The sequence below is a fragment of the Schistocerca gregaria genome, chromosome 2 (genome assembly GCF_023897955.1).
Source record: "Schistocerca gregaria isolate iqSchGreg1 chromosome 2, iqSchGreg1.2, whole genome shotgun sequence".
Classification (NCBI taxonomy): domain Eukaryota; kingdom Metazoa; phylum Arthropoda; class Insecta; order Orthoptera; family Acrididae; genus Schistocerca; species Schistocerca gregaria.
In genome coordinates, this window is record NC_064921.1 from 157287838 (window position 1) to 157359926 (window position 72089).

Genomic DNA, 72089 nt, shown 5'->3' on the forward strand with positions numbered 1-72089 from the left:
AGAAATAGGACTGGTAGAAAATTACCGAAGTACTCAAACGTCTAGCCCATCCTGTGCAAGCCTCTTCATCTCTGAATAACTTCTACAACCTATAAACTAATGAATCTCTCTACGATTTTTACCCTTCCTTCCACTCCCCCTTCCTCCCACACTTATCTCCAGTACTAAATTGGTGATCCCTTTATGTCACAGATTGTATCCTATCAACCGATCCCTTCTTCTAGTCAGTTTGAGCCACAAATTTATTTCCTCCCAATTTCTATTTTGTACATTAGTTACGTGGTTTATCTACCTAATCTTCAGCAATCTTCTGTAGCACCACATTTCAGAAGCCTCTATTCTCTTCTTGTCTAAACTGTTCGTTGTCCATTTTCCGCTTTTATATATGGCTACACTCTAGACAAATACCTTCAGAAAAGACTTGATAACACTTCAAATTGTTTTCTATGTTAACTAGTTTCTGTTTTTCAGACACACTTTTCTTGCCATTGTCATAACCAGCTATTTTGCTGCCCAAATACCAAAACTCATCTACTACATTTAGCTCTTCGTTTCGTAACCTAATTCCCTCAGTATCAGTTGTTTTAATTCAGCTACATTCCATTATCGCTGTCTTGCTTTTTTTAATGTCCGTTTTACGTCCTCTTTTCAACATGCTGGCCATTCCGTTGAACTGCTTTTCTAAGTCCTTTGTTGTCTCTAAAAGAATTGCAATGTCATCGACACTCTTCAAAGATTTTATTTCTTCTCACTGAATTTGTCTTTGGTTTTCTTTACTGCTTGATCAACGTACAGATTGAATAGCATCGACAACAGGCTACATTTATGTCACACTCTCATAGCAATCACTGCTATGCTGGTTGAAATTAAACGTCTACGAAAAGCCTGATTATTCTCGATGCTTACGTTCATGGTAGTTGCAATTACGTGACTGGTTATCACAGTTATGTTACAGACTTTTGATAATCAGTGAAAATGTTTTACCCAGTATAACGGTATCTGCCCACTAACAAACGATGTAACAGATTTTGTCAAATATGCTGTGTGACAGGTGATGTGTATATACCAAATTTTATTATATTTTATTGACATTATCTTTCTTATACGTACTTTAACAAAATATTTGAAGTCATTCACAAATGGCATTGCAGACATCACAGACTATCTGACATTCTGTAGCTTTTGAAATGCGAAACAGTCACTAACGTAAATGACTCTAATTGGTAATACCCAGAACCAAAACTCTTCAGATTATGCTGCTCGTCGGTCATTAGAGTATTAAGATTAAATTTCCTTCCCTGTTGTAACGAGAAACCAGCGATGACCATCAATCGACATACATGCAAAGTTTTGGAATAATGCTAAGGAAAGATGGATTTGTGTTTAGGTGATACGTTCACAACCTCGACGCATTTCACGCTTACGTACAAACTGAGACACCTAAATTCTTTTTCGTCAAAGTCATTTTGCTGAATTCGTCAAAAATACTGCATTCCCTGTGCCCTCTGAGTACCAAAGTTTCGTCTCGTGGATCGAGCTATGTAGTGGTCAATATTGTGTGCCGATTACTAGCGCCAAGAGACAATATCGTAGTCTTCATACATAGTGCTCTTTATCTCGTGTTCTCTTCCATTCACTGTAATGTAAACGCATGTTCGGAGACACAAGCGAATGCCGTAGTGAGTACTGGCGAATCAGTTTGTAAACGCTCGTTCGGGGGAAGATCAGTTTGGATTCCGTAGAAATAAGGGAAGACGTGTGGCAATACTGACCTTACGACTTATCTTAGAAGAAAGATTAAGGAAAGGCAAACCTACGTTTCTAGCATTTGTAGACTTAGAGAAAGCTTTTGACAATGTTGACTGGAATACTCTCTTTCAAATTCTAAAGGTGGCGGGGGTAAAATACAGCGAGCGAAAGGCTATTTACAATTTGTACAGAAACCAAATGGCAGTTATAAGGGTCGAGGGGCACGAAAGGGAAGCAGTAGTTGGGAAGGGAGTGAGACAGGATTGTAGCCTATCCCCGATGTTATTCACTCTGTATATTGAGCAAGCAGTAAAGGAAATAAAACAAACATTTGGATTAGGAATTCAAATACATGGAGAAGAAATAAAAACTTTGAGCTTCGCCGATGACATTGTAATTTTGTCAGAGACAGCAAAGGACTTGGAAGAGCAGATGGAATGGACAGTGTCTTGAAAGGAGGATATAAGGTGAACATCAACAAAAGCAAAACGAGGATAATGGAATGTAGTCGAATTAAGTAGGGTGATGTTGCGGGAATTACACTCCTGGAAATTGAAATAAGAACACCGTGAATTCATTGTCCCAGGAAGGGGAAACTTTATTGACACATTCCTGGGGTCAGATACATCACATGATCACACTGACAGAACCACAGGCACATAGACACAGGCAACAGAGGATGCACAATTTCGGCACTAGTACAGTGTATATCCACCTTTTGCAGCAATGCAGGCTGCTATTCTCCCATGGAGACGATCGTAGAGATGCTGGATGTAGTCCTGTGGAACGGCTTGCCATGCCATTTCCACCTGGCGCCTCAGTTGGACCAGCGTTCGTGCTGGACGTGCAGACCGCGTGAGACGACGCTTCATCCATTCCCAAACATGTTCAATGGGGGACAGATCCGGAGAGCTTGCTGGCCAGAGTAGTTGACTTACACCTTCTAGAGCACTTTGGGTGGCACGGGATACATGCGGACGTGCATTGTCCTGTTGGAACAGCAAGTTCCCTTGCCGGTCTAGGAATGGTAGAACGATGGGTTCGATGACGGTTTGGATGTACCGTGCACTATTCAGTGTCCCCTTGACGATCACCAGAGGTGTACGGCCAGTGTAGGAGATCGCTCCCCACACCATGATGCCGGGTGTTGGCCCTGTGTGCCTCGGTCGTATGCAGTCCTGATTGTGGCGCTCACCTGCACGGCGCCAAACACGCATACGACCATCATTGGCACCAAGGCAGAAGCGACTCTCATCGCTGAAGACGACACGTCTCCATTCGTCCCTCCATTCACGCCTGTCGCGACACTACTGGAGGCGGGCTGCACGATGTTGGGGCGTGAGCGGAAGACGGCCTAACGGTGTGCGGGAGCGTAGCCCAGCTTCATGGAGACGGTTGCGAATGGTCCTCGCCGATACCCCAGGAGCAACAGTGTCCCTAATTTGCTGGGAAATGGCGGTGCGTTACCCTACGGCACTGCGTAGGATCCTACGGTCTTGGCGTGCATCCGTGCGTCGCTGCGGTCCGGTCCCAGGTCGACGGGCACGTGCACCTTCCGCCGACCACTGGCGACAACATCGATGTACTGTGGAGACCTCACGCCCCACGTGTTGAGCAATTCGGCGGTACGTCCACCCGGCCTCCCGCATGCCCACTATACGCCCTCGCTCAAAGTCCGTCAACTGCACATACGGTTCACGTCCACGCTGTCGCGGCATGCTACCAGTGTTAAAGACTGCGATGGAGCTCCGTATGCCACGGCAAACTGGCTGACACTGACGGCGGCGGTGCACAAATGCTGCGCAGCTAGCGTCATTCGACGGCCAACCCCGCGGTTCCTGTTGTGTCCGCTGTGCCGTGCGTGTGATCATTGCTTGTACAGCCCTCTCGCAGTTTCCGGAGCAAGAATGGTGGGTCTGACACACCGGTGTCAATGTGTTCTTTTTTCCATTTCCAGGAGTGTAGATTAGGAAATGAGACACTTAAAGTAGTAAAGGAGTTTTGATATTTGGGGAGTAAAATAACGGGTGATGGTCGAAGTAGGAAGATGTAACATGTAGACTGGAAATGGCAAGGAAAGCGTTTCGGAAGAAGAGAAATTTGTTAACATCGAATATTGATTTAAGTGCCAGGAAGTCGTTTCTGAAAGTATTTATATGGAGTGTAGCCTTGTATGGAAGTGAAACATGGACGATAACTAGTTTGTACAAGAAGAGAATAGAAGCTTTCGAAATGTGGTGCTATAGAAGAATGCTGAAATTTAGATGGGTAGATCACATAACTAATGAAGAGGTATTGAATGGGATTGGGGAGCAGAGGAGTTTGTGGCACAACTTGACAAAAAGAAGGGACCGGTTAGTAGGACATGTTCTGAGGCATCAAGGGATCACAAATTTAGCATTGAAGGGCAGTGTGGAGGGTAAAAATCGTAGAGGGAGACCAAGAGTTAAATACACTAAGCACATTCGGAAGGATGTGGGTTGCAGTAAGTACTGGGAGATGAAGAAGCTTGCACAGGATAGGGTAGCATGGAGAGCTGCATCAAACCAGTCTCAGAACTGAAGACCACAACAACAACAACAACAACAACAACAACAACAACGTTCAGCTCCATTCGCACCAGTGTAAACCAGGCTAACAAGAATCGAATTTCGATCCTTCTACGATGGACTGTGGAGGCGTCTTTACCTGCGCAGTTTTCTTGGCACATACGTTCCAGCTAACCTGTACGGATCGGCTGTTATGATACACCTGACAAATAGAGTGGAACGTGTGTAGGAGGCGAGGGGGCTCCACGTCGCAGGTGAGGTGACGCCTGACCCCAGGCAGGCAAGGACGTTGTAATGAGTAGGAGCTGCTCTGAATTGCCAGCATACCTCGTCGGCACACCCCCTGACGTCCGCACAGACACAGCAGCAGGCTGCGCAGCTGCGAACGGTGTGGGAAATGGGGGATGTGGTAGGGGGAGAGGGGGGGGGGGAGGAGGGTGCAGCGAGAAGATGACGAGGCGGGGACTCTCCAGCTTCTCCAGCCAGCTGCTTCCTGGAAACAAAAGAGCAGCTGTGCCGCTCCAGCAGCAGCCGACTCTGGTCTCCAGAGGGGATCCACGCCCATGACGTCATGAGCCTGCACCTGCGCGAGAAGGGAGTGAAAGTAAGAAGGCTGGGTGCATGTTGCGTTCTGCGCAGTGAGAGGAAAGGAGCGGTATACGGTGTCAGCAATGTTGGTGCTGGTCAGTCACTGGCCCGAGAACTGAGAAGTTTTCATTTCACTATGCTCACTGTTTTTTAGAACTGACAACGTATATTCAAATGCCACATCTGAAACGAGACCTCCGCCTCACGTTGCAGATCGTTTCATGCCGGAAGAACTCGAGAACAGTGGACAGTAGTAGATTACTCTAGCAAAAGTTGTCGCTTGTCGGATTTTTATTCATTTCCGTTTGTTTCCAGCTGATTCTTACACTATGAGAATTAGGGAAACACATTTCACTTGCTCGCTTGTACAAAAATGAACGTTGAAAGCTAAGGTATGTTTAAAAATTCATGCAAGTGGAAAGTAAGTCAGACTCTGTTAGTATGTTAGACTCTGTACGTATATCAGCATCACGTATTGTTCTTTAATTTATCACTTTTTTTACTACTGATCCTATTCGCAATACATTTTGTAGGCATTATCCGTATATCCCATTTTTTGTCGTAGTCTTCAGTCCTGAGACTGGCTTGATGAAGCTGTCCATGCTACTCTATCCCGTGCAAAGCTTCTTTATCTTCGAGTAACTACCGCAACCTACATCCTTCTGAATCTGCTTATTGTATTGATATCTTCGTCTCCCTCTATAATTTTTACCCCACTTCCTCCCCCTCCACACCCCCCTCCCAAACTTTTCTCCAGTTCTAAACTGGTGATGGTGATCCCTTGATGTCTCAGAATGTGTCCTACCAACCGATGCCTTCTTCTAGTCAGGTTGTGACACAAATTTCTTTTCTCCCCAGTCCTATTCAATATCTCCTCATTAGTAACGTGATCTGCTAATCGAACCTTCAATATTCTTCTGTAGCACCGTATTTCAAAAGCTTTTATTCTCTTCTTGCCTAAACTGTTTATCGTCCGTGTTTCACTTCCATAAATCGCTACACGCCATACAAATACTTTCAGAAAAGACTTCCTGACACTTAAATCTATACGCGATGTTAACCAATTTCTCTTCTTCAGAAAGCCCACTGTATGCAGCTACAAAATTATATCGTAGTCCAACACATAGTTGAGGATATACGACGTCATAAACGTCGAGACGTTTGAAAAACTGTTTTATAAATGAGAGATTGATTCTTTAAAGAATTTGGGATGGAGATGGGCGCCTTTTAGAATACTAGAGCATTCATCCTCTCCGTTATGATAATAGGTTGCATTTATCAAATTTAAAAGTACCTGTTCTCAAACAATGGTTCCCTTTCATGTCCTTACACTGTAATTAGTGCAGTCTGTTCTTCGCTTCCTCCCTTTTTTCCTTACTATTTTATAATATCAAATATTGCATTGCAGTCAAAACTGTCAAAAGCTGTTCCTTAATCCACACAAGCATAGGTTCGCCTTTCTTTAACCTACTTCTAGGATGAGTTGTAGGGTAAGTACTGTCACTGGTATTCCTACATTCTTCCGCAACCCAAACTGATGTTCTTCGAGGTTGGGCTTTACCAATTTTTTTATTCCTCTGTCAGTAACACGTGTTAGTAATTTTGCAGTATTACTTAACAGACTAATAGTTCAGTAATATTGACACCTCTCAGCGCCAGCTTTCCATCGTGAAATCTCGTAACTCCTCGAATAAGAGAGAGAGCGGAAGCTGATAATATGATAAGGACAATGCAAGTTAAACTGTACGTTCAGAATGAAGCAGATTAGCAACATATTCCAATACAAACTTTGACGAAACACAGTACATACAGTTCCACACAATGAAAGGGATGACACCATTAATAAATATATACTTCGATCAGAAATCGGTAGAATACTCAAAATTTCTGGTGTATGCATTGATGAGGGGTTGAACTGGAAGAAACACACTGAAGATCTGCTGAAACGTTTGAATTCAGCTACTTATCCTATTAGGGCCATTGCAAATTTTGGCGATATACATCTCAGTAAATTAGCATACCACGCCTATTTTCATTTTCTGCTTTCGTATGGCATCATATTCTGGGGTAATTCATCATTGAGAAAAAGAGTGTTCATTGCACCAAAGCGTGTAATCAGAATAATTTGCTGGAGCTCATCCAAGCTCACCCTGCATATATATACAGGGTGTTACAAAAAGGTACGACCAAACTTTCAGGAAACATTCCTCACACACAAATAAAGAAAAGATGTTATGTGGACATGTGTTCGGAAACGCTTAATTTCGATGTTAGAGCTCATTTTAGTCCTTCCACCGACGCTCAATGGATCACGTTATCACGATTTCATACGGGATACTCTACCTGCGCTGCTAGAACATGTGCCTTTACAAGTACGACACAACATGTGGTTCATGCACGATGGAGCTCCTGCACATTTCAGTCGAGGTGTTCGTACGCTTCTCAGCGACAGATTCGGTGACCGATGGATTGGTATAGGCGGACCAATGCCATGGCCTCCACGCTCTCCTGACCTCAACCCTCTTGACTTTCATTTATGGGGGCATTTGAAAGCTCTTGTGTACGCAACACCGGTACCAAATGTAGAGACTCTTCGTGCTCGTATTGTGGACGGCTGTGATACGATACGCCATTCTCCAGGGCTGCATCAGTGCATCAGAGATTCCATGCGACGGATGCATGTACCCTCGCTAAAGGAGGACATTTTGAACATTTCCTGTAACAAAGTGTTTGAAGTCACGCTGGTACGTTCTGTTGCTGTGTGTTTTCATTCCATGATTAATGTGATTTGAAGAGTTGTAATAAAATGCGCTCTAACATGGAAAGTAAGCGCTTCCGGACACATATCCACATAACATATTTTCTTTCTTTGTGTGTGAGGAATGTTTCCTGAAAGTTTGGCCGTACCTTTTTGTAAAACCCTGTACATATTCACTTATGAAATTTGTTATTAACAATGCGAACGAATTCAAAAGTAATAGCAGTGTACATGGCTACAACACTAGGAGAAAGGATGATCTTCACTACTCAAGGTTAAATCTAACTTTGGCTCAGAAGGGGGTAAATTAGGCTGCCACAAAAGTATTTGGTCAGTTACCTAATATCATCAAAAGTGTGACAGATAGCCATATAGCATTTAAAAGTAAATTAAAAGAATTTCTTGATGGCAACTCCTGGTGAATTTTTGGATATAGTAAGTGGGTAATTTCACCACAAAAAAGTGTCATGTAACATTTTGTGTTACGTAATGTCTTGAATAGACACCTTTTATTAACCTGAGACGTACCTCATCATTACGAAGTGTCGTATTCATGATCTATGGAACAAGTACTAATCTAATCTAAACAGCAATTGTCGGAAGCCGTTCGGTCTGGCTATAAAGCACGTCAGCGTTGTCTCTGTGTGATGACATCCGCGTAGAAAGCAACGTTTTCGGTATGCCGAGACCGATGGGTATCGATACCGATATCGAGAGTTGACCGCGCGTGGCGTGAGAGGTCGCTAGGGCGGTACAAGTCGACCGCGAACTCACGCCGCGCAGTGGGCAGCTGCAGCACGCACCGCCGGGCGTGAAAGCGAACAGGGCCGAGGGGTCGCTGCCCCCACCCCCATCCCCACCCCTCCCTTCCCCTCACGCTTCCCCTAACCCTTTCGGAGCGGTTCTGGCCACAGAGCGCAGAAGTTAGTAGAGAGGCCTTTCCCGCGGCGAAGGACAGAAGGGCATGTGTCATGAGCCCTCACCCCCTAGGTGAGCACGCCTCGCGCAACACCAAACGAGCTGCTGTTTTCTCTGCTTTTCTTGTTTACTCACTACCTCATCTCGCCCTCCTATCGGGTTTAATTTAGATTTTTCAAGTTAATTACAACTTATTATGCTTATCCATTACGGATATTTTAGAACCGTGACTGTATATTGAATGTAAATAAGTTATAATAACTGCAACCAGTCACTTTTTTGAATAATAATGCTTTTTCCCATGAACCGGTTTTCGATCCTTTTCAGGTTCATCTTCAGATGGTTTCGGGAGGATCCAGGAAGTTATATAATTACTGGTAGTAGCATAATGCTGGTTTGCGACCAGCACCCAGCATTATGCTACTACCAGTAATGATGTAACTTCCTGGACCCTCCCGAAACCATCTGAAGATGAACCTGAAAAGGTTCGAAAACCAGTTCATGGAAAAAACCCATTATTATTCAAAAAAAAGTGACGGGTTGCAGTTCTTATAACTTATTTACATTCAATAATTGCAACTTGTTCATTTTACAGTCGACGGCGACAGAACGCGGAACTAAATTTTGTTTACGTATAGACGGAACCAAAGGCGTCCGACAGTACTCTGCAGTACAAGATTGACGCACTTGCCTCGCCATTGTACAGTCACGATATAGTCATAGTGCATTACTTCTTCTGTGTATGCTTCCCGTCTGCTGAAATGGAGAGTCATCACGCAAATATACATTACTGAAGAGTACGCTCGGATGGAAAAATGTCGATAAATAACATAGTTATCCTCTCGATAAGAAACACCGGAAGGTCTGCTACGTTAAAAAAAAATTAATGTCAGAATATTTCTAGTTGACATGGAGGACATTGTGGCCTGGCGTGAATACTTTCTGAGAACAGTGGGAAAAAATGAGAAAGGTGCAAAGATACCTAATATTGTGATCTGAGCCCCAACTCCAGTTATTAGATCCTAAAACAACAGTTTAATTTTAATTATGTACGCTTATTTCAAGAAGAATGTATTAATAGCAGTTGTATTATACATTCGCTTCAGTTATTAGAAAGTAACATCATTTTCATTTATTTATTTCCTGCGCTTCCCTGTAGAATGTATTAAAAGCGAACGTACCGTTGCCTGTTACACGCACAGCTGCATTGTTCGACCGTAAAAAACGTTTGATTTTCCTATCGCTTATTAGATTTGTTTTTACGTTATACATATTTTAACGGGTTGTATGTTCTATTTGGTGGATTTATACCAAGAACAGTTCAGGACCGTGCTATATTTTGACTAAATGCAGTTGTGTCCCTCGTGCGTCATTCGAAACAACTAATAGCAGAACATACGATCAGTTCGCAGCGCGCTTAGCTAAATCAGCAATTGTAATATGAACAGATTATACATAAGAGAGCGGATATCTTCAATAATATTTGAAGTTTAATGAAATGTAGAAGTTACCATGAAACCTAGACCTTTCGCTGCTTGCAGGCGTTGATAAATATCGACGGGGACAGTCGAAAAACGCATGCCCAGATCCGGACTTGAACCCGGGACCTCCTGCTTACATGGCAGACCCTCTATCTTTTTTTTCTTTTTTTTATCCGTCTGAGCCACCGAGGACAAAGACGAAAGAGCGACTGCAGGGACGTACCTCAGGCACGCTCCCGGTGAGACCCACACTTTCCAACTTTCTGTCCACACACTACATTTGTAGTGCTCCCCTGCCCACCATATTCATTAACCATGGCAGTCAGTCTGCCGATTCCCGTAAGATTCGGGCAATTTCAGTGCATCCGCACTGAAGACGATCATTGGCTGGTCAGCCTTATCTGTATGAAGCTGGCATCTGTACAGGTATCACTGGTGATCTTGCAGCTCTCGAAGAGTGAAGTTGTAACGAAATACAAACCTTTCGCTGCTCACAGACGTTGATAAATATCAACGGGGACAGTTGAAAAATGTGTAACCCGACCAGGACTCAAACGCCTGTAAGCAGCGAAAGGTCTAGATTTCATTACAACTTCCTTCTCTGAGAGCTGCAAGATCACCAATGATATCGGTACAGATACCAGCTTCATATCAATGATATTTGTTTCGCTGTGAACAATATAATATAGGTAACGTTGTGAATAAAGTAACAAAGGCAACATTGTTTCCTGAAATCAGGTGGCGTATACTGAAAAAACATACACTCAGCGTCATGAGCTGCTGATGACTCCCTGTGTCTTTTCATTTCATCAAGTTTTAATTTCATCTCCAGCTTCGTTCTGTATCAACAGCATAGGAAAAGGAGGAACACGAGGCATCTCTGGACACAGCTGCCAACGTTGTCGCGGAGAATCTCTAATACATCCCACGTATTGTCTCTAGTATGGAAATAGGTACCACTCCCCTTCCACTGTTAAAAACAGTTTCGATATATTAGCTACATTTCATACGCAGCAGCCTATGTCCTATAGCCTACCAAAAGTAAACTGGCCAGCGACAATATTTTTCAGTGCAAACTTCTCAAAATATGATAGGTGTCGTACTTTACTTCGGAGTATCACAATAACTATGGACCATAATGAAAAGGGCAAGTTTGGATGGCAGAAGACGAGATACTGGCAGAAGTAAGGCTGTGGGGACGGGGTGTGAGTCGTGCTTGGGTAGCTCAGTTGGTAGAGCACTTGCCCGCGAAAGGCAAAGGTCCCGAGTCGAGTCTCGGTCCGGCACACAGTTTTAATCTGCCAGGAAGTTTCTTATCAGAGCACACACCGCTGCAGAGTGAAAATTTCATTCTGGAAACATCCCTCAGGCTGTGGCTAAGCCATGTCTCCGCATATCCTTTCTTTCAGGAGTGCTAGTTCTGCAAGGTTTGCAGGAGAGCTTCTGTAAAGTTTGGAAGGCAGGAGACGAGATACTGGCAGAAGTAAAGCTGTGAAGACGGGGCGTGGGTCGTGCTTGGGTAGCTCAGTTGGTAGAGCACTCGCCCGCGAAAGGCAAAGGTCCCGAGTCGAGTCTCGGTCCGGCAGACAGTTTTAATCTGCCAGGATGTTTCATATTTTCTTACAGAATAGTTTCCTCAAAATCGAACGAGAAAGAATGCATAGTGGATAACACGCGCGAATCCTAAAACAGTGGTTTTCATTTTTTTTGCATGAAAATAACTACAGAAATGGGCTTAGCTTTGCTTCATCTACGTAAAACAACTTGTCAAAGGCAAATCGGATGACACGAAATTTTACTCCCCGTGTGCTGTGGCATACGTGTTTGCTTGGAGCGAAGAGCACCACAGAGGTTGTGGGTACGCAGTGAGTGGGGGAAGCTTGACACATCTCTCGAGGCTCTTAGGCCGCTCTGTTTACGTTTGTGCTATGTGGTTCTGGTCAGTATTCTCCCCTTGATCCTCTCCTCCCTCAATGGCGGGAACCGTAATATTACCGCAACAAAAACGCTCCTGTCTCGATGACATGATTGCTCCGCTTTGATCTTGAATAATGTAAAAATTCATTTGTCCACCGACCATCTCAACTAGCATGTACTCACTGGCATAACCAGGAACGATCTTGACGATTCTTAGCTAACAGAACTACAGCGAGCGAAATTTTATCTAGAGCTTGTACAGAAACGACATGGCCAGTTACACGAGGCGAAGGATGTGAAAGGGAAGGAAGTGAGACGGGGCTGTAGCGTACTGACGACTGTAGATACTAGAATGAGATTTTCACTCTCCAGCGGAGTCTGCGCTGATATGAAACTTCCTGGCTGATTAAAACTGTGTGCCGGACCGAGACTCGAACTCGGGAACTTTGCCTTTCGTGGCCAAGTGCTCTACCAACTGAGCTACCTAAGCACGACCTACGCGCCCTCCTCACAGCTTTACTTCTGCCAGTACCTCGTCTCCTACCTTCCACACTTTACAGAAGCTCTCCTGCGACTGTAGATACTGTCATCTCAGCCTTCAGATTCCCATCGAAGGAGGACATTCTACGAACATTAACAGGCGGGAGAAACATTCTGCTAGTCACACCAGTAACAAAATGGGGTTGTTTCATCTGGGATGATTTCAGGACGCTAGTTGTTCAGTGTTACTACTATTTTCTGTCATTTAATGTGAGATGAACAAGGTGACTAAGTCGTTCTTACCGTATTTTTCTCACGTTTCCTTTGTCCACTCTTAAAGCCATTTCAGGTGAGAAAATCCAAGTTTATTCTACATATATATCTACGTGATTACTCTGCTATTCACAATAAAGTGCCTGGCAGAGGGTTCAATGAACCACCGTCAAGCTGTCTTTCTACCGTTCCACTCTCGAACGGCGCGCGAGAAAAACGAGCACCTAAATTTTTCTGTGCGAGCTCTGATTTCTCTTATTTTATCGTGGTGGTTATTTCTCCCTATGTAGGTGGATGCCAACAGAATTGTTTCGCAATCGGAGGAGATAACTGGTGATTGAAATTTCATGAGAAGATCCCGTCGTAACGAAAATCGCCTTTGTTTTACTGATTGCCACGCCACTTCACGAATCATGTCTGTGACACTATCTCCCCTATTTCGCGATAATACAGAACGAGCTGCCCTTCTTAGTACTTTTTCGATGTTATCCGTCAGTCCCACCTGATGTGGGCCCCACACCACACAGCTGTACTCCAGAACAGGGCGGACAAGCGTAGTGTAAGCAGTCTCTTTGGTAGACGTGTTGCATCTTCTAATTGTTCTGCCAATGAACCGCAGTCTTTGGTTTGCTCTACCCACAATATTATCTATGTGATCGTTCCAATTTAGGTTATTTGTAATTGTAATCCCTAAGTATTTAGTACAATTTACAGCTCTCAGATTTGTGTGAATTATCCCGTAATCAAAATTTAGCTGACTTCTTTCAGTACTGACAGCATCATCTGCAAACAATCTAAGGCGGCTACTCAGATTGTCTCGTAAGTCGTTAATGTAGATCAGGAACAGTAGAGGGCCTATAACACTTCCTGGGGAACGCAGGATTTTACTTCTGTATTACTCGATGACTTTCCGTCTATTACTACGAACTGTGACCTTTCTGACAGGAACAACTGAGGTGATACTCCGTAGACACGCAGTTTGGTTAGAAGACGCTTGTGAGGAACGGTGTCGAAAGCCTTTCCACACCCCCTATAGTTTATGAGCAGCAGCCTTCTGAAACTATGAAGACTGGCGCATATCTTTCACTCTTCGTCTTCTCTAAGTTATCTTGATCCCATATGAAACCAAAAAGCTCAATTACGGACTAGCATTCTGGGGAAAAAAATGGAAGCTGAAACGAGAAATAAATTTTGATACTATATGTAGAACAATTATCATTTCCTTCATAGTCTGAATTATGTTACTTATTTACCGGAGGAACTGTCCATTAAGTTTCAGCTTGGGACCATTATCAGAACAATCAGCACAATATTTTCCTCTTCGCTTCTTTTTTTGCCCTATAGTTCGATTCCCGGCTGGGTCGGGGATTTTCTCCAGGCACGGAGTGGGTGTTGTGTTGTCTTCATCATCATTTCATAGCCATCCGGCGCGCAGGTCGCCCAATGTGGCGTCGAATGCAATAAGACCTGCACATAGGAAGCTGGACCTGCCCCGTAAGGGGCCTCCCGGCCAAAGACGCCAAAAAAAAGAAAAGAAAAAAAAAGAAAAAGAAAGGTTCAAATGGCTCTGAGCACTATGGGACTCAACTGCTGTGGTCATTAGTCCCCTAGAACTTAGAACTACTTAAACCTAACTAACCTAAGGACATCACACACATCCATGCCCGAGGCAGGATTCGAACCTGCGACCGTAGCAGTCGCACGGTTCCGGACTGCGCGCCTAGAACCGCGAGACCACCGCGGCCGGCAATGACGCCAAACGCTCATTTCCATTTACCTATAAAGGAGGCCGCATATTCGATGCTGGAGCGAATTAATCTTGAGTATTGCTCGTGTGTTTGTGATCCGTACCAGGTGCGACTGAAGTAAGAGATCGAAGCAATACGGAGGTTAGATTTGTTACAGGTAGTTTCGAACAACACGTAACTGTTCCGAAGATGCTTCGGGAACTCAAATGGGAATCTCTGGAGGGAAGGTGACGTTCCTTTCAAGAAACACTATTCAGAAAATTTAGAGAACCGGCATTTGAAGCTGACTGACGGATGATTCTATTGCCTCCAACATACATTGCACGTAATGACCACGAAGATAAAATACGAGAAATTAGGGCTTATACGGAGGCATACAGACAATCGTTTTTTCCCTCCTCTATTTGCGAGTGGAAAAGGAAAGAAAATGACTAGAAGTGGTACAGGGTATTCTCCGCCACGCACCGTACGGTAGCTTGTGGAGAATCTGTGTGGATATAGACATCGTGCATATGGCTCGTTGAATGTGAAACTTACTGATAACGAATTAACTAACAACACTACTGGCCATTCCCGCGCCCGGGTTCCCGGGTTCGTTTCCCGGCGGGGTCAGGGATTTTCTCTGCCTCGTGATGACTGGGTGTTGATTGATGTCCTTAGGTTAGTTAGGTTTAAGTAGTTCTAAGTTCTATGGGACTGATGAGCATAGATGTTAAGTCCCATAGTGCTCAGAGCCATTTGAACCACTGCTGGCCATTAAAGTTGCTACACCAAGAAGAAATGCAGATGATCAACGGGTATTCATTGGACAAATATATTATGCTAGAACTTACATGTGATTACATTTTCACGCAATTTGGGTGCAGAGATCCTGAGAAATCTGTACCCAGAACAACCACCTCTGGCCGTAATAACGGCCTTGATACTCCTGGGCATTGACTCAAACAGAGCTTGGATGGCGTGTAGAGGTACAGCTGCCCATGCTGCTTCAACGCGATACCACAGTTCATCAAGAGTAGTGACTGGGGTATTGTGACGAGCCAGTTGCTCGGCTACCATTGACCAGACGTTTTCAATTGGTGAGAGATCTGGAGAATGTTCTGGCCAGGGCAGCAGTCGAACATTCTCTCTATCCAGAAAGGCCCATACAGGACCTGCAACATGTGGTCTTGCATTATCCTGCTGAAATGTAGGGTTTCGCACGGATCGAATGAAGAGTTGAGCAACGGGTCGTAACACATCTGAAATGTAACGTCCACTGTTCAAAGTGCCGTCAATGCGAAAAAGAGGTGACCGAGACGTGAAACCAATGGCACCCCATACCATCACGCCGGCTGATACGCCAGTATAGCGATGACGAATACACGCTTCCAATGTGCGTTCATCGCGATGTCGCCAAACACGGATGCGGCCGTCATGATGCTGTAAACAGAACCTGGATTCATCCGAGAAAATTACGTTTTGCCATTCGTGCACCCAGGTTCGTCATTGAGTACACCATCGCAGGCGCTCCTGTCTGTGATGCTGCGTCAGGGGTAACCGCAGCCATGGCCCCCGAGCTGATAGTCCATGCTGTTGCAAACGTCGTCGAATTGTTCGTGCAGATGGTTGTTGTCTTGCTAACGTCCCCACCTGTTGACTCAGGGATCTAGATGTGGCTGCACGATCCGTTACAGCCATGCGGATAAGATGCCTGTCATCTCGACTGCTAGTGATACGAGGCCGTTGGGACCCAGCACGGCGTTGCGTATTACCCTCCTGCACACACGGATTCCATATTCTGCTAACAGTCATTGGATCTCGACCAACGCGAGCAGCAATGTCGCGATACGATAAACCGCAATCGCGATAGGCTACAATCCGATCTTATCAAAGTCGGAAACGTGATGGTACGCATTTCTTCTCCTTACACGAGGCACCACAACAGCGCTTCACCAGGCAACGCCGGTCAACTGCTGTTTGTTTACGACAAAGCGGTCGGAAACTTTCCTATTGTCAGCAAGTTGTAGGTGTCGCCACTGGCGCCAATATCGTGTGAATGCTCTGAAAATATAATCATTTGCATATCACAGCATCTTCTTCCTGTTAGTTAAATTTTGCGTCTTTAGCATGTCATCTTCGTGGTGTAGCAATTTCAATGGCCATTAGTGTAACTAACTAATTAGCAGAAGATTGCTAAAGATAAGATGGATGGTTCGAACAACTAATCAGGAGGTACCGAATCGAGTTGGGGAGAAAAGAATTTATTGGAGAACTTGAGTAACTCAAGGAACTGATTTACAATACACATACTGAAGCATCAAGAAATCAATGATCTGAAACGGAGAGAAGTATTGGGGTAAGAAATGTAGAAGGATACCGAGGTTTGCATATAGTAAGTAGGTTCAATTGGACGTATGTTGTAAGGTCACACAGACATGTAGACGATTGCACAGGATAGATTAGCCTGAGCAACTGCATGAAACCAGTCCTCGGACTGAAGACTCTAACAACAAGTAAACATGCCCATCATGTCGCCGCCACCCACTGTCCCAGTAAATAGAGCGATTCTATGAAGATGGAGATTCGCATTCGGCAAAGACAATCAGAGCGCATTCTATCACGTAACAACAGAACAAATCTTGGCACTATCTCAATTCACTGTAATGCGAAGATGCTCTATTTCATCACGATATCCAATCACATTACGACCATACCGACTTCGTTCGGGAAGTAGTAAAGCGTTCCCAGTTCTATCTAGGTAGTCTGATGCACAGAACAGCTTATTACGCTGAACTGCTGAATTCATATTAGTATATAACCAAACACCGCTGCCGTTCGATAAATATATTTTTGCGAGAAGCTAAGCCCTTTCGGCAGATTTTTCCCCGAGGCAGTTGATCGAATTTCTCAAGCGCGGCAACCAGGGCGTGTCTCGTCTGCATTATCTGCCTTCTCCTCTAAATGGGAGTGACCCGAAAAATTGGCGACAGCAGTTCGACAGGAAGAACTGAAAATTCAATTTAATACTCCGCAGAAAATTCCTCTCCTCTAAGTGCTTCTTAACGGACGGAGCCTACAGAAGTCGTCGCATGGCTTCTTTCCTGCGATACGTTCATTAAATTAAATTATAGCTGCCGCTGGATTTTCGGGCCGTAGCAGTTGCCGAAGTCCTCGTCTGTCATCAGTCTGTTGCTGTATTCGTGAATTCCCTTGTACCCCTGTGACATTGACAGAATTGACTGGCACGTATCTACAAACACGAAAATTTCTTCTTAACGCCTGAAAACCTGGCTGCCTGTTCGAGATATTTCATCACCATAAGTCGTTATCGTCTTTGTCATTATAGTCAGCTATGTGACAGCCACTTCTAGACAAAAGTTTCTTCCAGACTTCAACATGTATTAACGTCTTCAGCTGTATTCTGTTCCCGCAAGGATCCTGCAACCACATCATGTACCATGAGTAAATACCTTGAGCGAGATATGGGCTTACAAAGTTGTGATAATAGTAATGTTCTTTTGAACATAATTTAGTTTCGTTATTAAAAACAATCGAATCGTTTAGTTTTTATCCCTTAGAACATTTCATTTCATTCCTCCTTTGGGTGTTTACCCAAAGGTCGGAAACCACCGAAGTAGAGGATGATTTGACTTTTCTTTTTGTGCAGACGCGTTGCGCTCAGTGCCATGCAGCGACACATACAATCAGAAAATATGAAAATTTTTTCGTGAGGAGACGGTCATGAAATCTGAATTTGCTAAAAGATTGAAAGTAATTTATCCTTTAAAAAGCTGAGTTACGAAAACTGATAGTTATTCCTCAACAGTTGCAGTTATCCATACAAAAATATTTTTTTATAAACAAACATTTCTCTACCAAGTGATTAATATTGAAGACGGTAAAGGAGTGGTAAAACTAACTTCTGAGAGCAAGCCATATGAACTGATAACTTCACTTGATCACGTCTGAACAATGAATCTAACTCAGACCAATAAGCAAAAATCCCATTAAAACTTTCCGTTTCCCAAACACATCATAATCGCTGCATTGCGTGCTTGCACATACAGTATCAAATGTGCCTGGTAATCTTCACGTTTAATTTGACCTTCGCCAAACCGGATTTCAAAATTCTTCCTTCTCTGTGTTTTTATCTTCGTGCTCTGCAAGATATTTCAGACCGCTTAGCAGCATAGCCAACACCCGACTCACTAACTAGCTTCTATAATAATCCTGCCGTCACAGTGTTACTCAGAATCACTGTGGCCTAACATATCGACTATTGAAGACCTCTGTTTGAAAAATGACCAATATATACACACGAAACATGACATAACAAATGAAAATAGAGCTTACATCACTTTCCTTGTAATACCAAAAATAAACTAGAAACTTTACACATGAAGCAGCATGGAACTGACATACCCGTATTAGTTCGAATAGATGCTCTGCTGAATTACATCTGGCGTTGCTGTCAGAGGTGGCACCCCCGTGTACTAAATTTCACACCCAGGAGACTCTCAAATCACCCGCGAATTTAATCTTGTATTGTTTCCGGTATACTGTAGACACAGTTCCATTGTTTTGTATTCTTCCTAGCGTTGAATGTTACTGGCCAGCAGTGTAAAATTAATTATCAGTGGTGAAAATGAGCCAATCTCATACAGCTCCTAATTTGGATTTGGCGACATTGTGGAACGAATATTCAGCGGAGGAACTGCAGAAAGTTGTTGGACTTCCGGCACTGTCGTTTGTATGCGGGGCGGAAACTACTTTCGGGCCATAGAAGTGCTGTAAACGGCTACTGGATGACCATAAAGTGAGTCATAATGGAGCCCTGGACTGCATACATATACACGTTAGTACGTCCGCTGGATACCCTCTCCACACTTACCTTCTCCAACTTTCAACTGAACTTTCTCCTGTCTCGCATACATAGGTACAATTCACACTATGCGACAGTCAGTTTTCGCAACCCCAAGTGGGCCATCATCGACACGAACACAGGAACGAGGTCGTAAAACAGGTAATGGATTCTGAAACGACACATTTCTGTGCGGTTGTGCCACTGTGACGCCTATCTGCTGAACTGCTGCTGTTAACAGCAGAGGCTTTTCATTGTACTTTGATAATCAAGAAATAAATGGAGTTTGATGAATTTACTTTGGTGAAAGCATAGTGCAAACCACGAGATACTCACGGAAGTTCTCATGAAACCACATCCTAGATCACATTTTATGGAGACCTCGTGTTTAGGACAAACTAGGTAACATTCAGATGTAAAATGCACAGAGAAGCGTAGCTGTCATGAGCGTGAGCTGGTGCGGATCATAACGATTGATCATTGATTGTCCTGGTGGCACAATGACACCTTTTTTTCCAAGAATTGTGCTTAAGACAGCAGATTACACAGGGTGTTTACGAAAAAACAAGCTTCCCATATTCTTTCAGAGGATAATATTGATAAAAAATAAAAAAAGACATATACTATATCATCAAAAGTATCTGGACACCTATTAGTGGACATTACTTTCGGGTGTGTCGACCAACTCTCATTTATGACGACCTGAGCTCTGCTGGGGACAAATTCAGTGAGGACTCTGAATGTATGCGGAGGAATAGCAGCCCATCCTTCCTCAAGAGCCGAAACCAGAGAAGGTGGTGGTTTTGGACCCTGGCGCCTGGACTCATCCTAGAGGTGTTCCATTGGGTTCAGATCGCGACTCTGTGCAGGCTCGTCCATTTCAGGAACGTTATTGTCCATGAACAATTGCCTCACAAATGCTCAATTCAGACAGGAATCATTACGATGTTGATACAATCATCTTCTCTGAACTGTTCTGCATACACTACACAATGCTCTAATCTACTATAGTCCCATGTGACCTCAAAGTCACATCCCAGTTTTGTTGTTATTTGCTATATGTCTCTGAATAGAGACCTTTGTGGCTAAGTTACAATATGGGAGCATGTTCAAGTTGTTGGCGCCTTTTACGATTTCTTTGACTTTTTCCATTTCTTATGCAGTAATTAAATTGTTTGATCATAAGGAAAGAAAAATTGAAGACCTTCGAGGTGAAGCGCAATTAGGGGCTCACACCCTAGCCAAGAAAAGCCCTCCCATATCGTAACACCTCTTCCTCTGTAAATCACTGTTAGTACTACACATGACACATAGCTCTTCCATGTCATAGCATCACCTCCTCCATACATCAGTGTCAGTACTCCACATGATACAAGTAACGGTTTCCAGCTATTCGATAAACCGACACCCTTCGATCAGGGTGTAGTGTGATTCACCACTCCAAATCACAGGTTTCCAGTGTCCCACTGTCCATGAGGTCTGTATGCTCTTGTTCAGCTGTTGTTGTTCCTTTGCGTTCCAATCTCACAATCATTTCACCCACATTCATTCTGGGCAGCTTTGGTTGGGTTGAAATGTCCCCGATCGATTTTTTATTCAGGTGACATCCAATTACTAGCCTACGCTGGAAGTTACTGAAATCTCTTAGCTGACCCAGTCTACTGTTATCACTTCTTTACTGACAATGCGATAAATTCTTCCCTCTCCGTTTACACTGGCGGGTCGGCCTCGCGTGACTTGTAGAAGTCAAATACGCATTACATAGGGGTGTTCAGATACTGACAAGCAGATAATGTACGGTGGCGTATCAATAGAAATTTTCGATACTAACCGTCGGCTTTCAGCAGTGACGTAGTGCTAATGGCTGCTGCGACGTGGTTTGTTGTTCATATTTTAAATTTAATTGCTTTATATCTTTCTTGGTTGTCATGTTTCCTTTGATCTCGACAGAAATCATTTATTTTAATCTCTGCTGTGTGTGAGAATTTAAATACTGTCTCTTCTGTTTCAGCATGATTTTCAATACTTCGTCCAGTTACAGTTCTCTTTGTTACCGAAAAATATATACTTTTTAAAATTTGTACTTCGTATCGTGGTCGCGAATACAGCTATAGAGTTTTCCTCATTGTACTCGATTCCTTGTCTTTCCAATAAATAGCTGAAATTGTTTTACGATAACTGTTTCGATCTGATTTTAACAAATACAAGTAGTTAGTAGTAGCCATCGACAGTAAGAACAATGTTTGTTTTTTCTCCAAAATAACTTTCTGCTACCCGACTCGATTTTCTTTTTATTTATTTTTTGCAGGACGTCTTGAGGGAAATGATTCTTATTTTCAAATTTGTTTTTTATGTAAAGACGATGCAGTTAATGATCCTAATTATTAAGAGAAATACCGAAGACCAGCATTATACTCTGTGGACTATGCACAGCGTTATTTATCTCCGTTGACCACATGGAGGTATGTACTGTGCACGGCAAACTGTGAAAATGTGTATGATGTTTAATATGTTTCTGGATAGGTGGGCTGCCCTGAACTCGTAGGTACAAATTGCACTCAAATTTATAAATAACTCCAATCAAGATCGATAATTATTTACAAAATTGTGCTTTGTTATATAAATGGTGTCTCACCTAAGAGTCGTCAGCAGCATTTTCCCTGGTGTTTGAGCAGATACACTACTGGCTATTAAAATTGCCATACAAAGAAGAAATGCAGATGATAAACGGGTAATCATTGGACAAATATATTATACTAGAACTGACATGTGATTACGTTTTCACGCAATTTGGGTGCACAGATACTGAGAAAACAGTACCCAGAACAACCAACTCTGGCCGTAATAACGGCATGGTACGCCTCGGCATTGAGTAAAACAGAGCTTGGATGGCGTGTACAGGTACAGCTGCCCATGAATCTTCAACACGATACCACGCATTTTCGTCGATGAGTACACCATCGCCGGCGCTCCTGTCTGTGATGCAGCGTCAAGGGTAACCGCAGTCATGGTCTCCGAGCTGATTGTACATGCTGCTGTAAACTTCGTCTAACTGTTCGAGCAGATGGTTGTTGTCTTGAAAACGTCCCCATCTGTTGACTCAGGGATCGAGACGTGGCTGCACGATCCGTTACAGCCATGCGGATAAGATGCCTGTCATCTCGACTGCTAGTGATACGAGGCCGTTGGGATCCAGCATGGCGTTCCGTATTAACATCCTGAACCCACCGATTCCATATTCTGCTAACAGTCATCGGATCTCGACCAACACGAGCAGCAATCGCGATAGGCTACAATCCGACCTTTATCAAAGTCGGAAACGTGATGGTACCCATTTCTGCTCCTTACAGGAGGCATCACAACAACATTTCACCAGGCAACGCCGGTCAACTGCTGTTTGTGTATGAGAAATCGGTTGGAAACTTTCCTGATGTCAGCACGTTCTAGGTGTCGCCACCGGCGCCAACCTTGTGTGAATGCTTTGAGAACCTAATCATTTGCATATCACAGCATCTTCTTCCTGTCGGTTAAATTTCGCGTGTGTAGCACGTCATCTTCGTGGTGTAACTATTTGAATGGCCAGTAGTGTATTTGTATTTTCGCTATTGCAATGTGTAGCTGGAGTCAGTCGAAACAAATTGCCCATATCACGTCTTTCGTCTGACACGCGGTGTCAACTGATAGTTTCGGTTTGTTTCCCATTACAAACAGAGTGATTTCCAAGTAATTCTAATAATTATTTTTTTTGTAACGGGAAACAAGCCGACGTTTTCCATCGACACTGGGCATCGCATGAAAGACGTGGTGAGCATTATTTGTTGGGGTTGACTCAGCTACACAATGCAAAAACGAAAGTGCAAATATCTGCCGAAACACCAGAGGAAATGCGTCTGACGTCTTCTGGGGGAGACACCCGGTATATTACAGTAAAGGTAGCGGAACAATGCGGCCATTCACACTCAAAAATCTCCAGTAAATGGGATAATAAAGGAAGAACGCACTTGAAAATTGGAATTATTTCCCCAAACGCTCATCGAATTAAAAGAAAACGATGAATGCTTGCAGATGCGGAGAAACTGTTTCGACTTACAACTTATACATACTGATACATACATTCATAACTGCATAGCGCAATCGCCACTTGAGCTGTATAGCTAAGTGGGTTTTACGATAGTCCTCATCGATTTCCTTATCATAAATACACTCTAAGACAAAAATAAACGACACAATACGAAAGAGTTATCCGAATGGATCAGAAATCGTTGTATGTGATGTACACGTACAGACAAACAACTGATTACATTTTTAGAAAATTTGCATTATTAGTGTTCAAGAGAGAGAGAGCATCACAAATTAAGCAAACAAATAACACGTTAGTCCCACTCTGGCATTTATGCAGCAGTTGTTCGGCTTGGTATTGACTAATAGACTTGTTGGGTGTCCTCTTGAGTGATATCGTGCCAAATTCTGTCCAATTGGCGCGTTGGGTCGTCAAAATTCCGAAATAGTTGGAGGTCCCTGCCCAAAGTGCTCCAAACGCTCCCAACAGGGGAGGGATCGAGCGACCTTGCTGGCAGAGGTAGCGTTTGAAAAGCAGTAGAAACTCTCGCCGATTGCGTGCAGGCATTATCTAGCTGAAATACAAGCCCAGAGGGGCTTACCAAGAAGAGCAACAAAACGGATGTAGAATGTCGTCGAATTACCGCTGTGCTGTGAAGGTGCCACGAATCACAACCAAAGGCATCCTGCTACGAAATGAAATGGACCAAGACCATCAGTGCTGGTTGTCGGGCCTTACGGTCGGCGACATTCAGGTTGGTCAGACACATGTTCGCTGGTCATTGGGGCTTGGTTCGAAGTGGGATTCATCACTGAGGATAATTATACTCCAGTGAATGAGGTTCCAAGCCGGAGATATGTCTGGAGACTCCCCTGTTTGTCTTCGTACTTGCCAAACCGTACCTCGGCAGCAAGGTCGCTGGATCCCTCCCCAACTGAGAGCGTACAGAGCATTATGGGCAGGTGCCTCCACTCAGCTCGGGATGTGGCGGTCTGACTCGCCGATAGGACAGAATCTGGCACGATTTCCCTCAGGAGGGCATCCAACACTATCAGCGCCAATCCGAATAACTGCTTGCATAAGTGCCAAAAGTGGACCAACATATTATTGACTTGCTCAATGTGTGAAGCTTTTTCTCATGAATAACTTTTCGAATTTTTCTAAAACTGTAATGATTAGTACATTTTGATGCACGTGCCAGTATATGTACATCACATCTACCGATATCCGTAAGTTTTATCTGTTACAACACTAGTGCCACTTTTACAGCGCTCTACTCATTTTCTTTCCGATACTTATTAATCTCTGACTGAGTATCGCAGCTGTAGCTCGAAAGATTTGTTTTCCCTCCACACATTAATTTCTTTTAACCGAACATTACTGCATTATTTACGTTTCGCAATAGAGTCGAGGATATGGCGTTAAAATCTCCATATGGTTTAGACCGGTATTACACTAGCAAATTTCTTTGTCAAAGTTTTGATCAAAGATGTGATCAAATGTTCCGTCAAATATATTTGACAAAAATCTTTGACGGAGCGCTAGAAGGGGTATTACACTGTCATCATATTTTTCGTCAAAGTTCAAGATGGCTGACAACAACAACTTGTTATTAACCGCAGCAGTTGCATGTACCGCAAATGCACTGTGTGCACATGCGGAAGAGAAGCGAGAAAAAAGGAAACATACCTGGGTGAAGCCGTGGGTTTTACGACGACACGATAAAAGCATTCAAAAAAACTTGTTACGTGAACTTATAGTGGAGGACGTCAAATCGTACATCAATTACTTAAGAATGGATTAGCATACATTTCTGTATGTGTTCAATTAAGTGTATCCTCATATCACAAAGCACAATATTCGCTTAAGAACTGCTATATCTGCAGAAGACAGGCTCACTGTAACACTCCGATTCCTTGCTACAGGAGAGGGTTAGAGTTAGGTTAGGTTAGGTCAGGTTAGGTCTCCAATCTTCTTAATCTATTTTTGTATTCAGCGTGCCTCACGTTGTAAAGCGCATCATCAGCTTCATACATCTCTATTAATTTTGTAGTTATCAGCACACACCAATTGTATTTACCGGCAACGTTTATAAAAACACTACAGGCGACAGAATGCTGCAGCGATGCTAGCGCCCCATGTGGTAACATGTCACATTGCAGTGAACAGAAGACAAGCGACTTCTTTGCTCAAATCCACAGCGAGGCCCAAGATTTGATCAAATATTGACGACATTTGACAAAGTTCCCTATTAGACCATCAAAAATCTTTGACAAAGATATTGGACAAATATATTTGACAAAGAAATTTGATAGCGTAATACCGGCCTTACGTTGCCTGACACGAGTTAGTATGTGACCGGAAAGTAAGGCGTCACAAGCAGAAGGGTCAGTTAATTAATTCCGTACAGCGAAACCAGTGACAATTCGGGCAAGAACCACACTACAGCCAACTTGCGCACAGTCACACAGTCATTGTTCGTTACGTCTACCTGTGTTGCGCGTACATGGGTATTGACAGTCAAGTGCGGCGTACCAGTGTGTCAGTTACGTAGTCGCGCAGTCGAAGCGTGCAACAAGCGAAGCGGATGGCGCTGTGTCCGGTTGCCCGGCAACGGCAGGCTGTTTGCGGCGGCCGGGCTTAGCCAGCAGCGCGGCTGGAGTGTTTGCGCAGGCAACTGGGGCCCGGATTATGTGCTCACTGCGCCCGGCCGTGTCGCCTGATTGGGCTGTCGGCGGCGCCCGCAAGGCCGCACTTAGCTGCAACTGCCGCTGTGTACTGTCAAGGTATGTCGCTGTCACAGTCTCCGTTGCAGACGTCTGTCTAGCCTGTTGAGGGTCACACCTCAGGATACCGGCCGTCGTATCTTACTCTGCCGGACACGCCATTAGGACCGCTCCCTGTAAGACACTGACGTGTCAAGTAGACTAAAATATGTTAGGTTAGTACATACGTTCGCACAGTTTTTATTTTATTTTGCTAAGGGGTTTATTTATCGACTCTCCTTTTTTTTGTATTTGTAGCGCTCTGATGCTGTTTGAGTTTACATACTGTCATTTTGTCATTTGGAGACAGTAATTGGGGCTGTTGACGCTATAAAATGGAGTGCCAAGAGGAGAAGCATTTCCACCGAGAGAGGTGGCGCAGTGGTTACCACACTGGACTCGCATTCGGGAGGACAGTGGTTCAAAAGCGCGTTAGGCCATCTAGAGTTAGGTTTCCCATGATTTCCCTAATATGTTCCTGTCAAAGGCTGGGATGGTTTCTTTGAAAGGGCACGGCCTGTTTCCTTCCTCATCCTTGATACAATCCGAGCTTATGCTCCGCCTCTAATGACATCGATATCGATGGGACTTTAAACCTGATCTTCTTGCTTCCTAACGTTTCCGATAAATTTTTCTGTTTGAGTCCAATAGAGGGGTGATAGCAGCGGAGGCAGCCAGAAACATTTGCGCTTGCGCTGTGTATGAGGATAATGCCATTGCGCAGAGCACGCAAAAAAAAGAAAAAAAAATGGTTTTCTCGTCTTGCGGAGGATCGTTTTGACGTAATTGATACTCCAGGTTCAGGATGACCTTGGGGATTTGATGAAGATTCCCTAAACGCATTACCCACAATGATCTATGTCATTGTTCTCGATAAGTGGCAAATGTGATGAACTCTTATCACTCCGCCATTGCACGACATTTGCATACAATGGGGAAGATTTAAAAATGGGGTGTATGAGTACTGAACGCTCTGAGTCAAAGCCACAAAATTCAGTGTGTGGCCATAAAAATGGTTCAGATGGGTCTGAGCACTATGGGACTTAACATCTGAGGTCATCAGTCCCCTAGAACTTAGAACTACTTAAACCTAACTAGGACATCACACACATCCATGCCCGAGGCAGGATTCGAACCTGCGACTGTAGCAGTCGCGCGGTTCCGGTCTGAAGCGCCTAAAACCACACGGCCACTACGGCTCACGTGTGCCCATAAAAATGTTCAAATGTGCGTGAAATCTTATGGAACTTAACTGCTAAGGCCATCAGTCCCTAAGCTTACACACTACTAAATCTAAATTATCCTAAGGACAAACACACACACCCATGCCCGAGGCAGGATTCGAACCTGCGACCGTAGCATTCACGTGGTTCTGGACTGGAGCGCCTAGAACCGCTCGATCACTGCGGCCGGCGAAGAGGTACGAATGGCGATCGAAGAACAGCGATGAGGAAGGCTCTGTGAAAGGCTGCTACACCACGATAACGCCCGCCCGCATTCTGCTAGACTGACAAGAAACACTACACTGGAGTTGGGTTTGGAAATCCGCACCCACCTTATTCGCCTGACCACCTTTTCCACTCTCAGTCGAACAGCCTTCAAGGGACTTCATTTCTGAATTAAAATGCGTTCCGAACATGGCTCGATGAGTTCTTCTTCCCAAAACCACATGATTTCTACAGTCGTGGAAACTAAAAGTTATCCCAGCGCTGTCACACTGTTCTAAACAGTGGAGGAGAGTATATTATTGATGTACAGTTTAAGGCACGGCTTTCCGGGCGGGAAGGTGCGCCTGGTCCCCAGCCCGAAACCGCCCGACGGAATTGTCTCGAGGTCCGGTGAAGCGGCCAGTCTGTGGATGGTTTTTAGGTGGTTTTCCATCTGCCTCGGAGAATGCGGGCTAGTTCCCCTTATTCCGCCTCAGTTACACTATGTCGGCGATTGCTGCGCCAACAAGTTCTCCACGTACGCGTACACCAGCACTACTCTACCACGCAAACATAGGGGTTACACTCGTCTGGTGTGAGACGTTCCCTGGGGGGGGGGGAAGTGTCCACCGGGGGCCGAACCACACAATAACGCTGGGTTCGGTGTGGGGCGACGGAGTGGTGAAGTGGACTGCGGTAGTCGTCGTGGGGTTGTGGACCACTGCGGCTGCGGCGGGGACGGAGCCTCTCCGTCGTTTCTGGGTCTCCGATTAAAAACAATACAATACAATACAATATTATTGATGACTGAAGTCACTGTTATGTGTGATTGTAACTTAGGGATAAACCTAGTAAGTAAAACACAGAATGTAACTAGACGCTAAAATAAGTTCTTATTACGACACGCTGCAGTGATTGTACCCTATCATCGGGATCAGTTTTGATATTTAGCTCACGTGCATCGATGCAACGATGTCGAATTATCTAGGCTGTTTTAGATTCGTGCCCATGATTGCAGAATGCTTTTGGTGCATTAGGATGAAGAAATATTGTGGAATTGATGAGTAGAGACAAGATAAGTTCGCCTCAACGATAATATGACAAACAAAGAAAAATGCCTATTTTCTTACTTAATGATGCGAAATCTGCGGCTTTTACAAAATCCCGTGAAATTTGAAATTTTCTCCGTTCTTGCGTAAAAAAATTTTGAGAATTTGAAGACAGAAGCTAATTAATAATGCTAACTTATAGTTATTTAATGCTCAAATTGGATTTTGACTTTTGTCGAGCATAATTCTAAGGATTGCAAGAGCTGACAAATAAGAGAATTGTCATACACTCAGCTTAACGGCTCATGCAACCAAGTTGCTGACAAGAATAATATGCAGAAGAATGGAAAACAAAATAGAGGATTTGTTAGATGACGATCAGTTTGGCTATGCGAATGTTAAAGCCACCAGAGAGGCAACTCTGATGATGCGGTTGATAATGAAAGCAAGACTTAAGAAAAATCGAGATACGTTAATAGGATTTGTCGACTTGGAAAAAGCGTTTGAATCTGGCAAATGGATCAAGATGTTCTAAATTCTAAGAAAAACATAGATAAGCTGAAGGGAAAGACAGGTAATATACAGTAGATACAAAAGCCAAGAGGGAACAATACGGTCGCTAAACGAAAAACGAGGACGTAATCATTCGCCCCTATTATCCACCGAAGAAGCAATGACAGAAATGAAAAGAAAGTTTCAGAAGTGGGATTAAAATTAAAGGTGAGAGGTTATCAGTGATAAGATTCGCTGATGCCACTGCTATTCTCAGCGAATGGACAGTAGAATTTTTGGATCTGTTGAATGAAATGAACGATCTAATGAGTGCAGAATATGGATTGAGAGAAATTCGGAGAAAGACGAAAGTATTGAGAAGTAGCAGAAATGATAACAACGAGAAACATAACGTAAAAATTGATGGTCAGGCATAAAAAAAAAACCATGATGGTCGGAGCAAGGAAGATATAACAAACAGACTAGCTGTGACAAAAAGGACATTCCTAGGCAAGAGAAGACTTCTAGTATCAAACATAGACCCTCAATTGAGGAGAAAATTCCAGAGATTGTACATTTGGAGCACAGCACATAGAAAATTAGAACAGAAGCATCTGAGATGTACTAGAGAAGATTGTTGAAAATTAGATGGACTGACCACAGGGAAAAGGACTTCGTTCGGAGAATCGGCGTGGAAGGGAATGTATGAAAAAAAAGAGACTGAAAAGAAGAACGGTAGACATCTCTTAAAGACATCCATGGTACTAGAGGGAACTGCAGAAGGTAACAACTGTTGAGGAAATCAGAGATTGGAATACATGCACCAAATAATTGAGGTGGGCCGCATCAAACCAGTCATAAGGTCGATAACTCAAAAAAAAAGTAAATAAATAAACCACTTATATTCTGCTTAAAGAACTGATGCCTAGATGTGACGTCATTCGGTAACAGTTATCTTCCGTCGTCAGATTTCTAGATGCTTTTATATGACGAATCGTAGCAAGAACGAAACGTTTTATAGAGATCTATAACTCGATGTGTCAATTAAATTGCACCTATTCGTAGTACGCACGTCTAAATACGAAAATCGCCAAATCTAGCATTTAGCTTCGCAAACACGCAAATCAACATGGTGTCCGCCCAATTTGACGCTACGATAAGTTGTAGTTTCAACCTTAGAATGATGATGATTAACTGTGATAATGATGACATGATGGCATTTTACGTAAACGACGTGTGTGAGGGATGTAATGATACTGACAACACTGCGAGCTGCCTGGCTACGCTGTGTTGTTCTATATATGTATCCCGGTGTGTAAATTCCTTCCAGATACTCAGTCAGAGTTTCAGCTCCGTACAGCCATCACATGATTTTTGAGAACGCTATCAGTTAAGTTGTGTTTATGTTGTGTATTAAGAAAATGGAGCAGCGGAGTTTAGAGCAATGTCATGCAATCGAAGTTTCGTATTAAGCTTGGGGAATCCGTGATTGTGGTCTTTTAAAAGTTGAAACAGACCTATGGGGAACATTGTTTACCAACAACAACAGTTTTTCACTGGCACAAATCATTTTCGGAAGGACGAAAACACGTTGAAGATGAACCTCGCGCCGGCCGTTGCTGCCGAGCGGTTGTAGGCGCTTCAGTCTGGAATCGTGCGACCGCTACGGTCGCAGGTTCGAATCCTGCCTCGGGCATGGCTGTGTGTGATGTCCTTAGGTTAGTTAGGTTTAAGTAGTTCTAAGTTCTAGGGGACTGATGACTTCAGAAGTTAAGTCCCATAGTGCTCAGAACCATTTTTGATGAACCTCGCTCAGAGAGACCTTCAACTTCAGAAACTGATGAGAATGTCGAATGTGTGCGGGCTCTTGTGAGATTGTTCCTGCAGGACAAAGTGTAAACAAATTGTTTTATAAAAAAATTTCTTGAAAGGATAGAGAAAAAGTTGAATCGAGTGAGATCGAGAATTCCAAACAAATGGTTGCTGCATCACGACAACGACCCGAGACACACAACAACTTCCACAACGGAATTTTTGACCTCAAAAAGCATTCCTGTTGTTCCACAGACGTCCTCTTCACCTGATCTGAATCAGGTTCTTCTTATCCGGAAATTGAAATGAGTCTTAAAACGACGCCATTTTGAGACCGTCATGTTTCAGGCCCCACGAAATGAACCCTTTTAGCGCTGCTTTCAAGACTGTGAACAACGATTCCGCCAGTGCGTAGCTGCCGAAGGGAACTGCTTTGTAGGGAAGAATATTATTGTTTGAAAAAAAAATAAACACTTCGGTAGAATAAAATGTCAGTCTCATTACTTTTCTCACACACCTCATGGTACAACTGGAATGGCAGGTCTCTGTATTGGAAGTTCCTTCAGAAGCTAGTGAAATAGTAACTTTCCATGCCACCTGAAACAGATGGACTTCGTCAAATATCAGTACTTTGTTGATGATACGTTGGAGTCTGTGTTCAGATATAATATCCGAGAGTCATTTTGCATATTATAAGAAGTGCTCACTGTTTGCCGACACAATGTCTCGGAAGAAACATTGAAGTCATGACAATGATTTTTTTTTGAAAAACAGTCAACATTGCTTGCTTGCAGAGTTATTTGTTCTTTAATTGATTACATTTAATAGGCGTAACGTAAAGGATTATTCATTTTCAATAACGGAAGTCAATGATAGCGTAATATAGCAAATGCAATGTAAATGATGACTACATTTTTATTTTCAGTAGAACACTGAACAACAATGAAATATGACTGCGATAAACAACATTTACGAAAAGCAGGATGTTAGGAAATTATAGCGAAATTGGAAGAAGATAACATCGATTTGGGCAATAACCTCGTAATCACCCCCCAAAAAATGAAACAATTATTTTCTGTCTCTTCTGATGAGGGATACCTTCAGCCCTACACGTCTAAGTTGTGTATGTTATTCGAGAACTCTGTGTTGGGGCTTCATGGATTTAGTGTTAAAATAGACATATTGGTTCACGTTCACGGTGCCCGATTTCAAATTTCCACTGCATGCAGTTCACATACCATTCTTTTGTAGGAAACTGACTGAGAGGGACATGATATCACTGGTAACAGTAATTCCAGTCGGGATCGAATACTACTGTCATTGACGAGGTGTGACATTCGTCTTCAGCCCCTGTCGGCGAGGAAGATTTTACCACCCCTGTTCTTGTGCCGTGTTACATGACTGCGAGTGGTACAACATTTCCTGTAGACTCGTTGGACAGTTCCCGTCAATACACCAACAAAACGAGCAAGTTCATACACGGTGTTGTCATGGCAACGTCCAAATTGGGTGTGTTTTGCCAAACTACTCCTTCTCTTAGAGATATTCTGCGTAGTGTTTTCGCTCAGATATCTCTTTTAACATTCGTTCAATGTAATTAACCATCTCTGTATCATTTTATTTTATTTAAAAGCAACTGAAGTCTTAGCATGTGTTTTTTATAAAAATTTTAAAAAGACAAAACTTGCTTGTAATGAATGACAGATATCTAATCGCACAAATTTCTCTTTTCACTTTGAACTTAACAACGTCTTTCCAAATAAAAATGACTCATTTTCAAATATCGAAAGGTTAGTACATCTAAAATCTTGATTTTTCGTCGTATATTTTGCCAGTATCGATATAATTAACGCAATTTATTGAAAAGTCGATTTATCGATGCTACGTAGTGTGTAGCAGTGACAAGTACAAACACACACAGACACGCACACACACACACACACACACACACACACACACACACACACACACACACACACACACACACATCGTGTGCAGATTGACTCTTCGCTGTGATCTGTAGACGCAAAATACAATTACGTTATCCTTGTACGTGCTAAACAAAAATTTCCATTTCATACTGGTCATTGTTTTCGAGTTTTTTTAGTTGTTTAAGGGAGCTAGATTACATTTAACGTCCCGTCGACGACTCGGTCATTACAGTCTCGAGAAGGATGGGAAAGGAAATCACCCGTGTCCTTACCAAAGGAAGCATCCCAGCATTCGGCTCAAGCGATTTAGAAAATCACGGGGAACTTTTGTCTGGGAGGCTTATATGACTTTGCTTCGCTTTGTGCTTGGCAGACCTAGTTCGCAAATAGGTTTTTTTATCTAATTTATGGCGTTCAATTAATTACAACACCTTTAATTAAAAGACGTTCGTGGATGGATTCGTTGCCCTTCGCTGTACGGTAATCTGTCTCCAGTGTTCTATTCCCACGGCACCTAATATGATTTTAATTTTAGTATTAGATCTAAACCAGATAATCTGCAGACTTCCATAAATGCGAATATGGAAACTCAGGAGTTGATTAACATCTAAGACGCTCTGGAGAATGCCGCAGTGACATTTTACTATCCATAAAAAGCATTTTACGTCCTCCGTGAATTCTGCGGCACCTATAAAGACAAGATTTAGTGGCAGCCTTAAAACGAGCGCAGCTTTTTATGAGTCTCGACACGTCGTACGTAACTATAGGCAACAATCATCGCCCTTTTGGTACAGACATCTTCTAGAACTGTCTTCGTATGCCGCACTAAAACATGTCAATGGATCGACTCAATATCCTGCTAATCTTCCGTGATGGATGTTCTATAACATCAAATTCCGAAAGGGATTGCGTTCAGAAGCAGAACAGCATCTCATTTATCCACATGGGTGATAACCACTTACTTGAACACACTGAACAACATTCAAGATTACATAAAATTAAGGTACCGGTACATATGCCGATTGCGATCTCATTTTTGGTTCTGAAGTCACATTTCCGAATTTTGACAATGTCAATGAGCCCGTGATATCATTTCCTCCATATCTTCACAGTGAGTATCCCTTGGACACTCATGGCGTTACTGGTTTCACGAAAACTTACGCCCTCTATCACAAGTACTAACAGACCACACAACAATCGGATTTTTGTATTTTTTTACCTTTATGGTACGTGAAGTTCAGAAATCAAATATCAACCAACCCTATCCGTCCGATGCAACTCTCAAAAATTCTAGAGAAGATAGACTTTGAAGTTTTCTGGGTATTTAAATACGCTAAATTAAGGTCGTTTTCTCGAAAGACTGCGTGCCTCTGTTAAAGAATGCCTGCCTACCACGTGGGTGGCCCAGGTACGATTTCCGTGAGCATTTTGGTGAAGCATAAGTTACAAAACGATGAAAAAAATTTAATTTTCAATGTTTTTTCCTTTTAATTCAAACGACTTTTACTAACAATCTTTTATACAAGATCGGTAATTAAGAATTCATATTTAAAGCCAAAACTGATTTCCTGTGCGATGTGTAATTACACTACTGGCCATTAAAATTGCTACACGACGAAGATGACGTGCTACAATTTAACGGACAGAAGATGCTGTGATGTGCAAATGATTAGCTTTTCAGAGCATTCACACAAGGTTGGCTCCGGTGGCGACACCTACAATGTGCTCACATGAGGAAAGTTTCCAACCAATTTCTCATACACAAACAGCAGTTGGCCGGCGTTGCCTGGTGCAACGTTGTTGTGATGCCTCGTGTAAGGAGGAGAAATGCGTACCATCACGTTTCCGACTTTCATAAACGTCGGATCGTAGCCTATCGCGATAGCGGTTTATCGTATTGCGACATTGCTGCTCTCGTTGGTCGAGATCCAATGACTGTTAGCAGAATATGGAATCGATGGGTTCAGGAGAATAATACGGAAAGACGTGCTGGATCCCAACGGCCTCTTATCACTAGCAGTCGAGATGACAGGTATCTTATCCCCATGGCTGTAACGGATCGTGCACCTACGTCTCGATCTCTGAGTCAACAAATGAGGACGTTTGCAAGACTAACAACCATCTGCACGAACAGTTCGACGACGTTTGCAGCAGCATGGACTATCAGCTCGGAAACCGTGGCTGCGGTTACCCTTGACGTTGCATCACAGATAGCAGCTTCTGCGATGGTGTACTTGACGAACCTGGGTGCACGAATGGCAAAAGTATTTTTTTTCGGATGAATCCAGTTTCTGTGTACAGCATCAAGATGGTCGCAGCCGCGTTTGGCGACATTTCGGTGAACGCACATTGGAAGCTTGTATTCGTCATCGCCATACTGGCCTATCACCCGGCGTGATGGTACGGAGTGCCATTGGTTACACGTGTCGGTCACCTCTTGTTCGCACTGACGGCACTCTGAACAGGGGACGTCACATGACCTCTTAATTCGATCCCTCTGAAACCCTACATTTCAACAGGATAAGCACGACCGCATGTTGTGGGCCTTTCTGGATACAGAAAATGTTCGACTGCTGCCCTGGCCAGCACATTCTCCAGATTGAAAACGTCTGGTCATTGGTGGCCGAGCAAATGGCTCGTCACAATTCGCCAGTCACTACTCTTGATGAACTGTGGTATCGTGTTGAAGCTGCATGGGCAGCTGTACCTGTACACGCCATCCAAGTCTGTTTGACTCAATGCCCAGGCGTATCAAGGCCGTTATTACGGCGAGAGGTGGTTGCTCTGGGTACTGATTTCTCAAGATCTATGCACCCAAATTGCGTGTAAATGTAATCACATGTCGGTTATAGTATATTTGTCCAATGAATACCCGTTTACCATCTGCATTTCTTCTTGGTGTAGCAATTGTAATGGCCGTTGGTGTATGTAGTAATAATAGCAGAAAAGACGCCACATAAACATTTCAAAAAGAATGACCATTCGTATATAATTTTTTAGGCTAACCATGGCTGTTTCAGCAAAGGCACTAAACATTTTACAATCGCCGTAGGATTTTTTTTTTTATTTTTTGCTTTTTTACCGCAGTGTACATTGAAAGCCAGATACAACGGCGGCACGTTTCCTTGTTAAGCCTCGATTGTATGTCGCCAAAAATATGTCGCTATGATTATCATTTTTGTTACGATTCCTTTCCGAAAAAGAGTGATTCGTCCTAATGATACAAGTGGAAGATGAGAAATAAAATAGACGAAACTCGAACGCGGCCGGTTGCCCTCTACGGCTGGCGCTCTTGTACGGTATTCAACAAATGGAGAAACATTGAACCTCGATTTCTCGAAAACGCTTGAGCAACTCTTTGCACTAGCGCAGTAGGATTTGTCACACCTAAGCACGTACTACAGTCATGCGGAAGGTGGGCGTATGGGTGACGCGTTGGTTGTATGCTTCCGCTGTGAGACGAATCGTCTGCCGCTAGCTCTGTGGGTACCGAAGCGCCCGGTATTTGCTGGCATCCACTCCAGAACGTCGGCGCCCATTTAATTACACTGTACCTGCGAGGTCAGGAGCACGTAGGAGGTAAACGCGGAACAACGAGTTGCGGCGCAAATAGGGTCGGTTTACAAGGGTAGCGGTCGCGCGGCACCCCGCAGACGCCGTCAGTAAATCCAGAAATTTAATTAAATTTTGTTAATTAGCGCCGCTGTCAAAGGACGACCAGCGCTGCGGACAGGGCGAGATATGAGGAGGCGTCCGTATCTGCTTGTGAAAAGCGGATGCACACTATCGAGTTAACTCGATGGCCGCGTAATTAAATGGGGAGATGGCTGAACCTTCTATCTGATAGTTTCTGTGTACTGCGTTAGTGCTGGGTGATACCAGGTCAGCAGCATAGTGTATGAAGAAACACCATTCGTGCTCTTCGATGGAGATACATCGCGAGAAATAATAAATACTAGCAAATAAGGTGCAGTATCTAAGACTAGTCGACTTCTGCGGCGGAGTGTATTTTGTTTCTGGGCCACTGCGTAGAGCTACGATAAATTATAGATAGAAACGTAAAGTAACTGAACAGCATCACGCACATAAAAATTACACGATGTACTCACCGCACGGGAAGAAAGTAGTCTGGAGGCTTGTATGTTAGACAATCCATACTGAACTGGCTTTTGGAATGACATCTCGTGGCAATGGTGGGAGCACATAGTGATGTATGTAATTTGTTTACGGCTTGTCCCGCCTGAGGTTCGAGTCCTCCCTCGGGCATAGGCGTCTGTCCTTAGGATAGTTTATGTTAAGTAGTGTGTAAGCTTAGGGACTGATGACCTTAGCAGTTAAGTCCCATAAGATTTCACACACATTTGAACATTTTTTTGCAATTTGTTTACATCCAATGAAAATATCGCATGAAAGGGGTGTGTGTGGAGGGGGGGAGGGGGGGTGTCATATATGTACTGGACGCTGGCTGAGGTGGCACAAATAAAAGGAAAAGCAACAAAAAATCGCGCATGATGTTTATCTCGTGTTACACCACTCCTCTTATGAAGCTTAGCACGCACTGTGATGCATTTTTGAGACTCATTGCCTCAAATGTTTCAAATGGCTCTGAGCACTATGGAACTTAACTTCTGAGGTCATCAGTCCCCTAGAACTTAGAACTACTTAAACCTAACTAACCTAAGGATTTGACACACATCCACGTCCGAGGCAGGAAACGAATCTCCGACCGCAGCGGTCGCGCGGTTCCAGACTGTAGCGCCTAGAACCGCTCGCCCACTCCGGCCTGCCACACTGCCTCAGTTCTTTTGTCGTGGACTCCTTATGGCAGACTTCTTCCGCATCCCTATCGTGTGCACATCAAGGTTGATTCAAGATCGCAGAAAGCTGAAAGCTGAATCATCTGCCGCATTGCTGAAACAACGTACATCTGCATCTACATCTACATCCATACCCCGCAAGCCACCTGACGGTGTGCGGCGGAGGGTGCCTTAAGTACCTGTATCTGATCTCCCTTCTCTTCCAGTCTCGTATTGTTCGTGAAAAAAAAAAGATTGTCGGTATCCCTCTGTGTTGGCTCTAATCTCTCTGATTTTATCATCATGGTCTCTTCGCGAGATATACGTAGGAGGGAGTAATATACTGCTTGACTCCTCGGTGAAGGTATCTTCTCGATACTTCAACAAAAGCCCGTACCGAGCTACTGAGCGTCTCTCTTGCAGAGTCTTCTACTTGAGTTCACTATCTCCGTAACGCTTTCGTGATTACTAAATGATCTGTAACGAAGCGCGCTGCTCTCTATTGGATCTTCTCTATCTCTTCTATTAACCCTATCTGGTACGGATCCCACACCTGTGAGCAGTATTCAAGCAGTGGGCAGGCAAGTGTACTGTAACCTACTTCCTTTGTTTTGTACTTCATTTCCTTAGGATTATTCCAATGCATCTCAGTCTGGCATCTGCTTCGTATTGTATGTAAATGAAACAAAGTTGCTGAAATATTTTTTCGGGAAACTTTTTACATGTAGTATAGAAAAAACTACATATTTTGGCGTTTTCCCACCACGCAGTTGTTCCCAGGCGACTGGATGGAAGTTCTCGGTTAAACATATTTGATTATTTCAATTTTTCGTTTCATTTCACAGCCTGACGATGAGGTGGTTATCTTTTCGTTATTGTACTTGTTTATTGAGATATCTCAAAGTTGAGTAAGTCAGTGCCCGTTTTTCGGAGAATTTACAGTGAGTGAATTCAGAGTGCGAATAGCGACTGATAATCGGTGGGTAGCAGAAATTGGCTGTGTGAAATAGCTACCATTGTATTGTATATTAACCGGGGACCTAGAAACGACGGAGAGGCTCCGTCCCCGCCGCAGCCGCAGTGGTCCACAACCCCACGACGACTACCGCAGTCCACTTCGCCCCCCCCCCCCCCGCCTCCCCACACCGAACACAGTGTTCTTGCGCGGACCCCCACCCCCCCACCCCAGGGGACCTCTCACACCAGTCGAGTGTAACCCCTATGTTCGCATGGTAGAGTAATGGTGGTGTACGCGTACGTGGAGAACTTGTTTGCGCAGGAATCGCCGACATAGTGTAACTGAGGCGGAATAAGGGGAAGCAGCCCGCATCCGCCTAAAAAACATCCACAGACAAGGGGTTCACGGGACCTCGACACAAGTCCGCCGGGTGGATTCGTGCCGGGGATCAGGCGCTCCTTCACACCCGGAAAGCCGTGCGTTAGACCGCACGGCCAATCAGGCGGGCTAATAGTTACCATACTTCGAAATGCTTATCTCCAAATCACTAAGAGGCGAATGTTACACTCCTGGAAATGGAAAAAAGAACACATTGACACCGGTGTGTCAGACCCACCATACTTGCTCCGGACACTGCGAGAGGGCTGTACAAGCAATGATCACACGCACGGCACAGCGGACACACCAGGAACCGCGGTGTTGGCCGTCGAATGGCGCTAGCTGCGCAGCATTTGTGCACCGCCGCCGTCAGTGTCAGCCAGTTTGCCGTGGCATACGGAGCTCCATCGCAGTCTTTAACACTGGTAGCATGCCGCGACAGCGTGGACGTGAACCGTATGTGCAGTTGACGGACTTTGAGCGAGGGCGTATAGTGGGCATGCGGGAGGCCGTGTGGACGTACCGCCGAATTGCTCAACACGTGGGGCGTGAGGTCTCCACAGTACATCGATGTTGTCGCCAGTGGTCGGCGGAAGGTGCACGTGCCCGTCGACCTGCGACCGGACCGCAGCGACGCACGGATGCACACCAAGACCGTAGGATCCTACGCAGTGCCGTAGGGGACCGCACCGCCACTTCCCAGCAAATTAGGGACACTGTTGCTCCTGGGGTATCGGCGAGGACCATTTGCAACCGTCTCCATGAAGCTGGGCTACGGTCCCCACACCGTTAGGCCGTCTTCCGCTCACGCCCCAACATCGTGCAGCCCGCCTCCAGTGGTGTCGCGACAGGAGCAGTTATCATATTTCTTCGTGCAGAAGGGGAGCATGCTTCACAAATTTATCGCACCATTAAAGAGTTATACGGAGAGTAGAGTCTCGGATAGTGCACTATATTCCGGTGGTGTCAGAATTATGAGCTGTGGCGTGTAAACATCAGGGACACGCACACACTGTTCACCAACTTTGTTTCCATTAGGAACCGGTGGGCATTACGACCGTAGACTTCAAGGAAGGAGAGGCACACAGCAGTCGGTTGCAATACCCTTAGTTTTTTATTATTCTTGCAAATCTAGGTTTCGGCTATAAATAGCCATCTTCAGGGCATTTGCGTTACAATTCAACATACCCGCGGCAATTCATGTCACCATACGTTCCTACAGGTGTATGGGCAGGAGGACACATCTTAGTATTACATAGGTTCCATGGTTACTGAGTGATATCTTCATCATGTTCCACAAGCCACCTAACGATGTGTAGCGGAGGTTACTTCTGGTACCATTAACTGATCCCCCATTCTCTATTCCAATTGCGAATGGTGCGTGGGAAGAATGATTCACAGTAAGCATTTGTTGTATTAGCTCTAATCTCTCGAATTTTCTAGTCGTGGTCATTTTATTAGATGTATGCCGGAGGAAGTAATTGTTGACCTACACTTGCCGGAAAGTTCTGTCTCGAAATTTCACTATTACCTCTCCGTGATAGATAACGCCTCTCTTGTGACCTCTGCCTCTGGATTTCGTTGAGCATCTCTATAGCGCTCTTGCGCCGACTAAACGACGCCGCGACGAAACGCACCGCGCTTCGTTGGATCTTCTGTATGTCTTCTATCAGTCATACTTGGTAAGGCTGCCTTGTACCCTATCGTTCAGGACTGGTTTTTTGAGCACGAGGATGAAGTGGTCATTACAGTCACGAGATCTCAATATTATTGAACCTTTGTGGTCCAATTTAGAGACAAGCACGCATAATCGCTATCCACCTCCTTCTTCCTTAGATAAACATGCCGCTAGTTTGCAGGAAGATTGGTATAAGATTTCGTGGAAAACCACATGTGACCTGTATTTAACAATGACGAGACGACTTGAAGCTGTTTCGAGTACCAACGGTTTTCGTACATCGTATTAGGCAGGATAATGTGTTGTGTTTTTGGTGTTACCATTTTTTCCCACCACTTGTACAGTACTAAAACACTCCGTTACGGAGCGTAAACGTGTCTTTAGATGTCCGACAGACTCAGCGTGGAGGGTAACAGCGCTGCAGCTGCGGAGACTCGTTGCACGTTGGGTGCTGCGACGGCGCAGCTGCATTCGCCGGTTTCCCAGCCAGGCACTGCTGGAAAGCTTTCCGCCAGCGGCCACTTGTTGCCTGTGCGTGCACTGCAGCCCCCAGGATAGCTTCGTATCAAGAGCCCGCATCTCCAAGTTTTCTCCAGCTCCACGGCAGGTCACGCACCAGTTCGTTCTAAAATGTGATACACTTGTCATCCTGTGACGTTAAAGTTACTTTCTACCAGATCAAGTGTTTAGGGAAGTATCAGAAACGGACCGCGCTATATCTACGCCTGCACTTCGCAAGCCAAAGTAATGTGCGTGGCGTAGGGTACTTTTAACCAATATTTTAGATTTTCTGTCCTGTTCCATCCGTGTACTGATAAAGGAAACTCCCCATCACACCCCTCTCACATATAGTGATAAAATGGTCCAGTGGATATCCCTTCAAAAACTGAACACAGATCAAGCACGAAAACAGGAAGAAGGAGTACTGAATTGTGAAAAAAGGAGCGAAATCGAAACAGTGAATGGTCCGAGCTCAAGGTCTGTAACATCGAGCGAACTGCTAGAATCACGGAGCCGCAGTTGTGTGGTCACGATATTGGACTTCAGAGCCGCAGGTCCGGGTTCAAATCTCCCGCGTGACCCATTTTTTTCTTTTTTTTTCGCAAAATTATGAACTTTCTCTCTGGTCATCGACGTGTCTGTCCTCCTCCTGTAGTCTTGGCTGTCACATTGTACATTGGTTATAGAATGTGAGTCATGCGGTAAGAATATATTGCCATCAAAAGTAAATGTGATGATTAGTGACAGCAGGTGACAGACAGCATAGACCTCTCACAGCAATGAAAACAACAAATAAATTGGCAAGAACTGCGTTGCAGCAAAGGAATTCAAGAGTCAAAACTTCCAAGAGACATAACATATTTTACTTTTGTAGAACAAATAGCAGATACGTACGTCTGGAGGTCCCTTTCTTACACGTCGCTGCTGCAAACGGACGTTACAGCACTTCACGGACACAAATTTGAATGCAGCGAACATACATATAAGTGAGCGGATGGACGTTCATAATTTTGGAAAGAAAACGAAAAGGCACGAGAGAGATATGAACACGGATCTCCCCGTTCTCACAGTCCAACACCTGGCCACACTAACACAACGCCTTGGCTGTTCAGATTTGCTCGTGTTGCACATCTTGAGTTTGGACCGTTCACTATTTTGATTTTGCTTCTTTTTTCACATTTCAGTACACCTTCTTCCCGTTTTTATGCTTGATCTGTGTGCAGTTTTTGACGGGCTATCCATTGGGGTGCTTACCACTAAATCTGAGGGGGATGCGATGGAGAGATTCCCATGTGAGAGCTGGGAAACGAGCAGTCTACATTGGTCTTCTACGCCCCCTAATCTCTCTCGCCTTATCCTCATGGTCCCCACCTGAGATGATGGAGGCATAATGGTCAGATCCTCTTCCCCTAATGAGGGAATTCTCAATTTACCAACTGGTACATCGTCTTTCTTACAAGGATTCCCAATTAAGTTCTCCGAGAATTTCTGTTACACTTTTGTAACGTCAACACCGTATTGTTACGACCGCAGCCATGGCGTTTCTGTACTAGTTCCATGTTCGCTGTCACGCCTGCTTGATATGCACTCTAAACTTCGGAACAATACTCTGGAATTGGACGCACTAGTCTTATTGTATGTGACATCCTTTTGAGATGCACGGCAGTGTCTCATAACCGTTCTAATCAATCTACGTATTCTATTCGCCTTGGATAATATAGATTTTATGTAATCGTCTCATTTAATATCACTTCTTGGTACCCCAAAACAACTATACGATTTGATGTGCTCAGATGTTCACCGCTAAAACTGATATCGGATAATATCGCGTTCTTTCTCATTGCTATAGAAATTACATTTCATTCATCTAGAAAAGAGAGCTGTCATTAATTACAGCAAATGAAAATTTTCTCCTCGTCTCTCTGGATTAACTTACGATCGCCCAACGACTGTACTTTCCTACAGACATGAGCATCAACAGCGAATATTCTTATAATGGTGCTTACCCTATCTGATAAATAGTTTGCTTATATTGAGAGATGTACGAGACCTTTCACGCTTCTTTTTGATACAACCACTGATACACCCATTGATACCTTCAGTTCAGTGGCGTTGAGAACTTGAATTAAAAGAGTTTTCTCATGTACATGCTCCTTTTATACACGTTCTGACTCTGTTTTTGTTAATAATTTGTCCGTTGACTTCTAACTGAGGCTCCCACCGCCACTACAACCGTGTCACCTGGCGCCAAGCAACTGATAGCTAGTTTTTAGAATGACAGTCGGTGATCGGTTTGCAGTCACGTTGATACTGAATTCATGTGACGTAATATTATGTATTGATTCATTTTATATGGTATGTAAATGTAGGTGTCAATGCATTTGAGTGTATTTACGCTTAATGTCTCACATACATATTTTGCTTGTATTTTCTTGACAGTTACGATATTGTTGGCGGATATGCTGATGATAATCGGCTATGCCCAGAACGTGAACACTATAAAATTCTTGACAAGAAGTGAAGTGCTGTTATCAGTGACAAAATAGAGCGGGGAAAACATCTGCAGATGTATTTCACAAGCGTCGAAGTATCAGTATGTCCTGTTTCAGTGTTATTGATATCATTATTCGTTGAATAGTATTAATTCCATTACGTTACAAGTTCTCCCTCATTTGATAACAAACATTCATGCGGATAAGATGCCTGTCATCCCGACTGCTAGTGATACGAGGCCGTTGGGTTCCAGCACGGCGTTCCGTATTACCCTCCTAAACCCACCGATTCCATATTCTGCTAACAGTCATTGGATCTCGGCCAACGGGAGCAGCAATGTCGCGATACGATAAACTGCAATCGTGATAGGCTGCAATCCGACCTTTATCAAAGTCGGAAACGTGACGGTGCGTATTTCTCCTCCTTAGACGAGGCATCACAACAACGTTTGACCAGGCAATGCCGGTCAACTGCTGTTGGTGTATGAGAAATCGGTTGGAAACTTCCCTCATGTCAGCACGTTGTAGGTGTCGCCACCGGCGCCAACCTTGTATGAATGCTCTGAAAAGCTAATCATTTGCATATCAGAGCATCTTCTTCCTGTCGGTTAAATTTCGCGTCTGTAGCACGTCGTCTTCTTGGTGTAGCAATTTTAGTGGCCAGTTGTGTAATTCAGTTCGTCTCCATGCATGGTGTAGGGCACAAGGTCAACCGTGATACTATTACAGTTACGTATCGTTAAAGGCTACGAGGCGGGCACGAAATGAACGTTTCAAAATAAGGGTGGAAAATCGCCTAAAGCCCACACACTCAGGCAGGCTGGCCGACGAACCCGACCAGAGTGAGGCCTCGGGATGTCCTGAATTAATTCGTCGCCCTGGCTCCCCCTGGCCGCTGTTTCCTAATTAGCGGTAGCTTGTCAGTGGCAGTAGCGCTGCAAGGACGTGTTTACGGCCTGCGCCGCCGCGGCTGCTGGTCGGTAAACAAGGTGGCGCCAGCTCGCGGCTAAAGTGGCCAGGCGGGTTGGGAGGCGCCGGGCGCGTTGGGGTGTGGGGCAGAGCCGTGATAAAGCCAAGAGCCGGCCTCCGGCCCGCTGCTGACATTTAGTCTGCGGGCTTATCGCCGCACCTACAACTCTGCCTCGCAGATTCCCTGAATTATTATTCGCCAGTTCCGATAGCGCGCGCCGTAGGCTTACGAGCGCGGCGCAGCCTCCTCTCCGGATTTTTTTCCGGACATAAAACAACAGCTTTCGCCGTCAGCAGCCTGTCGCTGTTCTGTTCGGCTACGCCGTAACTACGCCGGGCAGATGAAAAACGAAAAATTGAGGTTGGGGTTGGTGTGGGGGAGGGGGCGAGGGGAGGGGTTTTCCAAATTCGCAAGCAAGAACAGATATCCTGAAATCTCTCATCTGTTTGTAAGTAATGGAGGCTCGGTGCCGAGATTCGTGGAAGAAAGGTTTCGACTGAAATATTACTTTATTGTGAAATGGAAAGCTTTTATGATGGAAGGGTTCGTCGCTCCGTGAACAGCCGCGGAACAATACTTTGAATGGTGTGCGTCTACGACGCCGCGCGCGGCCTGCTAAGGGAGCGACAGAGAATCTGTTGCGACTTTATCAGTTTGCTCTCTCTCTCTTGACTTGCTCGTCGTACTTCAATCAGGAATATCGGTGGAGTGAGTTTTCAGATTTGCGGAACGGAATTTTCGTCGCCAGCATACATCGACTCAGTGACGGGTCTGTAGTGCTGCATAAGGTGGGATTGTAAGCGTCCTGCAGGTCCGGAATGTAATTACATTGCCGGCCGGGGTGACCGAGCGGTTCTAAGCGCTGCAGTCTGGAGCTGCTCGACGCTCTGGTCGTAGGTTCGAATCCTGCCTTGGGCATGGATGTGTGTGATGTCCTTAGGTTAGTTAGGTTTAAGTAGTTCTAAGTTCTAGGCGACTGATGACCTCAGAAGTTAAGTCCCATAGTGCTCAGAGCCATTTGAACCATTTTGTAATTACATTACTAGTACAGACAGATCCCGCTCCAAGTATCACGAATTTTGTACGCGCGCTTCATATGCTTATTAATAATTTGCTCTTAATATATTGAACTGACTCGCTTTGAAGCTTTTAGCAGAAAAATAGAAGGGCATTTCGTCTCGTTTGCTGGATGTATCACAGCTCAGACGTCGCTCTTTTTTCCGTTAAAAAAGTAAAATCGGCCAGGAAACATTTTATACACCTTAAGATAAGCAACTAATCTTATCTAATCGACTTAATGAATAAATTAACTGGGCGGGAAAGGGAGTGGGGTAGCTACAGTCTGCGATCAGGTCCAGATTCGAGGATGCAGTCTCTGGGAGAAGAAGTCGTAAGGGTTTTGCCTTTCCCATACCTGCCCGCCGCTCTGCCCCCCCTCCCCCCCCCCTTAGCTGCCCTCCTAAAAAGCAGAAATTATTATGATTATATTACAACATTTGTCGTATTTCATTACTACTGGTATTATTAAACTACTAGACATCTAAAACGCTACAGCCTATATCCGTTTGAAGCGGACTACTTTATTCATGCCCAGACTTCGATCTGGAGTGTTTACCTCCCACCCTTTGCTCCATTATCAGATTCACTATTCCTTGATACCTCAGGAACAACCTATCCCGTCTTTTAGACAGGTTGTTTTATCACCAGTTCGATTCGGTAGCTACTCATCAGTTATTCATTCTATCTACCTGATCTTCAAAATTCTTCTGAAGCAGCACATTTCAAAACTTTCTGTCCCCTTCTTGTCTGGACTGTTTATCGTCCACGTTTCATTTCGTACAAGGCTATTCTCCACAATCTCAGAAAAAACTTCCTACCACTTGCATTCATATTAAATGTTAACAAATTTCCTTTATTTCAGGAATTTTTTCCTTGGCGTCGTATGTCAACATTGTACATCCTCTCTACTTTGGCCACCTTATTTTCCTGCCAGAATAAAAAAAAACTTATCTACTACTTTTAGTGTTTCATTTCCTAATCTAATTCCCACAGCATCGCCTGATTTAATTCGATTACATCCAGATATCTCCATTTTTACTTTTTTATGTTAATCTTGTAGCCTCTTTTCAAGACCCTGTCTATTTCATTAAACTGCTGATCGAAGCTGTTTCCTGTTTCTGACAGAATTACAAAGTCATCGTCAAACCTCAAAGCTTTTATTCCTTATCCCTGAACTTAAATTCCCTCTCTAGACTTGTTTCCGGTTTCCTTTACTGCTTACTCTGTGTAGATGTCGAATAACGTCAGGGATAGGCTGCAACTCTGTCTCACTCCATTTCCCAACCACTGCTTCCCTTTCACGGCCTTAGATCTTTACAACAGCAGTCTGGTTCCTGTACAAGTAGTATATAATCTTTCGCTCTCTACATTTTAACCCTGCTGCGTTCAAAATTCAAAGAATTTAGTGCAGTCAGCATTCTCAAAAGCTCTGTCTAACACTTCAAATGCTATAAATGAAGCCTTGCCTTTCTTCAAACTATATTCCATGGTAAGTGGGAGATCAATGTTGCCTGAAGTGTTCCTGTATTACTCCAAAACTTAACTAATCTTCCCTGAAGTGGGTCTCTACCACTTTTTCGGATCTTCTGTAAATAATTCGTGTCGGTATTTTTCAACAACGACTTAATTGAACTGAAGGTTCTGTAGCATTTTTAACTGGCAGCACCAGATTTCCTTGGAATTGTAGTTATTTCGTTCTTCTTGAAGCCCGAGGACATTTTGTCAGTCTCATATGTCTTGTACACCATGTGGGATAGTTTTTCTATGGCTGTCTGCAGCGAGGGTCTCATTAATTCTGAGGGACTTTCTGCCTTTTTTCGTCTTAGGTCTGCCAGTACTCTATTTTAATTATTCTTTTTTTGTCAATTTGTGGTAACGGTTATATGGGACCAAACTGCTGAGGTCATCGAGTTGGGTTGGGTTATTTGGAGAAGAGACCAAACTGCGAGGTCATCGGTCTCATCGGATTAGGGACGGATGGCGAAGGAAGTCGGCCGTGCCCTTTCGAAGAAAACCTAAATCAGGGTGGCCGGAAGCAGGATTGGTTCAAAAATGGTTCAAATGACTCTGAGCACTATGGGACTTAACATCTGAGGTCATCAGTCCCCTAGAACTTAGAACTACTTAAACCTAACTAGTCTAAGGACATCACACACATCCATGACCGAGGTAGGATTAAAACCTGCGACCGTAGCGGTCTCGCGGTTCCAGACTGAAGCGCCTAGAACTGCTCGGCCACAGCGGCAGGCGACGCGGACTGACCGTCGTCCTCCCGAATGCGAGTCAATTGTGCTGACCACTGCGCCACTGAGGTCATCGGTCCCTAGTCTTACACACTACTTAATCTAACTTAAACTAACTTACGCTAAGGACAACACACACACCAATGCCCCAGGGAGGATTCGAACCTCCTTCAGGGGCAACCGCGCGAACCGTGCGAAGACACCCTTGACCGTGCGGCTACACCGCGCAGCTGTTAATTCTTCTCGCAGTTCATATGTAACCCCATTATCTTCATGTATTCCCTCTTTCTTTTCTACCATACTGTGTGCAGGTTCGTTATATGGCACAAGGGGGTTTGGTCTCCGTTACATAATGCAGAATGACCCACAGAGTAAGGGCGTTGATACATACTTCGGGCTTAGACGGTTTGTACAGGGTGTCCTAAAAGTCTTTCCTGATTACATAAATTGATAACTCAGGCTAGAAGTAAGATACAAATATGAAACTGGTGTCTAATTGTTTACAAACTATCAAAGTTTTTTTCACACATCACTCAACTTCTACATGAGTACCCTTGGTTTCACATAGCACATCTAGGCGATATTCAGTTTCCGTCCACACTTAGCCAACATCACTGGAGGGATCGATTCAACGACTGTGGTTATCCGCGGGGTTTCAAGATCTGGTGCACGTGTTCGGTAGACCTCGCCCTTGACATAACCCCATAAAAAGAAGTCTAATGGGGTTATGTCAGGACAGCGTGGAGGCCAAACCGTTGGCCCATCACGACCAATCCATCGCCCAGGAAAGGTCGAGATAGGCATGGACGTCCAGACCCCAATGAGGCGGTGCACCGTCTTGCTGAAACAAGACATCGGTTATACTGAAGCAGCTGAGGAATAGCATACAGTTGCAACATGTCCAGATACATTGCAGATGTGATGGTAGCCACAGCGAAGTAGAATGGCCCGATAATTCGATCGTGCAACAGCGCGCACCAAACATGCACCTTTGGACTGCCTCTGATGCACTCCTTGACCTCGCCTGGGGGTTGTGAACCCCAGATGCGCACAAAGATGGTGATCCACTACTCCACTGACAAAAAATGGTCGCTTTGTCGGAAAAGGCAATTCGTCTGAGAAAACCATAATCGTCCTCAATACGTGATAGCATTTCGACTGCAAAGTCATATCGACGTGTCCTGCCATTGGGCAACAAGGCCTGAACGATTTGCACTTTGTATGCACGAAACAATAAACGTTTGTGTAAAATGTCATGGAGAGAGCTTTTTGGCATCTGTAATTCACGTGAGGCCCAGCGCACCGATTTCTTCGGACTTCGCAGAAAAGACTGCCTTACAGCTTCCACCCTGTCTGCTGAAGTTCTTGGTCGACCAGACCTCTGAAGGTCAGCAAGCGATCCTGTGTTCTTGAACCTCTCATACCAGGCTTTAATGCTCTTGACATCATGTGGATTCATTCCAAATGTCGTCTGCAAGTGTCTCTGATTGTGGTTGGTGATCGTGTCTCATGGTACCACAGGACACAATGTGCCTTCTCCTGATTGTTTAACATGGCTTCTTGGGCACTGCACCTCATCCACTACTTACAATACTGCGAACATAAAACAGAAAAAAACTTCGATAGTTGTAAACAATTCGACACAAGTTTCATATTTGTATCTTACTTATAGCCTGCGTTATCAATTTATGTAATCAGGGAAAGACTATTCGGACACCCTGTATAACTACTTCCATTTTTGCTATTGCATCCCGTCGGCCAAGCGACGCTCTCACCTTCACGGCGTTCAGTTGTGAGCTGCTCTTGGACGCAGGGAACTGCGGTGTTCGTGACGTCAAGATGGGGGGCGGTGCAGTGGCTGAGGGAACCCCGTCGCGGAGGCGGATGGGGCGTGCGGGGGCGGAGCTGCCATTAGTTGTGGGGCCCCAGCGGCGGTGACAGATGGCCAGACCGCGGCTGCGAACGCCATTTTTCACAGTTTGCCGCCTCGCTGCTATCAATTTTTAGCGTTTTCTCGCACGCTCCTTCCCTCGCCCTCACCGCACGCCCAGCCTCCACCCCCACCCCACCACACCACTCCCTTTACCCTCCACTACTTCCTTCCGAGGCGCGGTTGACAGCGCAGTCCCCATTCTGTTCTAGATCGCTCTACTGCTGCCTAATGTTACCCGATGTTGCTGCCTAATCATGTCATTAAAGAATGAGTCAAATCAAAAGCGCAAATACAGGGTGTTACAAAAATGTACTGTACAAATTGCAGGACACGTTCCTCAAAAGCAGACGAAGAAATTATGTTATATGAACATGTGTATGGAAACTCTTTGTTTCCATGTTACAACTTATCATCTCCGAGTTTCAACAAGATCAATTATAAATTTCCACAGTCGGCATGTATGGGCTACAGCTGCTGAAGCAAGTATTCAACAAAGATTTTCTGTCAATGTTTGGACTGGCGCTGTTGGTGACTGGTAGGGCCTCACTTTCTTCCCGTTCCTCTCCCCCTCCCCCCTCTTCAGGCTCGACGGACAGATGGATAGGTTAGGTAGAGATGGACAAAACTATAGGCCTATATCTCTGACATCGATCTGTTGTAGAATTTTGGAACATGCTTTTTGGTGGCGTATCATGTCATTTCTGGAAACCCAGAATCTACTTTGCAGGAACATGGATTCCGGAAACAGCGATCGTGTGAGACCCAACTCGCTTTATTTGTTCATGAGACCCAGAAAATAGTAGGGACAGGCTCCCAGGTAGATGCCATTTTCCTTGACGTCCGGAAAGCGTAAGATACAGTTTCGCACTGTCGACTGTTAAAGGAAGAGCCTACGAAATATCAGACCAGCTGTGTGGCTGGATTCAAGAGTTTTTAGCAAACCGAACACAGCATGTTGTTCTCAACGGAGAGACGTCTACAGACGTGAAAGTAACCTCTGGCGTACCACAGGGGAGTGTTATGGGACCATTGCTGTTCACAATAAATATATATAAATGACCTAGTAGATAGTGTCGGAAGCTCCATACGGCTTTTCGCGGATGGTGCTGTAGTATACAGAGAAATTGCAGCTTTAGAAAGTTGCAGCGAAATGCAGGAAGATCTGCAGCGGATAGGCACTTGGTGCAGGGAGTGGCAACTGACCCTTAACATAGACAAATGTAATGTATTGCGAATACATAGAAAGAAGGATCCTTTTCTTGTGCGATTATATGATAGCGGAACGAACAATGGTAGCAGTTACTTCTGTAAAATATCTGGGAGTATGCGTACGGAACGATTTAAAGTGCAATGATCATATAAAATTAATTGTTGGTAAGGCGGGTGCCAGGTTGAGATTCATTGGGAGAGTCCTTAGAAAATGTAATCCATCAACAAAGGAGGGGGCTTACAAAACACTCCTTCGGCCTATAGTTGAGTATTGCTCATGAGTGTGGGATCCATACCCGATCGGGTTGACAGAGGAGGCAGAGAAGATTCAAAGAAGAACGGCGCGTTTCGTCACAGGGTCGTTGGTAAACGTGACAGCGTTACGGAGAGGTTTAACAAACTCAAGTGGCAGCCTCTGCAAGAGAGGCGCTCTGCATCGCGGTGTAGCTTGCTGGTTTCAAGAAGGTGCGTTTCTGGATGAGGTATCGAATATATTGCTTCCCCCTAATTATACCTCCCAAGGGGATCACAAATGTAAAATCAGAGAGACTCGAGCGCGCACGGAGGCCTTTCGGCAGTCGTTCTTCCCGCGAACCATACGCGAGTGGAACTAAAATGGTTCAAATGGCTCTGAGCACTATGCGACTTAACTTCTGAGCTCATCAGTCGCCTAGAACTTGGAACTAATTAAACCTGACTAACCTAAGGACATCACACACATCCATGCCCGAGGCAGGATTCGAACCTGCGATCGTAGAGGTCGCTCGGCTCCAGACTGTAGCGTCTAGAACCGCATCACTGTGGCCGGCGCGAGTGGAACAGGAAAGGGAGGTAATGACAATGGCACGTAAAGTGACCTCCGCCACACACTGTTGGGTGGCTTGCGGATTATAAATGTAGATGTAGAAATTGCTTGGCCTCCACGTTCTTCGGACCTAAATCCACTGGACTTTCATTTGTGGGGGCATTTGAAACCCGAGTACAAGATGTTCAACGTATCCGTGCCCATGTTATGAAAGGCTGCGAAACCATATGCAACACTCCAGGGATAAGTTAGTGCATTCGAGATTCACCACGACGGCGGGTTGTTGCATGTATCAACGCCCATGGAGAGCGTATTGAAAATGGTTTTTAACATGGAAACAAAGATTTTCCAGAGCAACGTTCATAATTGCTTTGTCTACATCTGAGGAACGTGCCCTTCAAATTGTGCCATACATTTTTGTTATACCTGTATAAACTTTAACGAGCTCCTTGTCCAGACTCTTAAGGCACAAGAGATGTCGACCGGCAGAAGTGCCAACCTATGCCTTCTGGTGTCTTGCCAATGTGGTATGTGGTAAGCACACCGCTCCCTCGACAGCTTTGGCGACTTTTTAGACCGTGCAGCCGCCACTTATAATTCAAGTAGCTCTTTAACCGCCATCTCAAGAATGAGTGCATGCTGAATACGGTCCTCCTACCAAGCAAAAATCCTTTGGAAACACCGGGAATCGAACAGGGGTCCTACGCATGGCAGCCATCTAAGCTGAGCACTCAGATACAGAGGCATATATTAATACACACTGCTTGACAAAAAATGTGAGGCATCCGAGGGAGGAGGAGCAAACGAAACGATGCTTCTCGAGTTGAGAGGGCATTTGATGTTTTTCCAGTGGTTAATAAATCAAGTCAGGTTTACAAAGACTACTTGTCAGTATGACTTTGCACTCCATCTGGTCTGGATACATGCGTGGAATCGTTTGGGAAGGATGTTATAAAGCTATCCTATCTTCTCCTGAGGCAAGCTGGAACTCAACTGTTGTAACTGGTCCATGCTATCCTTTATATTAGTATCGGGACGGAGTTGATGTCCAAACTGGTTCCACAGTCTTACTCAGCACGGTAGAAACTGGACGTCGCACAGTGATTTCACAGAGATATATGCCATGTCTGGACGAGTATTCTCCCATTGATAAATGGCGCTGCAGTACTTTTGTATGACAAGTAACACAAGAAGACACTGGATATCTATGACATATTGTTGTATAGTCTGCACAGAATGCTGTGGCCGACAGCTGTGCAGACGGCAAGGAACACGTGGGGAGAACAATAGTGGTGGGGGTTATGAACAGGCGCTGTAGGGGAAATACCGAGTTCTGGAGGGGTTGGTTGGTTGATTTTTGAGGAACGGGGAGGGGGGGAGGAGGGCACTGGAGGGGAAGTGCCGTTCTAATACGAAGCTTACGCTCACGTTTTTTATGAGTATTGAGTGGGGATCCTCCATGCCCACACTTGCGTCTGTGACCATTCAAAAAGATCTCCTGTCACCTCTGCTTCGGTTAGTATCTCAAAAGAATTCCGCCAAAAAAGCAGAAATTTATTTTCACCTGGCTTGACAACCATTTGTAATTTTCAGAGAAGCGTCATGAGTGGCGAATTTTGAGTAAAACCTACACATTTTTCTGGTTGCAATGTAAAAATTTGCTTTTTTTTACCAAAATACAGCGGAATTTACACGGTCACACCTCAGCAGCATCTTGTGCAGACACAATCGCGAGAGAATCCTAAAACAGTGATTTATGAAGTTTGTTAAATGAGGAACTGAGAAAAAGTAAGGTCAGTAGCTTTTAAAGAAGCACATCCTTGCTACAAAAATACATGTAATGTTTTCGCTTACATTATTCCAAATCCCATAGATTTTCCCGTTTCATCAGCTATCAATGACCATTAAAAATAACATTCTTTCATCGGAAAAGACTTTATTTAGTGGAATAACATGGTAGATAATGAAGTTTTACATAATAACGGTGTGACAAAATACTCCCATCATTTGCCAAAATCTCATTTCCATCTGTCAAACGGTTTATTAAATAGGAGGAATTTTGTGGATATTGCACTCTGGCTTTGGCGCCGGCGCGGCACTATCGGAAATGAATGTGCTACATCAGATCAAATTTCTTGAGATTGGTGATTAATATCTCTACCCAAGTCTAAAGAGAAATTCAATATGTTAGCTAAATTTCATATGCAACAGTATATTCCTTAAATCTTACTGGCAGATTAAAACTGTGTGCACACAGTTTTAATCTGCCAGGAAGGTCCATACCAGCGTACACTCCGCTGAAGAGTGAAAATTTCATTCTGGAATATATTCTTTAGTATCCACCAAATGCAAAATCATAGCGACCTCTATTTTTCATTGTAAACTTTTCCGAATTTCGCGCAGCGTCTTACTTCCACGTAAATATCACAATGACTACTAGAGATGGGTCGTTCACGAACAAACGGGTCCAAAGGAATGGTTCACCAAGATGAACGGAACGAGCGAGGAACGAATTCTAAGGAACGGTCTTTCATAGTTCACTTCGGTCGAGGCTTCTTACAGTTCCCGGGAACGGGAAACGGTCGGTCTCGTTCCCGCAACGGCACGTCGGCCGGTCTCGTTCCAGCCTCCGTCCCGTTCCCGTCTGTCTCGGTCTCATTCGGCCGAACTCGTCCTTTCTCGCGTGGCCACTCGTCGCAGTTCCACTGCTGACTGCTCCTAGTTAGTTCAGTAACGAGTTGTTGTTCGTTTCGTTCGCTGCGCACGCCCATTCTAGATCTGTTTCAAACTTTTTTTGAACTCTGAACGTCTGATTCTTTTCGTATTCTATTCAACGTCCGCGACCGGTAGTTAAAATGTATTTTATAATTACGCAACTTACATAAAAATTACATGGTATGTAATACATACATCTTTTCAGGCAACAAAACGGCGTATCAGCTTACTTCACCATTTAGATAAACAGCGGAAGAAATATTAGTAAAAAGGCAAGATTCTTTGTTATTAGGCATGCAAAGGACGTCGGCACGGCACTCACGAGTGGCCATTTTCCATCTGTCTTTGATCCATGGTAAAAGAGCATGTTCATTGTTATGGAGGGCAGACCGACTTTCAACGGAATGAAGCTCGTGCTTCGCAATTGAGTGTATGGTGTCACATTTGTAAAGAGAATATGATAACTCCTACAATATTATTTCAGTGGTACAGGGTGGCGCATGAAAAATTGGCCCCCGGTACTAGTCTCCTCATTGTCGCTTCCCAATCGTCATCTATTGTTTCGAAGTTGTTTGCATTACCTTATTATTTTATTTCTGCACTGCCTGATTATTACTTGTTTATCTATTCCGCTCGTAGCGGTCAACCAGTCGTGCGTAATTGGCGAGCAGTCTGTACTCGGGGCTGGGTTTTCGTGCGCCATCTTATATTATTTCACTGCGATCAGCCACATTTCGCTACAGTTCTGCTTTGCGGAATCACGAAAATTACAAGTGTGTGAGAATTCTGTTATGAATAAAAAATCTGTACTCGAAGTAAGTGCCCCCTCTTGGCGCCTTCCCTCTTCAGTCACCTATGCTACTAATTTTCAGTTTTTCATAAGGAACATATACCAAGCACAATGAACAGTGAACGAGTGGAAATGAACGGATTCCAAAAAAGAGCAAGCACCAGTGAACTAGTTCCTAAGGATGAACGGCTTTTACCATCTCTAATGACTATGACCATTAACAAAATGATGGGCACTTCATCATGAATGTGACATACAAAGTTATAAGTAAAGTAAAAAGGATTGTTTTTTTACCGAATAGTTTCTGTAAAGCCCTTTGTGAAAGACTACAGGGCGTACGCCCAGATTCTGCCATCGCTGACCGGCCGAAACATGAAAAAAACTTGTCGGCCTCCCCTTGCCAGGAAACGAATGATGATCTCACCCAGCGCATTGGACGAAACTGGTCACTGCAGATCGGCCGCCGCACCCTAGCGGACTCTACCGTTAGAGTTCCCTCAGTCTCTACTAACTGTGACCTGAACTCATACCCCATGGTTCCTGCACACCATCATTCCGTGAGTACCACTGCCCTGCCTCTCCAAAACATTGGAGAGCGTGTAGACGTTACAGGACCGTGTGACCAATGCAAGTGGCGCAGTGCGAATGGAGCCAGGTGTATTTCAAAGAGTGCGTGTTTCGCTGAGAAGAAGTGCTGAAGGATGGTAGAACTTGATCTGCTTCTGCGTAAGAGACGGATGCGAAAGAAAGTACAACTTAGCCCATATATCAACAGCTATTGGTTTCTGGGCGTATTATTATAGGAACTTTTCTTCTAATTTTGACAAATAGTACCTCTTGTAAGAATGTGTGACAGTTTTCTTAAACACCCTGTATGTTGTTCCAAGAAAATGTTTTGCATTTTACGAAATACCACCTCATTTGTGACTTTTATGATTTCGCTGGTCATAACTGTTAGTTATTGAGTACCGTTCCTGTGGAGACCTGTTTTTCTGTTGTTTTTAGGCTCGTTAACTCTTCGATATCGGCTATACATAACTGCAGAGTCTTTCAGACAAATGATCTTGCTGAATAGAAGAACAGACAAATCATCGAATATTAATCTCTGTTCGATTTTAACCGCTTGAGATGGTGCACAGTCACTATGAGGAGCATCTGGAGAGAAAATCTTTTTTCCAGTCACTAATACCTAGTTTGGTGTTCCGTTATCACTTACAGTGTACGACAGGTGGCATTACCATGTTTTTCTGTGTTATATCGACTTGGTTTGGTTACCAATGATGCAACAACACCTGAATCATGCCACTACTGGAGGGTTATAAGGTGTTTTTACTTTTGTACTTCCTTCATGATTTTCTCCAGATGCTTATCTGTACACTGGCCGCTAAAACGCATTCATTACGCTCATATGGAATTTAAATACAATAACGCCACCTGCAGAACTTTCAGAGCTTTCGGACTGTTGCTGTCAGTAGCTAATCTGTTTGTCATAATGGGTTTATTATTGGATAAAAAATGATTCTCATTAATATATAGCTAGCTTCAAGGATATAGCCAGATTTTGTAGACTATAGATTGATATTGCGCAACGGAACTAAAGAAATATGACAACAATTCAAATATTTTCACCAAGTGAATGATTCTAAAATGATTTGTCTCACAAAATATGAGAGGGAAGTCTGTATATTGGTTCAAAACATAAATTCACGTTACACTTCGAATACACACGTGACTCAGTTCAGCTTTGGTTCGTTTCTACATCATATGTTTTCTGTGGGCAAACATTATGCAGGTACGTTGCATCTAACTCGCTAAAATCTCTGAAGCTGGCGATTGCTGTTTCTTAAATATTACCTTGTTCGCCGTTAAAATCATACCTGAAGCTAATTGACTAATGGATCGCAGTGGTATAGCAGTTTCTGTAAATAGAATATATGAAGAACGTTTGTGCTGGGACTTTCAGAGGGGATTAAATGCTCATAGGCACGAGATTCAATAAACAAGATCGCTTACTCAGTTCTTAATTACATAGGTATGCAATTGTTTATTCATTACGAAGCAAAACCAATAAAACGCTGTCGTTACTTATATTTTCTTTCATCCACACCACATTTTATCTAAAGAACCTTCCTAAACTTAACATTCTTTCTCTAAAGTAGAGTACGACCCCGTAAATATGCTTTCTGGCAGTTTGTTTTAAATACACTCCTGGAAATTGAAATAAGAACACCGTGAATTCATGCGATGGAGCTCCGTATGCCACGGCAAACTGGCTGACACTGACGGCGGCGGTGCACAAATGCTGCGCAGCTAGCGCCATTCGACGGCCAACACTGCGGTTCCTGGTGTGTCCGCTGTGCCCTGCGTGTGATCATTGCTTGTACAGCCCTCTCGCAGTGTCCGGAGCAAGTATGGTGGGTCTGACACACCGGTGTCAATGTGTTCTTTTTTCCATTTCCAGGAGTGTACTTACAACTACGTCTTCAACAATCTGCATCCATTTTCCACCACTTCCCACTCGGAAATACTACTGTTCTCACGACAGCATCATGTGCAATTCCCACATACTACCAGCAAGCTAGCCAACGAATGCTGTTACTTTTCTCTCTCCACTCAACAGTCCTTCAGTTGGCTCTGTTCTCTCTTCCACTGCTTTTACATTCATTTTATTTCCCCTGGAAATAGTATTTACTGTATAGAAAATGTGCTTGAACAGTATTGTATATTATAAGTTTACCTGTCTCATGTAACATAGAAAAAAAAGCAGTTAATAATTAATGAAATAAATTTCTGTTACAAGACACCTTGCCCCTGCCAATGCGACTAACCCGCATTTTCCATTTGTCGAATGAATAGTCTATACATCAGGCGTATCTCGTTGTGACGTGGAACAGCACGTCGCTGGCAGCAGAGTGGAGACTAACTGCTTAATCTGGGCGCGTTCCTGCAGCCGCCCCAAGTCGAGCTACCCGATCGATGTCCACTAATGAGTCATTCTGCGGTACTCGTTAGGAGTCGACCGAGAGGGGACGCGATTTTTAATTTGTGTCCTTGTTTCCGTAATTATATCGCGGGCCTCTGCTCTCGAGCCAGATCTCCCACTCGGCGTTTTATTCCATCGGGAGCATTCACGTGATCGGGTACATTACGAAACTCCGCAGTAATTCCTTACTGCGTCGTCTCATTTCTTCTTTTCCCCTGCTGCCACAGTGAATTAGCTTCAACCTGTACTCTCTCAGCCACTGCGGTGTCCTCCCCAAACTAAAAATTCCATTATTGAGTGTTGCTCGTGAAAATGTAGGGGAGTATGGGAAATTTGGTACACCTAACACAATTTTATTATTAACCATGAGACTTATTCGTAAAGCCACGGAATTTGCTCATGAATATCCACATGTCCATACCTCATTGGTATGATAATGTGACTTTCGGCTGACTAATTTTTGTATGGAAACAAATCTGTCCTATTCATTGGATTGTACCATTTTACCTTAACATGGTTAGGGAAAAGTGAATCATAAAGTGGGCTTAAATAACGCATTGTAAGATCTTTAATTTCATACTTTATGCAGTTCCTTTTGTTGTAGCCTGCTAAATGACTCAAATCAGGCTTTATCAAAAAATAGAAGACATCAATATAAAGCACATGAAAATGCATTAAATCTGTTGCTGAATAATTTCAATCAAAACTTGAGGAATTCGTTTTTGTAGAAACATATTTCACATAATTATGAGGACAGTCGCATCCACTGCATTCTGAATGCCTCCAGTACGAGCGGGATACGCGTCTGTACCAAGCTTCTCCGTCTTTTTCAGATTCATCACACACCATAAAAATACTTGTTTGGAATCTCCATCCTTATAATCTAGTTCAATCTAGTAGTGATCACACAAGATTGTCTAATATATCTTGATTCAGGTTCAGACAATGAAAATTCAAATTTTCTCTTGCAGTTTGTACATTTTGTGTTAGCAGTACCTGCTGTCTTCTTTGTAGTTTCTTGTTAGTTTCTGATCTTCGCGTTTTCATTGACATTTTCAAAACGACGTAGCTCTAAAAATTGTGTAGCTTTGCTTTGCTATGCTTATGTATAGAGTTCTGTAACTACATTTTCCAGCGTATAATTAGAATAAAAGATAAACATATAATGCTGTATTGTTATATGACGCACACAGACGTTATACGCAATGTTACAGAAGCATGTATTGGCTGACTAAAAACATCAAAAAAATAAGCTTCAAATGCAGTGTATTAAATACTCGACTTCTGGATGTGAAAATATTGAGGATTCTTGCAGTTATAATTATCCAGTATGAAAATTCGCAGTAGAAAAATGACAACAAACATTGGTAAAACGTCTATCATTTTTCTTTACTAAATCAACGCTACATCATAGCTTTACATATTTCCGAGCGAGTAGTATCAACAACCACTAGAATGCAGCCCCCTTCAGGAGCCTAATGGTTTAAAAAACGACAAGATACGGAGACGCTTCATATTCCCCCACTCTCCTCTACTATCGGGAAAGAAAGACTAATATTGTAAAGAATCGAGCTGAAATGCTGACAAAAGAAAAACGAAATGAAATTGGAGAGAAATTGCTCCTTTCGGAAAACTCCGTTTGGCCACTTTTAGGCCTACTTTAGCCGAGTAGGAGTTTGTTTAAAATTCTCTGTGCGTTGATGCCTAACAGTTATTTTCTGCTGATCGTTTTATACCGAACACACATTCTACCTGTCCCGGCGGAAGTTCGAGTCCTCCCTCGGGCATGGGTGTGTGTGTTTGTCCTTAGGATAATTTAGGTTAATTAGTGTGTAAGCTTAAGTACTGATGACCTTAGCAGTTAAGTCCCATAAGATTTCACACACATTTGAACATTATTTTGAACACATTCTACCGTTTGTCATGGTTTATGACGCTGTAGTCTTGTTTCTCGTTGTATTATACGCGTTAAAACACTTACTTTCTTCACTACCACATTTTTTTTATTTTATGAGAGAAACACCGAGTTCCTGCCGTCAGGAGTTCCTGCCGTCAGGAGTTCCTGCCGTCAGTTCACGTGTTTTCGTTGTTCTCTATCTGCCAGGATAAAAAAAACCACACTGTAAGAGACAGTTATAGATATCATTATGTTCGCGGTAAGCAATCACTTAGCTGTACTTGACCAAATGGCACTGCAAGCGTCACAATAGGCACACCAACAGATGTGTTACCTCAGTTTGCGTTCGAGACGCCCAACATAATAGTCTCCATGAAGGATTGCGCGCTGCTGGTTAGGGTATTTTGCAGGAACGATGAACGAACGTCAGGTGCCCTGTAGAAGTTACGGACACTGAGGGGTGTAAAAAAGGCTTTGGTCTGATGTCAGCTAAGGGTCTAGAGAAAATGGTTACAAAATTCGAAAAGACAGTTTTTTCCGGAGGGGGTGGTGGTGTGCAATTATGCAGTGCACGAGGAGTTGCCCGAACGTCTGACATGCCTGCGAGCACGATGCATGAAATTTTAGGAAACATCCTGCATTGCTGTCCGTACAAAGTCACCTATATTCATGAGTTGCTTCCTACTGACTTGCTAACAAGACAAACGTTCGCTCTGTGATTTCTTTTTCGCAGGGAAATTGGTAATGAATGGCCATGGAATGTTCTGTGGACAAACGAAGCCCATTTACACCTCCAAGGACAAGTCAATATGCAGAACTGAAGGATTTGGGCTACGGAAATTTCGTAGGTACATCTTTCTGAAAAAGTAACCGTGTGGTGCGGGTTGACGGCATCATTTGCTGTAGGGCCGTATTTTTTCAAGGAGTTGAGTCCCGCGGTTTCAGTTACCTGAAACGTCCTGGTAAACGCTATGTGGCCGGCCGATCTGGCCGAGCGGTTCTAGGCGCTACAGACTGTAACCGCGCGACCGCTACGGTCGCAGGTTCGAATCCTGCCTCGGGCATGGATGTATGTGATGTCCTTAGGTTAGTTAGGTGTAAGTAGTTCTAAGTTCTAGGGGAATGATGACCTCAGAAGTTACGTCCCATAGTGCTCAGAGCCATTTGCACCATTTTTTGAACACATCACCCATTTTTTCTGAAATTATCATTTTCTTACATATTATATACCGATTTTCGTCCCATCTGGCTAATTCCATATGGTCTACCGTCTTTTTGTCTAAGAGTTTATTGTACGTATTACATCGCGAGCAAAAATTCAGCAGTTCATTACAGTAGAACTCGATATTCATTTATCTGCAGGATTAAGCAACACTTTCGCATGCTTCACTAAAGGAACAAAGGGCGAACCGCGTTAGTGGGTAATCACCCACTGACAAAACTAGTTACAATTGTACGTTGTTAATGAACCACAACTGTCCTGCTTCAAACGCACACATCGCAAAGTGATTCAGTGGCAGCGGCTATTCGCTCTTGAAAATTCATTCTGGACCGATCAAACGCTATGCGGATGACACCTCCGTTTTCACTGATCCGGCGCCTTGCCAAGGATGCTCTCGTTGTTTGGTTTCCTCGGTGCGCGATGAGTAATGCCGCATAAACACCGATTACTCCATGAAAGGCTTATTGCCTGATGATGGGCAGACTTTCTGCCGCTTCAATAGCGCCTGCAAATCACCGGAATAGCTGACAGACGTCGAACCCCTGTCGAGGGTTACGGTGTAATTAATACATTAATTGTTGTTCTGCGGCACACCGCGAAAGAGTTATTGCCTAATCGTCTCGCATCCATTGGGCGCATCGACGGATGTGCCAAATTTTCGCCGTCGAAAATGACCGTGTTTGCTGCATATTCGGAAGAGGATTGTGAACGCAGCAACATAGAGTACAATGTTGTAGGTACGAGTACACTGTACTACGTTTACAAGAAGTCATGGTCTGGACGAGGAGCTAGAAATAAACTGCGCTCAAAATGTACTTTATTATTTTCGTCTACATCTGTCGTTGTATTCGTTCCGAGACTTTACTATGCAAGCCTCTTCTTCTATTTTTGGGTTGCTTTGAAAACCCACCTTACTTAAACACTACTTGTTTCTTTTTATTCACCGATACATGTTTCGACACCTATGTGTCATCTTATTTGGGTCAAATTTTATTTCTGGAAAGCATAACACAAAGCATATATTTATTGTAGGACTAAAAGTTGTAACATGTGCATGTTGTTTGGTTTGCTTCGATTGCTCACTCGAAATTATTATAAACGCGTTTTTGTGCTCTTTTTTTTTGTCGTTTATGAGAGCACAACAACTGCAAAGTATTCATGAAAAAAAGTTCTTTGTGCATTTCTGAAGTAGCCTGCTATTTCCTGGGTAGTAGTTACGTGTGTTACTATAGTTACATTTAATGTCCTGTCGCATATCCCTGGTGGGTATCTCTTTCTAATGCTGTTGAGTACATTGTTTTCACAACGTCATTTATAAAATTTCGCTCACAACTTCACTTTAAACGTATTTTCCACAAAAGTTGACAAAACGTGATTTGAGCAGACACTTCCGTCTCCGTGCTCATTGATAGGTGGTATGTCGCTCTTGTTTCCAACGTTTGCTTTATGCTTAACGTGGCGGTAATATATTTGTTTCGTGCGAACTAATGTCGTGTGTCTACTGGTGGGGTATGTGTGTGTGTGTGTGTGTGTGTGTGTGTGTGTGTGTGTGTGTGTGAGTGTGTGTGAGTGAGTGCGTGTGAGAGAGAGGGGGGGAGAGAGAGAGAGAGAGAGAGAGAGAGAGGAGAGAGAGAGAGAGAGAGAGAGAGAGAGAGAGAGAGAGAGAGGGGGGGGGGGAGTTGGAAAAAGAGAGGAAGGGAGCTGAGAAAACAGATAGTTTTAGATGTTTTAGAACGAGTATTATTTATTACATAGGGAGGCTGTTTTGTATAGTCCATTGACACCGTCAGTGTTTTGCTGTATCGTGTAGTATTTTCATTCAATACTAAAAGAAATGATACAGGTAGGTGTTTCCATAAGGCAGATCTTCAAAACAACCCCAATTTTGAACCAAAAACATAGAAAAACGTCCAGGCGAGCTTCAAATCTTAGAAAGATGATTCTCTCATCAACTCTTCATAATTACCGCAACCTACAACCATTTGTTGTCTCTTCAGCAAAATTACGATATTGTCAGCGAACATTGAAGTCTTTTATTTCTTCAACTTCTTTACTCTTTCGTTTCCTTTACTACTCACTCAAGGTACCATTTTAGTAACATCGGAGATCTCTGGGTCATTCCCTTCTCTTTTCTTTCATGGTCTTCAACACTTGTAAGTAAGGTATGGCTCGTGTACAATTTATACATACATCTAGACTTTGTGTACCATTTCACTGTGTGTAACCGCTGGTACCTATAGTTGCACAATCATTTTCCACTCTTTACTGCTCCGTTCGCGATAGGTACACGCAAATAACGACATTCAGTTATCCTTTTGCCGATTCAGAATACGTCTGATTTGAGTGCTACGGTCACATGAGGAAAGGTAATATGTTGCTTGATTCTTCCTAGTGCGTCCTGTATCGGAGATTGCTTGAGCCTTCCTGGTGTGTCATGTCTCGGAAATTTAACAGTAAACCTCTTCGTTAAGCATACTGCCTATCTTCTAGCGTCTACCACTGGAATTGGATATACACTCCTGGAAATGGAAAAAAGAACACATTGACACCGGTGTGTCAGACCCACCATACTTGCTCCGGACACTGCGAGAGGGCTGTAGAAGCAATGATCACACGCACGGCACAGCGGACACACCAGGAACCGCAGTGTTGGCCGTCGAATGGCGCTAGCTGCGCAGCATTTGTGCACCGCCGCCGTCAGTGTCAGCCAGTTTGCCGTGGCATACGGAGCTCCATCGCAGTCTTTAACACTGGTAGCATGCCGCGACAGCGTGGACGTGAACCGTATGTGCAGTTGACGGACTTTGAGCGAGGGCGTATAGTGGGCATGCGGGAGGTCGGGTGGACGTACCGCCGAATTGCTCAACACGTGGGGCGTGAGGTCTCCACAGTACATCGATGTTGTCGCCAGTGGTCGGCGGAAGGTGCACGTGCCCGTCGACCTGGGACCGGACCGCAGCGACGCACGGATGCACGCCAAGGCCGTAGGATCCTACGCAGTGCCGTAGGGGACCGCACCGCCACTTCCCAGCAAATTAGGGACACTGTTGCTCCTGGGGTATCGGCGAGGACCATTCGCAACCGTCTCCATGAAGCTGGGCTACGGTCCCGCACACCGTTAGGCCGTCTTCCGCTCACGCCGCAACATCGTGCAGCCCGCCTCCAGTGGTGTCGCGACAGGCGTGAATGGAGGGACGAATGGAGACGTGTCGTCTTCAGCGATGAGAGTCGCTTGTGCCTTGATGCCAATGATGGTCGTATGCGTGTTTGGCGCCGTGCATGTGAGCGCCACAATCAGGACTGCATACGACCGAGGCACACAGGGCCAACACCCGGCATCATGGTGTGGGGAGCGATCTCCTACACTGGCCGTACACCTCTGGTGATCGTCGAGGGGACACTGAATAGTGCACGGTACATCCAAACCGTCATCGAACCGATCGTTCTACCATTCCTAGACCGGCAAGGGAACTTGCTGTTCCAACAGGACAATGCACGTCCGCATGTATCCCGTGCCACCCAACGTGCTCTAGAAGGTGTAAGTCAACTACCCTGGCCAGCAAGATCTCCGGATCTGTCCCCCATTGAGCATGTTTGGGACTGGATGAAGCGTCGTCTCACGCGGTTTGCACGTCCAGCACGAACGCTGGGCCAACTGAGGCGCCAGGTGGAAATGGCATGGCAAGCCGTTCCACAGGACTACATCCAGCATCTCTATGATCGTCTCCATGGGAGAATAGCAGCCTGCATTGCTGCGAAAGGTGGATATACACTGTACTAGTGCCGACATTGTGCATGCTCTGTTGCCTGTGTCTATGTGCCTGTGGTTCTGTCAGTGTGATCATGCGATGTATCTGACGCCAGGAATGTGTCAATAAAGTTTCCCCTTCTTGGGACAATGAATTCACGGTGTTCTTATTTCAATTTCCAGCAGTGTACATTATTGTGACGCCTTCTCATTTACTAAACGAACATGTCAGTGTTGTCCCAGTATAAAACTTGATGTTTGTTACGAGTTCCATAGACCGAATGATTCATTTATCGAAATGACTCTGAACGAGTGGATTTACATTATTCGTATAGATGATTAGTATTAAAATTAGCTAACGTATTATGTTTTAGTCTTACTCATACAGCTACATTTAAAAACTAGTTTCTTTTTTTTCAGGCTACTAATTTTTAAATAATAATTTGTCCACGTAATAGAATAAGTTGTCCAGGAGAAACAATTTTAGGTTAGATAGTAAAGCTGCTTTGTTACCTGTGAGACATTTTATGTTACAGGGCAAATGATCAAAAATGTTTGTTGCTTCATGTTGAATTCGTCTGTGAGCCACTGAGAGCTTTAGTGACGGGCACGGAAGGTAATTTTTTCCTCAATTGTTGACGGATCAACGTCTTCTCAGACTGCGACGGATAATTTATTACTAATTTCATTAAAAATTATATGTTTTTTGGTGGTCCAACTCCTTGGAGAGGTACCTATACGATGACTGCAGGTGACCACAACATTTTAGTCTTACTGCGCTCTTTCAGGCAACCGCTACTCTCTTTCTGAGTGATGTGTTAGGGCCTACCCCATAAAATTATTCTATAAGACATTGTTCAGTGGAAATATGCAAAAACATCAGGATGTGGACTCGTTTGTGGTTGATTGGCTTCTTTCCGAGGCTAGCAATTATACTAAGAGCAAGAGTAACTAAACGTAATTGGGGCACAAAATTGAATGCAGTGCGTTTTCTCAAAATTTAGGGAGTATCCATTTTGAGAGAAACACTTAATAATTCTTTGAAAAAACTCTTCTGCTGCTTTCTTTTTAACGGAATTTATTATAATAGCAGTACTGTTTACATTTTACTGTTAAAAGATACAGCGACACGTTATTATGAAAAAAATGATTCAAAAACCTTACACTTAACGAGTCCAAAAAATGGTTGCCAAAATCGGACCGATTGTAGAAATAACCAAATTAACACCAGAAAAAAATGTATGAAATCAGGGAAAATATAAGCTGATTTCAAAGTAGGTATGGAAAATGGAAATGAGCGTTTGGCGTCATTGGCCATGCGGCCCCTTGCAGGGCAGGTCCGGCCGCCTTGGTGCAGGTCTTATTACATTCGACGCCACATTGGGCGATCTGCGCGCCGGATGGGGGTGAAATGATGATGAAGACAACACAACACCCAGTTCTTGAGCGGAGAAAATCTCCGACCCAGCCGGGAATCGAACTCGGGCCCGTAGGACGGCAATCCGTCACGCTGACCACTTTTTTTTCCATTTTGTTCGTTGTTGATCGTTGCGTCTGGTCGTTGCGGACGTCGTATGACTTCAGTTGAAGTTCGTTTGTTGAGCCAACCGGCTCTCTGACCGAACACGCTGAGCTACCGTGCCGGCTACAACTCAGCTACCGGGGCGGACAAAGCAGGTATGATATAATGTTTCCAGAAGGCTATAGAATTTCTCTCTGTTTTCTTTGCTGATACGAAGAGCCCTGCTATAGGATGTTCTTGTGGGCTTTATTGATGACAGTTTGGTTTTGTGCATATAGCCATCCCTGGAAATCTCCCACAGTACGACAATACTAAATGAGCAATTCCACAAGATTTTTATTGAAAATTGGACGTCTGTCTCTTTGTTTTTGCTCCTTCCTCAGTTGTACTGCAATTCATGTTGAACAACTTCATGAAGTGTTGTTTTTGGAACGTTAAACTGTTTTCTGACATTTTTACAACACAGCTTCTTTCTCCGAATTGCATCAATAGCTGTAGTCATTTTAGACGGTCCACACTTTGCATGATCTACCTTCTCTGTTATCCTCTTGGAATCTGTCAGGAAATTCCGAGAGAATAAGTGTATGTAATAATACAGGCAGACTTTAAACACAAAAAGTAAAGAGTCCGGATTAATCGGACAACTTGTGCACCCAATTGCTGGGTTGTGCAGAAACGAAAATAATCCGGTGGTTATAATTAAAGTGCAGGTACTTACAGAATTTCAGCTTGGACTGTAATTATCTTATGACAGCAAAACTTGGTACATATTCTAATGCGTTAATGCGAACTTGATTTACATTTAAAAAATCCAGTTTTGGCCCCCAGGTGCAAATGAATGCAAGAGAGTCTTACAGAAATGTTTCCATACTTTGTGGTTTAGGAACAGAACGCGGGCGGAAAAGGTCAAACAAATGAAAAGGCATAATTTTGATGTTATTATCAATTGCTGTTTCCAAAATTTGTTCCATATGAGCATCGAAGACGCAGACTAGTTGCTGCAAAGCGCCAGATTTGCACCTGACGGCCAAAATTGGAAATAATTTTTGTCCCAGCGTAAATCAATTCTGCATTAACGTATTAGAGTATCTACAAAGTTTCGCTGCCATACGGTAATGACAATACACAATGGACCTCTCTGAGTAACTGTACTTTAATTATAACCAGACGGCACTATTTGCCCGTGGTCCCACTAAAGATCAGGACATAACAGAGCCAAGAGACTAGGAGGTCCCCTTTAGAGGGGGGAGGGGGGGGGGGGGAGGGCACGGAGTCCGGTTTAGAACACTTTCGCCCATTCGTTACATCTATTAAATCCTCCATCATTCAAAAGGCATTCTACAAACTCTAATCCGATACACAGTCTTGTACGATACTGGAGTGCCTGAGTTATTCTGAATTACGATGCGAAGTTCCTTTGGACATGCATGGATGTTCGAAGAAACAGGCACTGCGGTGACTACAGCCGTTATGAAATACATTAAATGTAATCGCAATTGCGAATCTGGACAACCATCAGCTGTAGAAGGGAATGACGACAGTGAAAATTTGTGCTGGGTCGGGACTCGAACGCGAATTTCCCACTTATCGCGAGCGGTCGCCTTCCCATTTGGCTATCCGTGCACGCCTCACGGCCAAGTCAACCATGTATCCACAATCTATACTCATACATCTGTTATGTATATCCCCTTAGAGGGGAGACATTTTACCTGGAAGTCGCTTGCCCGGTGTCGACGGACATACACGATACTGCAGTGCCTCGCGATAAACGGGAAATCCGGGTTCTAGTTCCGGTCCGGCACAAATTTTCACTGTCGACATTGTATTCTACCGCTGATGGTTGTCCATATTAGCTGTTACGATTACATTTGATGTACACGATGTTGTAGGCTATAAGGAAGCCGTAAGTAGATGTCTTGAATAATAACCACCTGGGGTCTCTCGTAGTAAAAAAATTATTTAACGAGCGCTTTTGTGACTTAGAAGCTACATCAGGTAGGATATGTTAAATCGTGAGATGAAACGTGTGTCATGGACAGGACCTTACACTACTTGTCAACGAATAAATGACGCAATTAACGACTTGTCAGGTAAGAAGAAAGCTGTTTGGTCTCGCCCATGTCGCAAGTTTAATCTCATGATCTAATGTGTGTAACCTAATGGTGTGGCTTCTACGTTAAGAAACTGCTCGTTAAATAAATTATTTACGAGAGCTGCCAAGCTGTTATTGTTCAAGATGTCTAATACCCTCTCCAGAGATGCGACTTACAACACGATTCTTTTAGCGAACTTAAATTACGTAAAAATGAACCGACAATGGGCATACAGAAGGGTACCAAACCTACTATATTTCTATTGCAAATAGGTATGCCACTGGATAGGTATTAGGAGCGTTAAAAATCGATTTACAAGCCACCGAACTTTTTATTCAGACATACACAAGAGGGGTAAAAAACAGCTCTCAGCTAATGATAACCAGTGGACACATCCATCTCTCTCTCCGTCTCTCTCTCTCTCTCTCTCTCTCTCTTCCTCCCTCTCCCTCTCCCTTCCCCTCCCCCTCTCTCTTTCTTTGAGCCCCTCCTCTCCCTCTCCCTCTCCCTCTCCCTCTCCCTCTCCCTCTCCCTCTCCCTCTCCCTCTCCCTCTCCCTCTCCCTCCCCCTCTCCCCTCCCCCTCCCCCTCCCCCCTCACTCCATCTCTCTCCCTCTCTCTCTCTGTACAGGCTCTCTAGCTGCGGCAAGCGATGCAGCTGCTGATAGGTCAGTGCTGTGAACCTATCGGCGAGCTGGCGGCCATGCAAGCTGGCACCATTGACGTGCTCAAGCACTCGACGCCTGCAGCTGATACTCCGCGCTGCAGTGTCGACACGCGGTCCCGGTCGATACTTTTCGGCTACCCTCGCGGTACGACACTCACGCCTAAACAATTCAGCTTGCTAGTTCTAAGGTAATTAAAACTGCAGTCGTCATACTTGCTAATTAAATTTCTACGAGATACGCTGAGCGTAATGGAAATGCAGTATATTACTCACTTGTGGCTCGCTAGACCGTGTAATGTTAAGCAGAGCTTCCATATTTCTTACTGCTCTGCTGCACAGAAGAGCGTATACACTAATGTTTTTGAAGCCCTTCAGGTGGAAGAGTGAACACTGTTTCACAGACAGCTCACAGAGAGAGCGATATTTTCGGTCGCATGTGGATGTTCCAACGTGAAATGCTGTTGTACTAGATGCATAACAATTTCTATCCAGTTTTAAGGATGAAAAATAAATATTCATCCACCTATACAGGTTGGTCCATTGATCGTGCCCAGGCCAAATATCTCACGAAATAAGCGTCAAACTAAAAAACTACAAAGAACGAAACTTGTCTAGCTTGAAGGAGGAAATCAGATGGCGCTATGGTTGGTCCGCTAGATGGCGCTGCCATAGGTCAAACGGATATCAACTGCGTTTTTTTCAAATCGGAACCCCCATTTTATATTACATATTCGTGTAGTACGTAAGGAAATGCGAATGTTTTAGTTGGACCACTTTTTTCGCTTTGTGATAGATGGCGCTGTAATAGTCACAAACATATGGCTCACAATTTTAGACGAACAGTTGGTAACAGGTAGGTTTTTTAAATTAAAATACAGAACGTAGGTACGTTTGAACATTTTATTTAGGTTGGTCCAATGAGATACATGTGTCTTTGTGAACTTATCATTTCTGAGAACGCATGCTGTTACAGCGTGATTACCTGTAAATACCACATTAATGCAATAAATGCTCAAAATGATGTCCGTCAACCTCAATGCATTTGGCAATACGTGTAACGACATTCCTCTCAACAGCGAGTAGTTCGCCTTCCGTAATGTTCGCACATGCATTGACAATGCTCTGACGCATGTTATCAGGCGTTGTCGGTGGATCACGATAGCAAATATCCTTGGACTTTCCCCACAGAAAGAAATCCGGGGACGTCAGATCCGGTGAACGTGCGAGCCATGGTATGGTGCTTCGACGACAAATCCACCTGTTATGAAATATGCTATTCAATACCGCTTCAGCCGCACGCGAGCTATGTGCCGGACATCCATCATGTTGGAAGTACACCCCCATTCTGTCATGCAGTGGAACATCTTGTAGTAACATCGGTAGAACATTACGTAGGTATTCAGAATACATTGCACCATTTAGATTGACATCGATAAAATGAGGGCCAATTATCCTTCGTCCCATAATGCCGCACCATACATTAATCCGCCAATGTCGCTGATGTTCCACTTGTCGCAGCCTTCGTGAATTTTCCGTGTCCCAATAGTGCATATTTTGCCGGTTTACCTTACCGCTGTTGATGAATGACGCATCGTCGCTAAATAGAACACGTGCAAAAAGCCTGCCATCGTCCCGTAATTTCTCTTCAGCCCAGTGACAGAACTGTACACGACGTTCAAAGTCGTCGCCATGCAATTCCTGGTCCTTACAAATATGGTACGGGTGCAATAGATGTTGATGTAGCATTCTCAACATCGACGTTTTTGAGATTCCCGATTCTCGCGCAATTTGTCTGCTACTGATGTCCGGATTAACCGCGACAGCATATAAAACACCTATTTGGGCATCATCATTTGTTGCAGGTCGTGGTTGACGTTTCACACGTGGCTGAACTCTTTCTGTTTCCTTAAATAACGTAACTATCCTGCGAACGGTCCGGACACTTGGATGATTTCGTCCAGGATACCGAGCAGCATACACATCAGACGCCCGTTGGGCATTTTGATCACAATAGCCATACATCAACACGATATCGATCATTTGCGCAGTTGGTAAACAGTCCAGTTTAATACGGGAGATGTATCACGAAGCAAATACCGTCCGCACTGGCGGAATGTTACGTGATACCACGTACTTATATGTTTGTGACTGTTGCAGCGCCATCTGTCACAAAACGAAAAAAGTGGTCCAACTAGAACATCCATATTTCTTTACATACTACACGAATAAAAAATAAATTATGGGGTTCCTATTTTAAAAAATCGCAGCGTGACAACCATAGCGCCATCTGGTTTCCCCCTTCAAGCTAGACGAGTTTCATTCGTTGTAGTTATTTCGTTTGATGTTTATTTCGTGAGATATTTGGCCCGGTCACTATCAGTGGACCACCCTGTATAAATAGTGTCCCAGCTAACTCTTGCATTAGCAAGAACTATATTAATTTTTAAGTGACAAGAAAACAGTGCAGGCAGGGGTTGTTTGGTTTCAAAAGTTCTCCCAGCATACGCTGCAGGAAATCTCGTGAATGATGGAGTCTAAAAGAATACAAAGGTCGCTAGCTTTTTTAATATGATTATAAAGTTTTGCGGCAC